Raw genomic sequence first — 72,089 nt, 5'->3', positions numbered from 1 at the left:
AGACCATCTGTAAACAGCCCATCTACCTCCTCATCCCCATACTGGTATTTATTTATTTAGCTCTGTGCACCCCAGTATCTCTACCAGTATTGTTCTACTGTATTATTGACTGTATGTTTTGTTTATTCCATGTTTAACTCTGTGTTGTTGAATGTGTCGAATTGCTATGCTTTGTCTTGGCCAGGTCGCAGTTGCAAATGATAACTTGTTCTCAACTAGCCTACCTGGTTAAATAAAGGTGTTCTCAACTAGCCTACCTGGTTAAATAAAGGTGTTCTCAACTAGCCTACCTGGTTAAAAAAGGTGTTCTCAACTAGCCTACCTGGTTAAATAAAGGTGAAATATTTTTTTATATTTTTTTATTGAAGACTCATCTATTCAGTATGTCCTTTGATTGAGTGTAGTCTTTCCCAGGGGTGTGATGTTGAATGGTAAGGCACTGGGGCGACGAACTGCACAGTCCTGGTGCTGGAGATCTTGGCCAGCTCCTTAATTATAGCCCTGGTATTGGAGAGCTGGGTCCCGGACAGAGCTACAGGCTTTAGTTCCAGTCCTGGTCCTGGAGAGCTACAGAGCTACAGGCTTTGGTGCTAATCCTGGTCCTAGAGAGTTCCAGTCTTGGTCCTGGAGAGCTACAGAGCTACAGGCTTTTTAGTTCCAGTCCTGGTCCTGGAGAGCTACAGAGCTACAGGCTTTAGTTCCAGTCTTGGTCCTGGAGAGCTCAGAGCTACAGGCTTTAGTTCCAGTCCTGGTCCTGGAGAGCTACAGAGCTACAGGCTTTAGTTCCAGTCTTGGTCCTGGAGAGCTACAGAGCTACAGGCTTTAGTTCCAGTCCTGGTCCTGGAGAGCTACAGAGCTACAGGCTTTAGTTCCAGTCTTGGTCCTGGAGAGCTACAGAGCTACAGGCTTTAGTTCCAGTCCTGGTCCTGGAGAGCTACAGAGCTACAGGCTTTAGTTCCAGTCTTGGTCCTGGAGAGCTACAGAGCTACAGGCTTTAGTTCCAGTCTTGGTCCTGGAGAGCTACAGAGCTACAGACTTTAGTTCCAGTCCTGGTCCTGGAAACTACAGAGCTACAGGCTTTAGTTCCAGTCCTGGTCCTGGAAAACTACAGAGCTACAGGCTTTAGTTCCAGTCCTGGTCCTGGAGAGCTACAGAGCGACACGGTTTAGCTTTAGTTCTGGTTGTAGAGAGATACACAGATACAGGCTTTAGTTATATTCCTGGTCCTATAACCCTGCATGCGCCCTGGTCCTGGAGAGCTACAGAGCGACACGGTTTAGCTTTAGTTCTGGTTGTAGAGAGATACACAGATACAGGCTTTAGTTATATTCCTGGTCCTATAACCCTGCATGCGCCCTGGTCCTGGAGAGATACAGAGCTACATGCTTTAGTTCTAGTCCTGGTTCTGGAAAACTACAGAGCTACAGGCTTTAGTTCTAGTCCTGGTCCTGGAGAGCTACAGAGCTACAGGCTTTAGTTCTAGTCCTGGCCCTTGAGAGCTAGAGGCTTTAATTAGAGCCATGCACTATCCCTGCTCCTGGAGAGTTACAGAACTGCAGGTTTTAGTTCTATCCCTGGTCCTTGAGAGCTAGAGGCTTTAGTTAGAGCCATGCACTACCCCTGCTCCTGGAGAGTTACAGAACTGCAGGTTTTAGTTCTAGTCCTGGTCCTTGAGAGCTACACGCTTTATGTCTCAACCCAGTCCTGGAGAGCTACAGAGCAACAGAGTTACTAGTTCTGGACCTAGTCCTGGATAGCTTTCAAGTGTTTTCAAACAAAAAATCAAATGTGATGTTGATGAATCATTGTGGAAAACTATTTGGATTTGAAAAAAGTAATCAATGTAAGGACATTTACTATTTTTATCACCTAAATCCAATGACATGTTTTGTTGATTTCACATTGAATTCACGTTGAATTCACATTGAACTCAACCAAATGTAAATCAATGCTAGATGTTGAACTGATGTCTTTGCCCAGTGGGAGAGCTACAGGTTGTATCTCTAACCCAACTCTAACTACACTAGAAACTGGGAGAGCTACAGGTTGTATCTCTAACCCAGCTCTAACTACACTAGAAACTGGGAGAGCTACAGGTTGTATCTCTAACCCAGCTCTAACTACACTAGACCAGTGGGAGAGCTACAGTTTGTATCTCTAACCCAGCTCTAACTACAACTAGACAACTGGCATCTAACTACACTAGACCAGTGGGAGAGCTACAGGTTGTATCTCTAAACCAGCTCTAACTACACTAGACCACTGGGAGAGCTACAGTTTGTATCTCTAACCCAGCTCTAACTACACTAGACCATTGGGAGAGCTACAGGTTGTATCTCTAACCCAGCTCTAACTACAACTAGACCACTGGCATCTAACTACACTAGACCAGTGGGAGAGCTACAGGTTGTATCTCTAACCCAGCTCTAACTACACTAGACCGCTGGGAGAGCTACAGATTTTAGTGAGGAGGTCCTCTGTAGTGTCATTTATATTTTAAACAAAATAACTACTGTAGATGGATTCAAAACAGTACTATATTTTATTGAAAATTTGTGACAGAAATTATATACACACACACACACACACACACACACACACCTACCTGCAGGGCTTTGACGTTGGACGATGGTTTAGACATGCTGCTTGTTCAGTCAGTCAACTATCCTGCAGGAAATACAAAGCATTGAGAAGGGTTAGGGTTAGAGTTAGACAGGTGAGAGAGCCTGGCTCAGATCAAACTGACGAGATTAGACCAGACAGGACTGGTGAGAGACTGAGTGTGTTTGTTTGTGTGTTTGTGTGCGTGTGTGTGTGTGTGTGTGTCTGTGTGTGTGTGTGTGTGTGTGTGTGTGTGTGTGTGTGTGTGTGTGTGTGTGTGTGTGTGTGTGTGTGTGTGTGTGTGTTGGGGGTGGGGGCATTGCTGTCATGTGGGTTGGTTCAGGGGCCTGGGATAGTCTTTCAGTTGCCTGGCGACTCCCAAAGAGAGAGGCAGGTACAAAACTAACACCTGAATAATTTAACAGACAGAGAGAGGAAGTAATAGATAGAGGGGAGAGAGAGAAGAAAGAGGAGAGATAGAGAGGGGGAGAGAAAGGGGAGAGAGTGTGGGGAGGTATAAAGAGGAGTGGAGAGAGAGGGAGAGGAGAGAGAGAGAGAGAGAGAGAGAGAGAGAAAGTTAGAGAATATGGGAGAGTGGGAGAGGGGAGGGAGTGGAGAGAGTAGGAGAGAGAGAGGAGGAGGGGAGTGGAGAGAAGGGTGGGGAGAGAGAGAGAGAGAGAGAGAGAGAGAGAGAGGGAGAGAGAGAGAGAGAGAGAAGAATCCATAGAGCACTTCTGGGAAAATTGGAACACACTGAACAAACACCAACAGTTATCTATCAAAACCGAGATGTATGGATGAACCACTTCTCTAATCTTTCTCGCTCTATAACAAAGAACAAACAGCAAAAACATATACATGATCAAATGTCAATCCTAGAATCAACTATTGAAGACTACCAGAACCCACTGGATTCTCCAATTCAATTGATTGAACTACAGGACAAAACACAAACCCTCCAACCAAAAAGGCCTCTAGTGTTGATGGAAATGAGACATGAAATGATCAAATATACTGACCACAAATTCCAATTGGCTATACTTAAAACGTTTGTGGTTTTCTGGGCCACTGGACCCGAGGGTAATAAAAGTGTGTGTGTAGGTAAAAACAAGTAAAAATGAAACAAAAGATTTGCTGTGTGCCTTCACTCTGTCTTCCTCCTCCTTCCTGGGTCTGCTGTTTCAACACAGCACCAAGAACCTGTCCATCTCCCTGCCTGTCTGCCTGTCTGCCTGTCTGCCTGCCTCCTGCCTGTCTGCCTGTCTGTCTGTCTGTCTGTCTGCCTGTCTGTCTGTCTGTCTGTCTGCCTGTCTGTCTGCCTGTCTGCCTGTCTGCCTGTCTGTCTGCCTGTCTGCCTGTCTGTCTGTCTGCCTGTCTGCCTGTCTGCCTGTCTGCCTGTCTGTCTGTCTGCCTGTCTGTCTGTCTGTCTGTCTGTCTGCCTGTCTGTCTGTCTGCCTGTCTGTCTGCCCTGTCTGCCTGTCTGCCTGTCTGCCTGTCTGTCTGTCTGCCTGTCTGCCTGTCTGTCTGTCTGCCTGTCTGCCTGTCTGTCTGTCTGCCTGTCTGCCTGCCTGTCTGCCTGTCTGCCTGTCTGTCTGCCTCTGCCTGTCTGCCTGTCTGTCTGTCTGCCTGTCTGCCTGTCTGTCTGTCTGCCTGTCTGCCTGCCTGTCTGTCTGTCTGCCTGTCTGCCTGTCTCCTGCTTTTCTTGCACTTTTTACACTTTGTAGTGTGTGAAACTACACAATCTCTTGCGGGAACCTGGAAGATACATTGTAAAAAAAATCTGTATTTTCCCAAACTCTACCCCTGCCAGGTGCAAATTGAGGGAGGGACACAACAAATAAATAGCTTTGCATGTGTGGCTCCTTATCCCAATCAATCAGTATGGCAAAAAAATGATCTCTGCTTAGAGGGCCTTAGAGTAAAAAAAAAATATGCAGAGAGAGAAGCCAGTGTGGAAGGAGGACGAAAAATTTTCAGAATATGAGGATTGTGTCTATGTTAATTCGAGTCTGACAGTGAGTTGGAAGAGGATGAGGTCAACCCTCAGCCAGCCCCAGGACCAGCTCATCAGCAGTCTGCAGGAGGAGAATTATGGATGTCAAAACTTTTTGAAATGTAATGGTCTTCTTGCCCAGGAATGAGCCCCCTCAGTTGCCAATGTGATAAGGATACAACCAGGGCCGACGCAGATGGCGGTACTCATGTGCAGGACATAAAGTCTTCTTTTGAAATGTTCATCCCAGACACCATCCAGAAAATCATTCTGGACTGCACTATTTTGGAGGAAGGCGTGTTTTTGGAGAGAGATGGAAGGAGAAGGACCAAACTCATTTACATGCATACTTTGGGGTTCTAATCCTTGCTGGTGTTTTCAAATCAAATGGGGAATCAACAGAATCCCTGTGGGATGCAGGAACTGGAAAATGACTTTTCCATGCAACAATGTCTGGAAAACTTCCACATTATTTCCAGGAATATCCACTTCGATAACCGATGCACCAGTTCGACAGCAGAGAGACAAGCTAGCTGCAATCAGATTAGTGTGGGACAAGTGGGTGGACCACTTTCCCTGTTTTACAACTCTGGGCCCAATGTTACTGTTGATGACAGCTTATGCCATTTAGGGGCCGCTGCCCCTTCAGGCAGTACATACCGTCTAAAACCAATGGAATAAAGATCTGGGCTGCCTGTGATGCTGCTTCCTCATATGCATGGAATTTGCAAGTGTATACTAAAATCAAATATCAAATATCTACTGTTTGCTGATGATCTGGTGCTTCTGTCTCCAACCAAGGAGGACCAACAGCACCACCTAGACCTTCTGCATAGAATCTGTCAGACCTGGGCCCTGACAGTAAATGTCAGTAAGACAAAAATAATGGTGTTCCAAGTAAAGTTCAGTTGCCAGGACCTTAAATACAAATTCCATGTAGACACCGTTGCCCTAGAGCACATAAATAACTATACATACCTCTGCCTAAACATCGGCACAGGTAACTTCCACAAAGCTGTGAACGATCTGAGTGACCAAGAAGGGCCTTCTATGCCATCAAAAGGAACATCAAATTTGACACACCAATTAGGATCTGGGCTAAAATTACTTGAATCAGTTATAGAACCCATTGTCCTTTATGGTTGTGAGGTCTGGGGTCTGGTCACAAACAATAATTTACTAAATTGAGACTGCATGCAGAATTCTGCAAAAATATTATGTGTACAACTTAAAACCCCAAACAATGCATGCAGGGATACTTAGGGATACTTGGGGATACTTAATTTTGATAAACCCCCATATCGATTGGGTGAAATACCACAGTGTGCCATCCCAACAGCAATATTTGTGACCTGTTGCCACAAGGGCAACCAGTGAAGAACAAACACCATGTTAAATACAACCCATATGTATGAAATGGAGTGGTGTAAAATTATAAATACAGCGCATATTTGTGTTTATTTATTTTCCCTTTTTTCTTTAATTAACTATTTGCACATCGTTAAAACACTGTTTATAGCCATAATATGACATTATAAATGTCTCTATTCCTTTGGAACTTTTATGAGTTTGTGTTCATTTTTCATTGTTTATTTCACTTTTGTTTATTATCTACAGCGCATTCGGAAAGTATTCAGACCCCTAGACCTTTCCCCCAAATAATTACGTTACAGCCTTATTCTAAAATGGATTACATACATTTCCCCCTCATCAATCTACACACAATACCCCCATAACAACAAAGCAAAAATAGGTTTTTAGAAATTGCAGCAAATGTATTACAAATAAAAAACTGAAATATCACTTTTACATCAGTGTTCAGACCCTTTACTCAGTTCTTTGTAGAAGCACCTTTGGCAACAATTACAGCCTCAATCAAGTCTTCTTGGGTATGACGCTACAAGCTTGGCATACCTGTATATGGGAAGTTTCTCCCATTCTTCTCTGCAGATCCTCTCAAGCTCTGTCAGGTTGGATGGGAGCGTATCTGCACAGCTAATTTCAAGTCTCTTTAGAGATGTTAGATCGGGTTCAAGTCTGGGCTCTGGCTTGGTTTTTCTCTGACGTGCACTTTCAACTGTGGGACTTTATATAGACAGGTGTGTGCCTTTCCAAATCTTGTCCAATCAAGTGAATTTACCACTGGTGGACTCTAATCAAGTTGTAGAAACATTGCACTGTCGTGCATGAAAAGCCCAGGAGGCCGGACATTTCTGAGACACTGGAACTGGCGTGCCTGGCACCGTCAATCATATCACGCTCAAAATCTCTTCGATAACTATTTTTACCCAGTCTAACGTTCAATGGAACAGCAACTGAATGCCTGTCTGGGGTTGTGTACCTAATAAACTGGATACTGAGGATATATTATATTCCGAACTCTGACACGTTCTGATATTCTGATCTTAATGTCTTTCTTTTTTCTTTTGCATTATGTGTGTATTGTATTGTATTGTATTGTATTGTATTGTATTGTATTGTATTGTATTGTATTGTATTGTATTGTATTGTATTGTATTGTATTGTATTGTATTGTATTGTATTGTATTGTATTGTATTGTATTGTATTGTATTGCTTTCTGTGTATTATTACTGCACAAGCATTTTGCTGCACCTGTGATAACATCTGCAAATCTGTGTACACGACCAATACACTTTGATTTGATATATAGGCCTACTGCTGTGACTGATCTCCACGTTCCATGTGCTCATTTCTTTACCGCAATGGCTCACTGTGAATCAATGTGTCCATATGGCAGAGGCTGGTGCTCTCGCATTCCTCAAATTTGGGTAGAAATGGTAGGATAAATTGTACATAAGCTTCTACAAAATTGAAACTCACTCGCTGCCTATCTCAGCTACCCATGTTGTCAGGCGTCGCATTTTCTTGGAAAATGCAGTTCGCATGTTCTTCTTAAATCACGATCAGCTCAGAAATGGACAAATACAGATTTGAAATGACTAATTATATTGGCAATTTATCCCACTAAGTGAAACTCCCGGACAGCAGTTGTGAGTAGCCTAATTTGATTGCATAGGTTGTTGTCCATTTTACCTTTACCTGTCCTATTTTTAGGATATTTTCATTCATATTCATATCAAAGAGTATTCTGATTTGATAGGGCAAAAAAATCGAATTAAATCACATTTTATCACATACACGTATTTAGCAGATTATTGTGGGAGTAGCGAAATGCTTATGTTTCTAGCTCCAACTGTGCAGTAATAACTAACAATTCACAACAACACACACAAATCTAAAAGTGAATGAATGGAATTAAGAAATAGATAAATATAAGGATGAGCAATGTCAGAGTCCAGAGTATAAATACAGTATAAATATATATATATATATATATATATATATATACAATATATATATACAATATATATATATACAATATATATATATACACAATATATATATATATATATATATATTAGGTTATATACATATATATATATATATATGTGATGGGATGTATAGTCATGGACAGTATGTGGATATAATATTTAGTATATCTATAGAATACGTAGAATAGTATATATATATGTGATGGTATATATAGACATGGACAGTATGTGGATATGATATTTAGTATATTTATAGAATAGTATATATATGTGATGGTATATATACAGCAATAGTTAAATAGGATGGCCTTGACTAGAATACAGTATATACATATGAAATGAGTACAACAGTATGTAAACATTATTAAAGTGGCCGATGTCTATGTACAGCAGATTCTAAGGTGCAAGGTTGAGTAACCGGGTGGTAGTCGGGAAGGGTACTGGGTAGGAGGTCGGCTAGTGATGGCTATTTAACAGTTTGATGGCCTTGAGATAGAGGCTGTTTTTCAGTCTCTCGGTCCCAGCTTTGATTCACCTGTACTGACATTGTCTTAATAAAGGGATGAACAGGCTGTGGCTCGGGTGGTTGATGTCCTTGATGATCTTTTTGGCCTTCCTGTGATGTCCTAGAAGGCAGGCAGTGTGCCCCCAGTGATGCGTTTGGGAATACTGCACCACCCTCTGGAGAGCCCTGCGGTTGCAGATGGTGCAGTTGCCATACCAGGTAGTGATACAGCCCGACAAGATGTCGGTGTTCGCAACATGGCTGGTTTTCCCTTTGTAATCCGGGATTGCCTGGAGTCCCTGACACATACGTCTCGTGTCTGAGACACTGAATTGCGACTCTGCCTTGTCTCTGTACTGACTTTTTCCTTTTTCGTTACATTACAGAGTGCACTGTTTGTATTAAACCATATTCCCAATCACCTTGCCGTGGTTAAATGTGGTGGTTCGTGCATTCAGTTTTGCGCAAATGCTTCCATCTGTCCATGGTTTTTGGTTTGGGTAGGATTAAATAATCACAGTGGGATCACCATCCCTATACACTTCTTGATGAACTCAGTCACAGTGTCATTGTATACGTCAATGTTATTCTCAGAGGCAACACGGAACATATCCCAGTCCACGTGCTCAAAACAATCTTGAAGCATGGATCCTGATTGGTCAGTCCAGTGTTGAGTAGACCTTAGCATGGGTACTTCCTGTTTGAGTTTCTGCCTATAGGAAGGGAGGAGCAGAATGGAGTTGTGATCTGATTTGCTGAAGGGAGGGTGGGGGAGGGCCTTGTAGACATCCCAGAAGGGTGAGTATCAATGGTTGAGAGTTTTTGAAGTGCGGGTACTACAGGCAACGTGTTGAACTTCGGTAGCGTTTTCCTCAGATTTGCTTTGTTAAAGTCCCCAGCTACAATAAATGCGTCCTCAGAATATGTGTTTTAAAGTTTGAGCAAAGTCCAGTGTAGTTACTTGAGGGCCGTCGTGGTATCGGCTTGAGGGGGGATATACACGGCTATGACGATAACCGAAGAGAATTCTCTTGTGAGGTAATACAGTCAACATTTGATTGTGAGGTATTCTAGGTTGGGTGAACAAATGGACTTGAATTACCACAATCACAGCATAAGTAGTTTATCAAGAAACAGACATGTCAGCCTTTCTTTTTCCAAGAAAGGTTCTTTATTCCTGTCTGCACGATGTACTGAGAACCCAGCTGGCTGTTTGGACGAGACAGTATAGCTGGAGAGAGCCGTGATTCCGTGAAACAGAGTATGTTAAAGTCCCTGATGTCTCTCTGGAAGGAGATCTTCGCCCTGAGGTGGTCTACTTTTTCGTCCAGGGACTGGACATTATAGAGTAATATACTCGTACGCCTTGGATTCAATTGTGAAAGTCGTATTTCTGGTTGGATTGCTGGTGAGTTACTATCGCTCTAATATCCAAAAATTATTTCCGGCTGTATGTAATAACGCAAAAAACATTCTAGGCTAATAATGTAAAATACTGCAAATATACTGTACAAATAGTGCAAAGTTGCTTAGCAGCTAGAAACAGAGCTGCCAAGTCTATCGGCGCCATCTTGGTGAGTGAGTGTCTCATGAGATTGTCATAAATTTGGTCGCCCTGTAGGCTACAGAAAAGTCCACAGAGGCAATATACTCTTTCTTCCATACAGGCTACATTATTAATGTTACATGACTTTGACGGAGTGTTGGTGGAGCGCCACAGGGCTGTCTCTTCAACAGTACCATGGAGAGGATCACTGGGCATGAACACGATACATATTTTGTGCCCCTGCCATTGGCATAGTGGGTACTGCTTATCATGCTCACCTTAATAGCCCATATGCCACTTGCTGAAAGAAGTTATCATTGTTTTGGGGAAGAATTTTGTGTTGTTGGTCCGTTTAGCACAGAAAATGCCTCCCTCATCAATCTGCTGCTCTAAGCGGCCGCCCAATCCTGCCTAATGGGCGGATGGCCCCTGGGTTAAGCGCCTTGCTCAAGGGCACAACGGAAGGCAATGGCCTCTAGAATTTGACACCAGCAACCCTCCATTTGCCAGCTCATTTACCATCAGATTTTTCCCGTCGGACCCTGGATTCAAACTGGCAACCCTCCATTTGCTGGCTCACCTCTCTAACCTGCTAGGCTACCTGCTGCCCCTACATGCCTGTATGCAACACCCTTAAACAATCCCCCAGGTAAGGGGAAAGTATTCTTTAAGGTAAATCTTAATGGAAACAAGATGCTTTATTCAACCGGGCCCTAGTCTGTTGTCTGGTCTGGTTGTCTGGTCTGTTGTCTCGACTGTTGTTTGAAACACATTCAACCCTCAGTCAACTACTTCATATAATCTCTAGAGTTGTTGAGTGCTAGCTGGCTAAGCAGGGTTATGTATAGGTATCCCCCTTTCCCCTTTATGCTATCACAATGTCTTGCCTGTGTAACGGATGTGAAACAGCTAGCTTAGTTAGCGGTGGTGTGCGCTAAATAGCGTTTCAATCGGTGACGTCACTTGCTCTGAGACCTTGAAGTAGTAGTTCCCCTTAATCTGCAAGGGCCGTGGTTTTTGTGGAGCGATGGGTAATGATGCTTCGTGGGTGACTGTTGTTGATGTGTGCAGAGGGTCCCTGGTTCGCGCCCGGGTATGGGCGAGGGGACGGTCTAAAGTTATACTGTTACACCTGCAAACCTGTGGGCTATGCTATCACAATGTTTTGCCGGCTAACCTGCGGGTATGCTATCACAATCACTAGCTGGCTAACCTGTGGGCTATGCTATAACAATCACTACCTGGCTAGCCTGTGGGCTATGCTATCACAATGACTAGCTGGCTAACCTGTGGGCTATGCCTGTTAGCTAGCGTTGAAGCTATTCTATCTCAGTAGTCTGTTAGCTAGCTAGCCAGTATCACTCTTTCTGTCTCTCTCAAGGTAAAGGGTTCGATATATATAGCCCAGCAGGCCTTGGTTACCGTAACCAGGGTGTTGTTTACACAACATGGAGCTTTGCTGCTCTAACACACACACACACACACACACACACACTCCAGGACGTGGATATAATATATATACCCAGACAGAGAGCCTTGAGTGGGGAGGACAGGACAGCTGCCCCCTAACACCCCACTGATCCCTCACACACACATACCAGATCCACATCACACTGTCCATTTTCAAATATCATGCTACATTAAATCCACATTAAAAACAGATGCAGCTATGTAAGAATGGTAATATCTGTGTGTGTGTGTGTGTGTGTGTGTGTGTGTGTGTGTGTGTGTGTGTGTGTGTGTGTGTGTGTGTGTGTGTGTGTGTGTGTGTGTGTGTGTGTGTGTGTGAGAGAGAGTTGTGTGTTTGTTGTGTGACTCGGAGCTATGACAGAGATATATTGATTATATAAAAGAGGTCATACAAGTTTTTTCACATCCTAGTAGCTACTAAAAGTGTGTTAAAGTTCATAAAATGATTTACAACTGATTATAGCAGTATTCAATAGTGAAAGATACATGGTATTCTATAGTGAAAGATACATGGTATTCTATAGTGAAAGATACATGGTATTCTATAGTGAAAGATACATGGTATTCTATAGTGAAAGATACACATGGTTTTCTATAGTTTGGTATTCTATAGTGAAAGATACACATGGTATTTGTTGTGTATTGTAGGCCAGAAAGCTAAACTGAAAAAACATAATTGTAACTTAAGTCTATACTAAATTTAAACTCTACAAATGGTGGAGTTGCAAAAGCACTTCCGTGCAAGGGTGTTTATTTACATAGTGATTTCCAAAACAACAGTACTGCTGCAAAAGTATAAACATAAATTATGGTGCCAGCAAACTAGTGCTTTCCCATCAACGTATTGGTATATTGACAATATACCACGGCTAAGGGCTGTATCAGGGCACTCCGTGTTGCGTCGTACTTATTAAGAACTGCTTTTCGGACTGCTTTTCTCCACTACATCACTGGATTCCTGCTGTAAGCTCTGGACCATTACACTGGATCATCGCAGCTAGCTAGCTGCTACCGAGTGGCCCAGGCCCGAAGCTAGCCTTGAGCCAGGCCCATCTCCCGGCCTGCTCAGTGGACCCTATGATCACTGGCTACACAGCTGATGCCTCCTGGACTCTTCATTAACACGACTAGAAGCCACTACATCACCGGATTCCTGCCGTAAGCTCTGGATCTTTGCACTGGACACACCGGAGTGGCTATAGTGGCTAACGCCCTTGTCAAGGCCTGCTCCATTTGTTGCTCCTGCCTACAGACAGAAGCTAAAACAAGAAGCTCCCGCTGAGGCCGGACTGGGATATGTTCCGCTTTGCGGCGAACAACAACATTGGCCAGAATACGCTGATTCGGTGTGCGAGTTCATTAGAACGTGCATTGAAGATGTTGTTCCCATAGCAACGATTAAAACATTCCCAAACCAGAAACCGTGAAACTGAAAGCGTGAACCACTACTTTTAATCAGGGCAAGGTGACCGGAAACATGACCGAATACAAACAGTGTAACTATTCCCTCCGCAAGGCAATCAAACAAGCTTAGAGTCAGTATAGAGACAAAGTAGAGTCGCAATTCAACGGCTCAGACACAAGAGGTATGTGGCAGGGTCTACAGTCAATCACGGATTACAAAAAGAAAACCAGCCCCGTCACAGACCAGGATGTCTTGCTCCCAGGCAGACTAAATAACTTTTTTGCCCGCTTTGAAGACAGTACAGTGCCACTGACACGGCCCGCTACCAAAACATGCGGACTCTCCTTCACTGCAGCCAACGTGAGTAAAACATTTAAACGTGTTAACCCTCGCAAGGCTGCAGGCCCAGACGGCATCCCCAGCCGCGCCCTCAGAGCATGCGCAGACCAGCTGGCTGGTGTGTTTACGGACATATTCAATCAATCCTTATCCCAGTCTGCTGTTCCCACATGCTTCAAGAGGGCCACCATTGTTCCTGTTCCCAAGAAAGCTAAGGTAACTGAGCTAAACGACTACCGCCCCGTAGCACTCACTTCCGTCATCACGAAGTGCTTTGAGAGACTGGTCAAGGACCATATCACCTCCACCCTACCTGACACCGTAGACCCACTCCAATTTGCTTACCGCCCAAATAGGTCCACAGACGATGCAATCTCAACCACACTGCACACTGCCCTAACCCATCTGGACAAGAGGAATACCTATGTAAGATTGCTGTTCATCGACTACAGCTCAGCATTTAACACCATAGTACCCTCCAAACTCGTCATCAAGCTCGAGACCCTGGGTCTCGACCCGCCCTGTGCAACTGGGTACTGGACTTCCTGACGGGCCGCTCCCAGGTGGTGAGGGTAGGCAACAACATCTCCACCACTCTGATCCTCAACACTGGGGCCCCACAAGGGTGCGTTCGGAGCCCTCTCCTGTACTCCCTGTTCACCCATGACTGCGTGGCCATGCACGCCTCCAACTCAATCATCAAGTTTTGCGCACGACACTACAGTGGTAGGCTTGATTACCAACAATGACGAGACGGCCTACAGGAGGAGGTGAGGGCCCTCGGAGTGTGGTGTCAGGAAAATAACCTCACACTCAACGTCAACAAAACTAAGGAGATGATTGTGGACTTCAGGAAACAGCAGAGGGAACACCCCCTATCCACATCGATGGGACAGTAGTGGAGAGGGTAGTAAGTTTTAAGTTCCTCGGCATACACATCACAGACAAACTGAATTGTGAGCAATGGGACAAGATTGCAGGCTCATTGTACCTCTGGCCACCGTCACATCTTGGCCATTCGTTCAAACCTCAGCAGGCAGTTTTCAATGTCTTACCCCTGGTGGTATGAAGAGATCTTCGGCTCCTTCCTCAGGAATGCTGGAGGGTGGATGTTTGCGCTGCTGGACTTGTCTCCTGGTGCTGGGGCTGGCCTCATTACTGCTTGGGGAGCCTGCTGTGGAGTTGAAGTCCCTGCTGCATCAAGCCTCCTCATCCTGGTGTTGGCAGACCCAATCTTGGGCTCTCACTGATGAGTTCCACTTGGCGAGGAGATGTGAGGATAAATTGTTGTAGGAACTTTGCTTGTCCTGACCTCTGTTTTTATGATTTATTTTTAAATGGCTGATGTTTGTATGTTACCCAGGGAATTAGCTGGTTGATGAATCTTTTCTCAAGTGTACTGAGACTTATGTTTGTTGTATACTGAACAAACAAAATATATATATATAAACTCAACATGTAAAGTGTTTCATGAGTTGAAATAAAAGATGTAAGAAATTTTCCATAAGCACAAAAATATTATTTCTCTCAAATTTTGGGCACAAATGTGTTTTCATCCCTGTTAGTGAGCAATTCTCCTTTTCCAAGATAATCCATCCACCTGACAAGTATGGCATATCAACAAGATGATTAAACAACAGGATCATTACATAGGTGCACCTTATGCTGGGATCAATAAAAGGCCACTCTAAAATGTGCAGTTTTGTCACACAACACAATGCCACAGATGTCTCAAGTTTTGAGAGAACGTGCAATTGGCAAGCTGACTGCAGAAATGTCCAACAGATCTGTTGCCAGAGAATTTGATGTTAATTTCTCGACCTTAAGCCGCCTCCAACGACATTTTAGAGAATTTGGCTGTACATCCAACTGGTCTCACAACCGCAGAACACGTGTAACCACGCCAGCCCAGGACCTCCACATCCAGCTTCTTCATCTGCGTGATCATCTGAGACTAGCCACCCGGACAGCTGAAGAAACTGTTGGTTTGCACAACCAAATCATTTCTGCACAAACTGTCAAAAACCATCTCAGGGAAGCTCATCTGTGTGCTTGTCGTCCTCACCAGGTCTGCGTCGTAACCTACTTCAGTGGGCAAATGCTCACCTTCGATGGCCACTGGCACGCTGGAGAAGTGTGTTCTTCACAGAACCTGGTTTTGACTGTACAGGGCAGATGACAGATGTGTATGACGTCATGTGGGCGAGCAGTTTTGCTCGCCCACATGACGTGCCCCATGGTGGAGGTGGGGTTTTGGTATGGGGCAGACATAAGCTGCAGACAACAAATAGAATACAATTTTATTGATGGCAACTTGAATTCACAGAGAGACTGTGACGAGACAAGGCTGTATCACAACCGGACGTGATTGGGAGTCCATAGCGCGGCACAATTGGACCAGCGTCGTCCGGGTTTGGCGGTGTAGGCCGTCATTGTAAATAAGAATTTGTACTTAACTGACTTGCCTAGTTAAATAAAGGCTAAATAAAAAATGGGATGCTCTGGATTGACGTGTACGACAGCGTGAAGAGGGACAACATTCCACAGGCCACAATCAACAGCCTGATAAACTTTATGTCAAGGAGACTGCATGAGGCACATGGTGGTCACACCAGATACTGACTGGTTTTCTGATCGCCCCTACCTTTTCTTTAAGGTATCTGGGACCAACAGATGCATGTCTGTATTCCCAGTAATGTAAAATCCATAGATTAGGGCCTAATAAATGTTTTTAAATTGACTGATTTCCTGTAACTCAGTCAAATCTTAGAAATGGTTGCATGCTGCATTTCTAATTTTGTTCAGTATATACATTGTCCCTGTTCAAATGAATGTAATACTATGAATAATAATAATGATGATGATGATCTCAGTCAGAACCTACCAGAGGGGTATACTACAAAGAAATCTAGCCAGGATCAGTTAGCTTCACATTCCAGCTCAGGCTTCATCCGTACTACAATGCTTGGATATTGCTTGTCTGCCTACCACTAACTCCAAAAAGCTTGTAACTGCACATGCATGTTGCACATAGCCAAACTAGTCATTGAGACAATGCTGAAACATCGATACAAATAGAATTCAAATGAAAGAAAAGTTATCTTTACAAATTCAGCTGTGATTCAGCAACCTGTGGTTGGAAATAGGCTTTTAGAAGTGCCTTTATTTTATTACTACTCATTAATGCCGTCTTTGTTGTGGTTACCAATGCACATGCAACTTTAATCCATCTCCTATTGATAAAATAATTGTATTAAGTCATACAGAAGTTTTACTGTGCGTGAAGTTTCAAATGCATTCTGTCCTTACTAAATGTGTCATGTCATCTGTATTTTAATGATCATTTTTTACATAAAAAACATTTGATTAGTAAAATATTAAATAAGTAGTCTTCCTCAAATGAGGGGATGATGACACAATCATTGCTAGAGGGAGAGAATCTAATTTCATTTGTCCTCAACTCGTGGCTCAAACACTTCATTTAGGATAAATGGAGTTAGCCTGCTTCAGAGCAGGTTAGTTCTGAAGGACTTGTTGCCATAGCTGGCTAAAAGGTCAGCCCCTTTCATGGTACCGGTTAACCTGAGTTGAACTCAGAGTTGACCAAAGTTACCTCACTAACTCCTCAGACCTGATTCGTAGTACAAGGCTCTGGACATCAAGATAGCTTTCCACGCACAGAGCGAGGGAGACACACACGTATTTCTCTGAGTCTCTTACCTGTTGATGTAACAGTAACCTCTCTGACGTTTGATCCCAGTTACCCTTAGTCGACCTTTATCTCTCTCTCTCTTCCTGTAACCTCTAACTTTTGATATCAGCTCTCTCTCTCTCTCTCTCTCTCTCGCTCTCTCGCTCTCTCTCTCTCTCTCTTTCTCTCTCTCTCAGATTCTTCCCATATCTGGGATTTGTTCTAACTATAAATAGCAGAGAAATACACAGAGGGGACCTGCTTTCTGTCCACACACACACTCACACATACACACATATACACTCACAAAATAGATACACACACTCACAAACATAGATACATACACACTCACACATATACACACACACACACTCACACATATACACACACACACTCACAAAATAGATACACACACTCACAAACATAGATACACACACACTCACATATACAAAAAACTCGCACTCACACAGATGGACACACAGAGACACACACACTCATGCACACAAGCATATACTCATAAACACACAATCCTCATTCAAACATGTCCTCCTCTCACAGTTAACTACTGAGTTAAGTCTGACAGTGAATGGACCTAACATGTTCAAGCAAATCTTTTACCTAAATATAAAATGGCATTGCCCTATTTCTATTCTGAGTAGCACACACACACACACACACACACACACACACACACACACACACACACACACACACACACACACACACACACACACACACACACACAGACAGACACACAGACAGACACAGACCGACAGACAGACAGACAGACAGACAGACAGACAGACAGACAGACAGACAGACAGACAGACAGACAGACAGACAGACAGACAGACAGACAGACAGACAGACAGACAGACACACACACACACACACACACACACACACACACACACACAGTGTTTACGGGGGTATTTGTGTGTGTGTGTGTCAGGTCTCTTACCTCCTGCTGTGCTCTGTGCCTGGTTTTTTTCAGGTCCTCTCCAGCAGACTGACCTGATTCTGCTCTGTGTGGTTGGCTCTCAGACACAAAGCTCCGCCCCAAAATGAAACTCTGGGATTATAGAATGACAACAACTAGAAGAGACACATGAAACATGAACAGTTGATTTAACATTACAAGACAGTGGTGTAAATTGTCACGAGAACGTCACAAGATGCCAGACATTAACGACTAATAGAAGGTGGATCAGGCATATTAACTCTCTCTCCCTGGCTTCTCCCTCTCTCAACAGGTAAACTAACTAATAACTGTCTTTCTCTCTCCCTGGCTTCTCCCTCTCTCAACAGGTAAACTTACTAACTCCCTCTCTTTCTCCCTCTCCTTCTGTTTCTCCTCTCTCCTTGTCTCTCTAGACTCAACCATGATATGAGCCTGCTCCCTAGCCTCCACTCTCTACACACACACACATAAAAGGTTATCTGGGATCAGACAGCAGTTGTCTGACTGGTGACCATTGCTTCCTGTCCATTTTGTCACTTGAGGCTCTCATGGGAAATAGAGGGTCCAGGTCATTTATAACCGTTGCGTAAATTTCACACTAAATTTCAGCGTGCAACTTTTCTGAAAAGATTGTGATTTATAAACTTGGCGCAGACCGTACATATGCATGTTTCCCGTTATAAATTAGACCTTTTATGGTGACAATACACCCTTCATTCACCTTTTATGGTGACAATAACACCCTTCATTCACCTTTTATGGTGACAATAACACCCTTCATTCACCTTTTATGGTGACAATAACACCCTTCATTCACCTTTTATGGTGACAATAACACCCTTCATTCACCTTTTATGGTGACAATAACACCCTTCATTCACCTTTTATGGTGACAATAACACCTTCATTCACCTTTTATGGTGACAATAACACCCTTCATTCACCTTTTATGGTGACAATAACACCCTTCATTTGCTGTATTTTTTATTTACTTCACTAGGCAAGTCGGTTAAGAACTAATTCTTATTTACAATGACAGCCTACCCCGGCCAAACCAGGACAACGCTGGGCCAATTGTGCGTCACCCTTTGGGACTCCCAATGACGTCCAGATGTGATACAGCCTGGATTCGAACCAGGGACTGTAGTGACACATCTTGCACTGAGATGCAGTGCCTTAGACTGCTGCGCCGCTCGGGAGCCCATTGTATAACTTGGAACTATTGGAATTAGGCCACTGCAGTAACTTGGAACTATTGGAATTAGGCCACTGCAGTAACTTGGAACTATTGGAATTAGGCCACTGCAGTAACTTGGAACTATTGGAATTAGGCCACTGCAGTAACTTGGAACTATTGGAATTAGGCCACTGCAGTAACTTGGAACTATTGGAATTAGGCCACTGCAGTAACTTGGAACTATTGGAATTAGGCCACTGCAGTAACTTGGAACTATTGGAATTAGGCCACTGCAGTAACTTGGAACTATTGGAATTAGGCCACTGCAGTAACTTGGAACTATTGGAATTAGGCCACTGCAGTAACTTGGAACTATTGGAATTAGGCCACTGCAGTAACTTGGAACTATTGGAATTAGGCCACTGCAGTAACTTGGAACTATTGGAATTAGGCCACTGCAGTTTCTAAAAGAAAGAGCAACGGCAATTTTGATCACATAGTGGTTTGGGCAGAATGTTTTGATATTTTCCAGTGACTTTTTTAAATTAAACAATTAGTTTAGCATACCTACAGTATAGTGAGTACCTGTCCACCAGTTCTGCAATACTGATTGTATATTCAAAACAATTTAAAAGTAGGCTAAATGCCACAGCCCAGACATCTATGCAAAAGATAAATTATTGTTCAAAATGTTGTTTAGCAATAAATTATTGGGTGTTTATGTCCTGCCTTGGGATAGGCTCTGAGTTTAATTAGGCAATGATGTCACGCTCCTATCACACACCAATACTGTTGCCTTCCCATACTGTCAAATATTTAACATAAACTCATCTATTTATTGTGTTGGAAGATGTTTTCATCTTTTGCAGTACAATTCTGCAAAAGGTCTGTCAGATTCTGTGATTGGCTTCTGTTTTGGTGATACTGATTATTTGTCACCAAAGAAAGTTTGTTTATAGGGCATGTTAGGATAGTTAACGTGTCAGGTTAGGATAAATAAAGTGGCAGGTTAGGATAATTAACGTGGCAGGTTGGGATAATAACATGGCAGGTTAGGATAAATGCCGTGGCATGTTAGGATAAATACAATGACATGTTCAACGAGCCAGGTTAGGATAATTAACATGGCAGGTTAGGACAATTAACATGGCAGGTTAGGATAATTAACGTGGCAGGTTGGGATAATTAACATGGCAGGTTAGGATAAATGCCGTGGCATGTTAGGATGAATACAATGACATGTTCAACGAGCCAGGTTAGGATAATTAACATGGCAGGTTAGGACAATTAACATGGCAGGTTAGGATAATTAACGTGGCAGGTTGAGATAATTAACATTGCAGGTTGCAGACGACACAACAGCAGTAGGGCTGATTATCAACAATGACAAGACCGCCTACATGGAGGAGGTTAGGTACCTGGTGGGGTGGTGCCAGGAAAATAACCTCTCCCTCAATGTAATCAAAACGAAGTAGCTGATCTTGGACTGATCTTGAAACAGCAGAGGGAGCACACCTTCATCCACATCAACGGGACAGCATTAGAGAAGGTGGAAAGCTTCAAGTTCCTCACGTACACATCACTGACAATCTGAAATGGTCCACCAACACAGACAGTGTGGCGAAGAAGGCGCAACAGCACGTCTTCAACCTCAGGAGGCTGAACAAATTTGGCTTGGCCCCTAAGACCCTCAGAAACTTTTACAGGTGCACAAATGAGAGCATCCTGTCGGGCTGTATCACTGCCTGGTATGGCAACTGCCCACATCCACTGGTCTCTCCAGAGGGTGGTACGGTCTTCACAACACATCACAGGGGGCACACTGTCTGCCCTCCAGGACACCTACAGCACCCGATGTCAAAGGAAGGCCAAAAAGATCATCAAGAACATCATCCACCTGAGCCACTGTTGGAGCTAGGAACACAAGCATTTCACTACACCCGCAATAACCTCTGCTAATTTTGTGTGTGACTAATAACCTCAGGGCTCTCCAGAGGGTGGTACAGTCTGCCCAATGCATCACCTGCCCTCCAGGACACCTCCAGCACCTGAAGGACAACAACCATCCGAGCCACTGTCGTCGTTCAGCCCCAACTCTGTGAAACATATGATATTACAGTTTGTAATTTCCCGGTTGTAGGATAATCGTAAATCATCCATTTTATTTTCTAATGATTGGATGTTAGCAAGTATAATTGATGGCAGTGGGAGTTTACTCGCTCGCCTACGGATTCTCAAAAGTCAGCCTGATCAGCGTCCTCTTTTCCTTCGTCTTTTCCTCACGCTTTGACGTAGGAAATATAAATGTACTGTTTGAAAGTGTGAAGAATGATAAAATAAAATGTGAATCACATTTTATCTGGCGTACCCCCGACGGCATTGCTCGTACCCTGAATACCAGCTGTTGTTCCTGTTGTCATTCTCACTGCAACACTGGTGGTTGTACCACATCTTAATGCACTTTAACAATAACCACTTTTCTCAACTTTTGGCAATAATTTATTTGACATTATAAACTGTGTGGTTCGAGCCCTGAATGCTGATTGGGTTGACAGCTGTATACCACGGGTATGACAAAACATTTATTTTTAATGCTGTAATTACATTGTTAACCAGTTTATAATAGAAATAAGGCACCTCTAGGTTTTGTGATATATTTCCAATATACCACAGGTAACGGCTGTATAAGAACAGAACTACACCCCTCGGGCCTTATTGCTTAATTAAATGACCTCTGTCAATAGCCCCCAGGATTAGGGGACTTCCTCCAAGTCTGGTAGAGCATGGTAGTGAGGTCCTTTATGAACTCGGTCCTTAATTAAGTCATCTGTACACTGGTTGCACATGTTGATCATCCTCAAGGTAGATGTCCACTAGGTAATTTACTATGTGGTATGCTTTCAACCACTTTGATGATGTGTTGCCACTGAGTTTAGCCTGTGGTATGAACATGAAATATGCTTTACTCTGTAGTCACACTTCTTTTGCAATTTTTCAATGTAGTCAAACTGAAAAAAAATATTACCTCTCCCACCTGCAAGTTCATCTCTACCCCTCTTTTTGACATTACATTTGACCAGTTTGTTGGCCTGGTAACCTTCCGCTAGGGGTCAGATAATAATGTTTCTCTTTTTAATCCTGGTTATTGAATATCGATTATTGGTGGAATTATATTGGCCGATAATATTGGTTAGTGTCTAGTTATTGTATATCAGCCCAACCCGTTAATCATGAACAGAGCCATGTACATTATTTACTTTTTTAAAGTCAATCATTTGGTGTAGAAGTAGGTAATGTAGTTATGTTACATCTTATCTACATTTCTTCCTTTGCCAAGCAGCATATGGATTCTCCCAGACAGCTCTTAAGCTGTTCATCAAGACACTACGGCATGAACTGGAGCCACGGGGGTCTAAGTCTAAGCCATAGTGACATCTTCATGCAAGAAAGGTGAGAAGGGAGAGGGCTTGGATGTAACACACAGAGGAAATGCATTCAGATCGGTGGAATGGTTTTGATGTAACACACAGAGGACATGAATTCAGATCGGTGGAATGGTTTTGATGTAACACACAGAGGACATGAATTCAGATCGGTGGAATGGTTTTGATGTAACACACAGAGGACATGAATTCAGATCGGTGGAATGGTTTTGATGTAACACACAGAGGAAATGCATTCAGATCGGTGGAATGGTTTTGATGTAACACACAGAGGAAATGCATTCAGATCGGTGGAATGGTTTTGATGTAACACACAGAGGACATGAATTCAGATCGGTGGAATGGTTTTGATGTAACACACAGAGGAAATGCATTCAGATCGGTGGAATGGTTTTGATGTAACACACAGAGGACATGAATTCAGATCGGTGGAATGGTTTTGATGTAACACACAGAGGACATGAATTCAGATCTGTGGAATGGTTTTGATGTAACACACAGAGGACATGAATTCAGATCGGTGGAATGGTTTTGATGTAACACACAGAGGACATGAATTCAGATCGGTGGAATGGTTTTGATGTAACACACAGAGGAAATGCATTCAGATCTGTGGAATGGTTTTGATGTAACACACAGAGGAAATGCATTCAGATCTGTGGAATGGTTTTGATGTAACACACAGAGGAAATGCATTCAGATCTGTGGAATGGTTTTGATGTAACACACAGAGGAAATGCATTCAGATCTGTGGAATGGTTTTGATGTAACACACAGAGGAAATGCATTCAGATCTGTGGAATGGTTTTGATGTAACACACAGAGGACATGAATTCAGATCGGTGGAATGGTTTTGATGTAACACACAGAGGAAATGCATTCAGATCTGTGGAATGGTTTTGATGTAACACACAGAGGAAATGCATTCAGATCTGTGGAATGGTTTTGATGTAACACACAGAGGACATGAATTCAGATCGGTGAAATGGTTTTGATGTAACACACAGAGGACATGAATTCAGATCTGTGGAATGGTTTTGATGTAACACACAGAGGACATGAATTCAGATCTGTGGAATGGTTTTGATGTAACACACAGAGGAAATGCATTCAGATCGGTGGAATGGTTTTGATGTAACACACAGAGGAAATGCATTCAGATCGGTGGAATGGTTTTGATGTAACACACAGAGGAAATGCATTCAGATCTGTGGAATGGTTTTGATGTAACACACAGAGGAAATGCATTCAGATCTGTGGAATGGTTTTGATGTAACACACAGAGGAAATGCATTCAGATCTGTGGAATGGTTTTGATGTAACACACAGAGGAAATGCATTCATATCTGTGGAATGGTTTTGATGTAACACACAGAGGAAATGCATTCAGATCGGTGGAATGGTTTTGATGTAACACACAGAGGAAATGCATTCAGATCGGTGGAATGGTTTTGATGTAACACACAGAGGAAATGCATTCAGATCTGTGGAATGGTTTTGATGTAACACACAGAGGAAATGCATTCAGATCTGTGGAATGGTTTTGATGTAACACACAGAGGAAATGCATTCAGATCGGTGGAATGGTTTTGATGTAACACACAGAGGAAATGCATTCAGATCTGTGGAATGGTTTTGATGTAACACATACTGCACATGAATGGAGTCAGGGTAATGTTTTGGTTTTAACAAGTGGAAGACATGATTGCTCTTTGACCATCATATGCTCATACGTTCTTACTGATTTCAATTTAGCACTCTGGAGTTTAGAATGACTTGTGCCTTCAGAAAATGATCTTGGACAGTCAGCATAAAGATATATAGCGAGTTATGTGGTTCTATTGAAGTAGATTCCTTACATTGGGTAAATAGAGGAGACCAGTTGAAGAGGTCTGGACTATATTATGTAACGATGAACATTAAGAGATCAAATAGCAGGTTTTAATCTTAACTGCCCAAACATGTGACTGACTGAGTGATTGACTGACTGACTGACTGACTGACTGTCGGAGTGACTGACTGACTGAGTGTCGGAATGACTGACTGACTGACTGAGTGTCTGACTGACTGACTGACTGAGTGTCTGACTGAGTGAGTGATGAAGTGACTGACTGACTGAGTGAGTGAGTGACGAAGTGACTGACTGACTGAGTGTCTGACTGAGTGAGTGATGAAGTGACTGACTGACTGAGTGAGTGACGAAGTGACTGACTGAGTGAGTGACGAAGTGACTGACTGACTGAGTGATTGACGAAGTGACTGACTGACTGAGTGAGTAAGCAAGCAGAGACAAACACACTCACATTTGATTAGACTTTTTTTGACAGACCTCTACTTACAGACACCCCCCTCTTCCATTCCCTCCCGATCATCTACCCATGTCTTCACCCTAGAATTCCATGTATCAAGAATAACAGTATCATCGGAATATATGATACAGTATATGCTATCTCAGGGCAGCTGCTCCTACAGTCATCCAAATATACTGTACATAGGGACAGGATAGATGACTGAGAACTGTGGTGATCCAGTTGAGATGGATTTCTTTGTACTGCACTCACTGTTGAATCTCACCCATTACGCTCTCATTGACAAAAAAGATAAGATCCACAGAATAGGTTTTGGACTGGGTTCATATGCGCTCAACTCTTAAAAAGCTGATGGATGGGCCTGGAGAAATACGACCACTCTCAGATTAATAGACATAGCTATGGATGCAAGGACTGACCATCCATGATATCAAAACTATTGTTTTAACCATATTTTGAGGCTGTATTGTGTTTGCTTACATTTACTTTGTTTACAAACATTGGAGAAAAAACAATATTATATGTTGGGTTCTGATGGAGTGTGACAGTTGAACTAAACTCATGAGGAATTTGTACGTTATATTCTTCAAACTGAGTGGGTATATACCATTAGATGGTTCTCTAATTAAACATGTTCCCGCATATAAATACTTAGGCATTAGGATTGATACAAATTTTACATTTAGAAAACCTACACAGTAGATGAGCTGTTTGAAAAGATAACATTAAAAGTTATCTTTCCTACAGTCAACCTTTAATCTGTTCTTGATTATGGTGATATTATTTATCAAAGTGCAGATGCTACTACTCTTAAACCTTTGGATACCATCTACCATAGTGCCCTTTGTTTTCTAACAGGGGAAAGTTTTGATACTCATCACTGCATCCTGTATCAAAAGGTTGGCTGGACTTCGCTATAGACCCACAGATCTCTACATGAATCCCTTTTTGTATACAATGCCCTACTTCATAAACTCCTTCTGCTTTTAGTTTTAATTCACCATATTACTGGAACAAAATTCTAAATACATTTCATCTTGCGGTTCTGGTGCTGTTCAGGCAATTTAAAGTCATTGGGGACTTATTTGTTGAGGAAGATAACAGTTTTTCTGGTTGATTTGTGACGTTTTATTTGTGCTTCCCAAGACTGTGTTTTTTGTATTTAAATATAAGTAACATGGTTGAAATAGACATCCTTAGTTGTATAAGTTTTGTTGTAATTAAGCAGCCAGGTTAAGTGTGTGAATGTGTAGTTGTGGGGCCACCTGCTGTATTATTTGTGCAACTGCATCTCTATGCATATAAACTCAGCAAAAAAAGAAACGTCCCTTTTTCAGGATACTGTCCTTCAAAGATAATTAGTAAAAATCCAAATAACTTCACAGATCGTCATTGTAAAGGGTTTAAACACTGTTTCCCATGCTTGTTCAATGAACCATAAACAATTAATGAACACGCACCTGTGGAACGGTCGTTAAGACACTAAAAGCTTACAGAAGGTAGGCAATTAAGGTCACAGTTATGAAAACTTAGGACACTAAAGAGGCCTTTCTACTGACCTGAAAAACACCAAAAGAAAGATACCCAGGGTCCCTGCTCATCTGTGTGAATGTGCTTTAGGCATAATGTAAGGAGGCATGAGGACTGCAGATGTGGCCAGGGCAATAAATTGCAATGTCCGTACTGTGAGACATCAAAGACAGCGCTACAGGGAGACAGGACGGACAGCTGATCGTCCTCACAGTGGCAGACCACATGCAACAACACCTGCATAGTATCGGTACATCCGAACATCACACCTGCAGGGACAGGTACAGGATGACAAAAACAACTGCTCGAGTTACACCAAGAACGCGCAATCCCTCCATCTGTATTCAGACTGTCCGCAATAGGCTGAGAGAGGCTGGACTGAGGGCTTGTATGCCTGTTGTAAGGCAGGTCTTCACCAGGCATCACTGGCAACAACGTCACCTATGGGCACAAACCCACCGTTGCTAGACCAGACAGGACTGGCAAAAAGTGCTCTTCACTGACGAGTCGCGGTTTTGTCTCACCAGGGGTGATGGTCGGATTCCCGTTTATCGTTGAAGGAATGAGCATTACACCGAGGCCTGTACTCTGGAGCGGGATCGATTTGGAGGGTGGAGGGTCCGTCATGGTCTGGCGTTGTGTGTCACAGCATCATCGGACTGAACTTGTTGTCATTGCAGGCAATCTCAATGCTGTGTGTTACAGGGAAGACATCCTCCTCCCTCATGTGGTACCCTTCCTGCATGCTCATCCTGACATGACCCTCCAGCATGACAATGCCACCAGCCGTACTGCTCGTTCTGTGCGTGATTTCCTGCAAGACAGGAATGTCAGTGTTCTGCCATGGCCAGCGAAGAGCCCGGATCTCAATCCCGTTGAGCAAAGTCTGGGACCTGTTGGATCGGAGGATGAGGGCTAGGGCCATTCTACCCAGAAATGTCCGGGAACCTGCAGGACCTATTTCCTACAGTTTTTACACTACATACACAATTCATACATCAAACTCCTGCAGAGCTAGATGCTGATGTGACATGCTGTGACTTCTTGTGGGAGGATGTCTTTTACATCCTGAAATATATTCCTGGGGGGGTGTGTCTTCTACATCCTGAAATATATTCCTGGGGGGGGTGTTATTATGATTTACTATTATCATTATTGTTGTTATCTTAACTATCAAACTTAACAACCTCCTCTTTCTTAACTTACAGTACGTTCTGTACATTGCACTGGGAGCACGATGTGATTTCACTGGGGTATGTAGGAAATTCTCATCAATAGTGGATGTAATGTTTTTTGGGAAAACCATCCGACTGTGTGATTTTCTGTTTCAAAGGAAAACACGCATCAAATTAGGCAATGGTGGTGCCTGGTTCTCCTGCAGAACTTTCCCATGCCTTAAGTCTTCCATCCTTAAAATCACTTGTTTCACTGTAGCCAGACTGACCTGACATACATTCAATATGAACATATATTCAGGTATGTCATTCACTCACTAAGGTCTGAAGAAGAGAGGCGGCAAAAACAAAACACACTACAGGTAGGAGGTGTCCTATGATGAGTGGTATAGTCTTAAACCAATGTTTAAAGACTTAACCCCCCACCCTCATATGATGAGTGGTATAGTCTTAAACCAATGTTTAAAGACTTAACCCCCCACCCTCATATGATGAGTGGTATAGTCTTAAACCAATGTTTAAAGACTTAACCCCCCCTCATATGATGAGTGGTATAGTCTTACCCTCATATGATGAGTGGTATAGTCTTAAACCAATGTTTAAAGACTTAACCCCCCCCACCCTCATATGATGAGTGGTATAGTCTTAAACCAATGTTTAAAGGCTTAACCCCCCACCCTCATATGATGAGTGGTATAGTCTTAAACCAGTGTTTAAAGACTTAACCCCCCACCCTCATATGGTGAGTGGTATAGTCTTAAACCAATGTTTAAAGACTTGACCCCCCAACCTCATATGATGAGTGGTAACCCCCCCCCCAAGAAGTCCCAGCATGTCACATCAGCATCCAGCCCTTCAGGATCAGCTCCTATATAGGCTATTAGCTAAAGTAAGGTGCATTCTTGTACACACATCCCTAGATGTTCCTTTACGTTACTTAATGACCACAATCTGTTTTCTTTCTAGATGATACTGAAAAAAATGCACGTAGCGAACTGGGAGCCCTGAACTGGGTATGTAGTCTACTGTGTGTAATGCTGAAGGCTTGTAGCATGGTGAACTGGGTATGTAGTCTACTGTGTGTAATGCTGAAGGCTTGTAGCATGGTGAACTGGGTATGTAGTCTACTGTGTGTAATGCTGAAGGCTTGTAGCATGGTGAGATATAATAGTTGTGATGACTTGTTGAGTAGTTATAGATATCACTGAAAACCCCTTTAGTAATAGTGTCTTTTGTTTGCATGGTGGTATTGTGAAAGTGGGGTGTAGTTTGTCTTGATCATCTAATGAGGCACTACTCTTAATATATATTCTTCCTTTTTCTTCAAGGAAGCAGATGTCCTTCTAAGGGACACCCTTGATGCAACAAGGTGGTGCAAACGCCAAACATTTAAAGGCACCGTTTCCCTCCCAGGTCTAATTGGGATCTACAGGGAAGATCGCATTACAACCCTTAAAGAACTACGGTTGTATGATGGCCTGGATGAAGAGAAACATATTCTCGTCAAGGAACCATTCATGTTACAGAGAGATTATGAGATGTTCTACGTGGAGGCAGTTGACAACAAGAACATTACTGTCTTTGCCTCTGCTGAGGAGCAGGAGTCAAGCCATTTTTGAGGAGAGGTCAAACCTTGTTTTTGTTGTGTTAATTGTTTCAGTTGTTAATTGTGTTGTTTAGTAAAGATGATGTAAAAGTCACCCGAGTCTCTGATCTCTGTACTGGAGCTGGTATAACTGAATGAACAAAGCACATTCAGCTTGTCAGTATGTCTATATAGTATAGTCTGTCTCCATTCTCATGAGGAAAGTAAATAGCATTATAAATCAGGACAGGTAGTAAGTGTGTGTGTGTCTGTATGCTCAATGAAATTATATAATTTTATAGTTATAATATTTGTCAACACAATTTTAACAGTACATACACAAGTCTGTAGTTCACTGCAACAATATCAGTAGCTTGTCTCAAATATAGCATGAAGCAAAAAGTGTTGCAACACATCTGCTGGTGCCGCTTTATAAAATATTTCTTACACTCTTCAAAAATGAAATATGTCTGTATTCAACGTGTACTTGTGTTCAGTGTGTTTGTCTTCAGTGTGTGACTGTGTTCAGTGTGTGACTGTGTTCAGTGTGTTTGTGTTCTGTTTGTGTTCAGTGTGTTTGTGTTCAGTGTGTGACTGTGTTCAGTGTGTTTGTGTTCAGTGTGTTTGTGTTCAGTGTGTGACTGTGTTCAGTGTGTGACTGTGTTCAGTGTGTTTGTGTTCAGTGTGTGACTGTGTTCAGTGTGTTTGTGTTTGTGTTCAGTGTGTGACTGTGTTCAGTGTGTGACTGTGTTCAGTGTGTTTGTGTTCCGTTTGTGTTCAGTGTGTTTGTGTTCCGTTTGTGTTCAGTGTGTGACTGTGTTCAGTGTGTGACTGTGTTCTGTTTGTGTTCAGTGTGTGACTGTGTTGAGTGTGTGTTTGTGTTTGTGTTTCGTTTGTGTTCAGTGTGTGTTTGTTCAGTTTGTGTTCAGTGTGTTTGTGTTTGTGTTCAGTGTGTGACTGTGTTCAGTGTGTGACTGTGTTCAGTGTGTTTGTGTTCCGTTTGTGTTCAGTGTGTGACTGTCAAAATTCAGATGGTCAAAAGTGGGCGGGGCCACCCGTTTGACTCCGCCCACATTGAGCCCGGCCCAGAATTGCACCCTGGGGTCAGGGGGACTTGTGCAGCTCCGAAAGCTACTCCATTGTTTCAGTTGAAACTGCTGTGAATAGCCTATGTTATTTGAATAACCACTCAAAAAAGCCTAGCATTTTGAATGAATATTCATCACTTCAAAATAAGTGCATCTAGCCTGCGTGACTGGGAACCCATTTGGATCAGTTGTGTTTGTTTTTTTAATCAGCAGTTTAGCCTACAAGGTCCAGGCGCATTAGCAGGACAGTAATATGATGTATCAGCTAACAGAAACATGCTTATACAGGGATTTCTAGTGGGGCACATGAATTATGTTAATACACAAGCATTGAGGGAAGTTGTATCCATCGTTTCCAAGTTTGGCTTCTGAGTTTTAAAAGCTTTTGAACATTGGGTGGATAAGTAACTTCTCAAAAGCATCTGGCTACTGAAGGGGAATGTTCACATAAGGCAGCTGTTCGATTGTGCGTAAAGAATTCAGCAGAGCGAGTTTGTATGAAGGTCGGGTAATTAAATGGGTACATAGTTCAATAGTAATATTCTCTAAAATGCTCTGTTGACAAACAAAATCAAATCAAATCCAATTTTATTTGTCACATACACATGGTTAGCAGATGTTAATGCGAGTGTAGCGAAATGCTTGAGCTTCTAGTTCCGACAATGCAGTAATAACCAACAAGTAATCTAACTAACAATTCCAAAACTACTGTCTTAAACACAGTGTAAGGGGATAAAGAATATGTACATAAGGATATATGAATGAGTGATGGTACAGAGCAGCATAGGCAAGATACAGTAGATGGTATCGAGTACAGTATATACATATGAGATGAGTATGTAAACCAAGTGGCATAGTTAAAGTGGCTAGTGATACATGTATTACATAAGGATGCAGTCGATGATATAGAGTACAGTATATACGTATGCATATGAGATGAATAATGTAGGGTAAGTAACATTATATAAGGTAGCATTGTTTAAAGTGGCTAGTGATATATTTACATCATTTCCCATCAATTCCCATTATTAAAGTGGCTGGAGTTGAGTCAGTGTCAGTGTCAGTGTCAGTGTGTTGGCAGCAGCCACTCAATGTTAGTGGTGGCTGTTTAACAGTCTGATGGCCTTGAGATAGAAGCTGTTTTTCAGTCTCTCGGTCCCAGCTTTGATGACCCTGTACTGACCTCGCCTTCTGGATGATAGCGGGGTGAACAGGCAGTGGCTCGGGTGGTTGATGTCCTTGATGATCTTTATGGCCTTCCTGTAACATCGGGTGGTGTAGGTGTCTTGGAGGGCAGGTAGTTTGCCCCCGGTGATGCGTTGTGCAGACCTCACTACCCTCTGGAGAGCCTTACGGTTGAGGGCGGAGCAGTTGCCGTACCAGGCGGTGATACAGCCCGCCAGGATGCTCTCGATTGTGCATCTGTAGAAGTTTGTGAGTGCTTTTGGTGACAAGCCGAATTTCTTCAGCCTCCTGAGGTTGAAGAGGCGCTGCTGCGCCTTCTTCACGATGCTGTCTGTGTGAGTGGACCAATTCAGTTTGTCTGTGATGTGTATGCCGAAGAACTTAAAACTTGCTACCCTCTCCACTACTGTTCCATCGATGTGGATAGGGGGGTGTTCCCTCTGCTGTTTCCTGAAGTCCACAATCATCTCCTTAGTTTTGTTGACGTTGAGTGTGAGGTTATTTTCCTGACACCACACTCCGAGGGCCCTCACCTCCTCCCTGTAGGCCGTCTCGTCGTTGTTGGTAATCAAGCCTACCACTGTTGTGTCGTCCGCAAACTTGATGATTGAGTTGGAGGCGTGCGTGGCCACGCAGTCGTGGGTGAACAGGGAGTACAGGAGAGGGCTCAGAACGCACCCTTGTGGGGCCCCAGTGTTGAGGATCAGCGGGGAGGAGATGTTGTTGCCTACCCTCACCACCTGGGGGCGGCCCGTCAGGAAGTCCAGTACCCAGTTGCACAGGGCGGGGTCGAGACCCAGGGTCTCGAGCTTGATGACGAGCTTGGAGGGTACTATGGTGTTGAATGCCGAGCTGTAGTCGATGAACAGCATTCTCACATAGGTATTCCTCTTGTCCAGATGGGTTAGGGCAGTGTGCAGTGTGGTTGAGATTGCATCGTCTGTGGACCTATTTGGGCGGTAAGCAAATTGGAGTGGGTCTAGGGTGTCAGGTAGGGTGGAGGTGATATGGTCCTTGACTAGTCTCTCAAAGCACTTCATGATGACGGCAGTGAGTGCTACGGGGCGGTAGTCGTTTAGCTCAGTTACCTTAGCTTTCTTGGGAACAGGAACAATGGTGGCCCTCTTGAAGCATGTGGGAACAGCAGACTGGTATAGGGATTGATTGAATATGTCCGTAAACACACCGGCCAGCTGGTCTGCGCATGCTCTGAGGGCGCGGCTGGGGATGCCGTCTGGGCCTGCAGCCTTGCGAGGGTTAACACGTTTAAATGTTTTACTCACCTCGGCTGCAGTGAAGGAGAGACCGCATGTTTTCGTTGCAGGCCGTGTCAGTGGCACTGTATTGTCCTCAAAGCGGGCAAAAAAGTTATTTAGTCTGCCTGGGAGCAAGACATCCTGGTCCGTGACTGGGCTGGATTTCTTCCTGTAGTCCGTGATTGACTGTAGACCCTGCCACATGCCTCTTGTGTCTGAGCCGTTGAATTGAGATTCTACTTTGTCTCTGTACTGACGCTTAGCTTGTTTGATAGCCTTGCGGAGGGAATAGCTGCACTGTTTGTATTCGGTCATGTTACCAGACACCTTGCCCTGATTAAAAGCAGTGGTTCGCGCTTTCAGTTTCACACGAATGCTGAAAGCGCGAACTTTGCTGCACTGTTTCCGGTCGTTCACATGGCTGGGTGAACCTATTCAAGTAAGTCCATACATTCAGAAAATGTGGGAAAAACAATGTATTATTAGCTAACTAGCTACAGTGCAGACTAACTCAAATGAGCTGCTAAATGGCTATCTATCTAGGCAACTTTACATACTGCATAGATAGCTGACTAAGTTCATTAAATATCACCAGCTACCTAACTTAATATTAGCTATCTTGATGTATTCATCACTGTAAAAAACAACTCCAAATGCATTTGTAGGTATCTAGCTAACAGCCATGGAGGAGGGTGAAAGGATAATGTTTCAAGGTGAGAGAGTAGGCTATTCTGGATAGGGCAGGTACTTTTGTGTAGTTCCAGTCCCTAGAAGTGAGGATGGAGATAATAGTAACATAATATTCAATGCTGTGTAATTTGAGTATTATGAAGTGTTTCTTGTAAGGTGTTCTGTCCTCAGATACAGAGAGCTGTGAAAGCCAGTCTACATATGAAGAGGTCCCAATGAAGAGCAGTGGTTCTCAGTCCTCAGATACAGAGAGCTGTGAAAGCCAGTCTACATATGAAGAGGTCCCAATGAAGAGCAGTGGTTCTCAGTCCTCAGATACAGAGAGCTGTGAAAGCCAGTCTACATATGAAGAGGTCCCAATGAAGAGCAGTGGTTCTCAGTCCTCAGATACAGAGAGCTGTGAAAGCCAGTCTACATATGAAGAGGTCCCAATGAAGAGCAGTGGTTCTCAGTCCTCAGATGCAGAGAGCTGTGAAAGCCAGTCTACATATGAAGAGGTCCCAATGAAGAGCAGTGGTTCTCAGTCCTGGGGACTCAGAGGGGCACATTTTTGTTTTGCCTTCGCACTGCACAGCTGATTCAAATGATCAAGTCATCATCATGCTTTATGTATTAATTTGTGATGCCATCCTTGATACAATCCTGTTATTGTCACATGCTACACATGCACATATGTGTGTACACATGCATCTATCAATCCAATGTGATCATGATTTGTTATCAGGGATATTATACTTTCGTAATCCACAATGACCTGGTGATGTAACAGTCTAATAATTACATTGTGTTCCATATTCCTACAGATACCTTGTAACTGGAGATCCCTTCAAAACGATTGCCTACAGTTAACGTGTAGGGCACTGCAAGGTTGGGTGACCAGGGCCATCTGGGACTGCCTCCTGGAGGAATTCATGTGTGTGAACCCTACCGGTGTCCTGCATAACTTCATGAGGATGGACACAAGGACCAGGAGGGGATCTGCAGCTCGCCGCTGTGTGCCAGAGGAGAAGTCTGCTGCACTGCAGGAGGGTTCAAGGATGGGGACCAACAACACAGCAAGAGAGGCAATCTGTGTGCGGAAGATTTCCAACTCCTACTTCTTCGAACAGGGTGCTGTTCCCTGGCAACACCATAGACTACACTATGCACAACCAAAGGCTATTTTAAGAGCCATCAACTGCTATTTCAACTGCAGTTATTCAATTCCCAGTTTCTCTCCCTATGATTTCTACTTCTCAGGTGAGGGTGCTGTTTAGGTAAGGGTGTGATTTTTTTTTTTTTTACCTTTATTTAGCCAGGTAGGCAAGTTGAGAACAAGTTTTAATTTACAACTGCAACCTGGCCAAGAATAATGCGAAGCAGTTCGACACAAACAACAACACACATGTAGTTACACATGGAGTAAAACAAACATACAGTCAATAATACAGTTGAAGAAAATCTATATACAGTGTGTGCAAATGAGTTAATAAAAGGGAGTTAAGGCAATAAATAGGCCGTGGTGGTGAAGTAATTACATTATACCAATTAGACACTAGAGTGATTAATGTGCAGAAGATGAATGTGCAAGTAGAGAGAGAGGGGTCAAAGGAGCAAGATAAATAAATACAGTATGGGGATGAGGTAGGATCGGCTATTTACAGATGGGCTATGTACAGGTGCAGTGATAGGTGAGCTGCTCAGACAGCTGGTGCTTAAAGCTAGTGAGGGAGGTAAGAGTCTCCAGCAGCAGAGAACTGGAAGGAAATACGACCAAAGGAGGAATTGGCTTTGGGGGTGACAAGAGAGATATACCTGCTGGAGCACGTGCAGCTATGGTGACCAGTGAACTGAGATAAGGCAGGGCATTACCTATCAGAGACTTATAGATGACTTGAAGCCAGTGGGTTTGGCGACGAGGGTAGCACTGTGATTCATTAATCATATGCTGCCTTCCCTGTTCTTACCTCTTTCCCTTTCTGTCTTTTACACCTCCCTCACCACCTCTTTCTTCCTCTGTTTTTATAATTCACAACTGCTGCACATTGAAGTACAGATTGAACTTGTATTTATTATATATTACAATTAAAGTATGTATAATGCATGTATTTATATCACTTGGATTATTAACTTCTTTCAATAAAGCATTTCACTTTCTCTACTGGTTGAAATCAAGTCTCTCATTTGATGAAATATTAAACATATCCTCTGTTTATCAGATCAATGCAGATGGTATCAAAGCACAAGGCGAGACCCAGATGCAGGCACAGGAGGCAGATGGTTGGAGTCTTACAATGATTAATAATCCAAAGGGGTTGGCAAGAGAATGGTCGTGGACAGGCAAAAAGGTCAAAACCAGGAGGTACAAAGTGGCAGGCAGAATGGTCAGGCAGGCAGCTACAGAGTCCAGGGACAGGCAAGGGTCAAAACCGGGAGGACTAGAAAAAGGAGAATAGCAAAAGGAGAATGGGAAAAATACGCTGGTTGACTTGACTAAACATTCAAGATGAAAAATAGGCGACCCCTGGAGGGGGTGGGGACAATCAAAGGAACAGGTGAAACAGATGAGGGGGGACAGATGAAGGAAATTAGATATTGAGATGAACCGGTTTGAATATTTACATGGTGCATAGGAAGTGTAGTGTACTGTTTAAATATATTTCAATATAAATGAATTACAAATCAGCCTTTAACTAGTTAAATCATGTTTCTAGTCTATTACATAGTTGAAATCAAAGTGTATTTGTCACGTGCTCCGAATACAACAGGTGAAATACAGTAAAATGCTTACTTACAGGCTCTAACCAATAGTGTGGAAAAAAGGTGTGTGTGTGTGTGGGGGTAAGTAAAGAAATAAAACAACACTAAAAAGACATTTGAAAATAACAGTAGCAAGGCTATATACAGACACCGGTTAGTCAGACTGATTGAGGTAGTATGTACATGTAGGTATAGTTAAAGTGACTATGCACATATGATGAACAGAGAGTAGCAGTAGCGTAAAAAGAGGGGTTGGCGGGTGGTGGGACACAATGCAGATAGCCCGGTTAGCCAATGTGAGGGAGCACTGGTATGTCGGGCCAATTGAGGTAGAATGTACATGAATGCATAGTTAATAAAGGGACTATGCATATATGATAAACAGAGAGTAGCAGCAGCGTAAAAGAGGGTTGGGGGGCACAATGCAAATAGTCCGGGTAACCATTTGGCTACCTGTTCAGGAGTCTTATGGCTTGGGGGTAATAGAGAGAAGTAGAGAGAACAGTCTATGACTGGGGTAAATGGGGTCTTTGACAATTTTTAGGGCCTTCCTCTGACACCGCCTGGTGTAGAGGTCCTGGAAGGCAGGCAGCTTTGCACCAGTGATGTACTGGGCCAGACGCACTACCCTTTGAAGTGCCTTGCGGTCAGAGGCCGACCAATTGCCGTACCAGGCAGTTATGCAACCGGTCAGGAGGCTCTGGATGTTGCAGAACCTAGAACCTTTTAAGGATCTCAGGACCAATGCCATCTTTTTAGTTACCGGAGGAGGAATAGGCTTTGTCGTGCCCTCTTCACAACTGTCTTGGTGTGTTTGGACCATTCTAGTTTGTTGTTGATGTGGACACCCAGGAACTTGAAGCTCTCAACCTGCTCCACTACAGCCCCGTCAATGAGAATGGGGGTGTGTTCGCTGCTCCTTTTCCTGAAGTCCACAATCATCTCCTTAGTCTTGGTTACGTTGAGGGATAGGTTGTTATTCTGTCACCACCCGGCCAGGTCTCTGACCTCCTCCCTATAGGCTGTCTCGTCATTGTCGGTGATCAGGCCTACCACTGTTGTGTCGTCTGCGAACTTAATGATGGTGTTGGAGTTGTGCCTAGCCATGCAGTCGTGGGTGAACAGGGAGTACAGGAGGGGACTGAGCACGCACCCCTGGGGAGCTCCAGTGTTGAGGATCAGCGTGGCAGATGTGTTGCTACCTACCCTCACCACCTGGGGGTGGCCCGTCAGGGAGTCCAGGATCCAGTTGCAGAGGGAGGTGTTTAGTCCCAGGTTCCTTAGCTTAGTGATGAGCTTTGAGGGTACTATTGTGTTAAAAGCTGAGCTGTAGTCAATGAATAGCATTCTCACATAAGTGTTCCTTTTGTCCAGGTGGGAAAGGGCAATGTGGAGTGCAACAGAGATTGCATCATCTGTGGATCTGTTTGGGCGGTATGCAAATCGGAGTGGGTCTAGGGTTTCTGGGATAATGGTGTTTATGTGAGCAATGACCAGCCTTTCAAAGCACTTCATGGTTGCAAACGTGAGTGCTACGGGTCTGTAGTCATTTAGGCAGGTTGCCTTTGTGTTCATGAGCACAGGGACTATGGTGGTCTGCTTGAAACATGTTGGTATTACAGACTCAATCAGGGACATGTTGAGCATGTCAGTGAAGACACCTGCCAGTTGGTCAGCACATGCCCGGAGCACATGTCCTGGTAATCCTTCTGGCCCCGCAGCCTTGTGTGTGTTGACCTGTTTAAAGGTCTTATTCACATTGGCGACGGAGAGCTCTCATGCATGCCTCAGTGTTACTTACCTCGAAGCGAGCATAGAAGGGATTTAGCTCGTCTGGTAGGCTCGTGTCACTGGGCAGCTTGTGGCTGTGCTTCCCTTTGTAGTCTGTAATAATTTGCAAGCCCTGCCACATCTGACGAGCGTCGGAGCCAGTGTAGTATGATTCAATCTTAGCCCTGTATTGACGCTTAGCCTGTTTGATGGTTCGTCACAGGGCATAGCAGGATTTCTTTAAATTTTCCTAGTTAGAGTCCCACACCCTGAAAGCGGCAGCTCTACCCTTTAGTTCAGTGCGAATGTTGCCTGTAATCCATGGCTTCTGGTGGGGGTATGTACGTACAGTCACTGTGGGGACAACGTCCTCGATGCACAATGTGTAACCATTGATGTCCCAGGACCAAGATTGGTAAACACTGTTGAAGTGTTAATTGTTATAATTGTAATACAAACATGCAGACACGGCATCATTCAAAGACTGGAATTTGATACTCCTGGTATTGGATAGGACTGAAAAATAATCCCAGACATTCATAACAGAACTGCACCTTTTTTTTTTTTGCCAATGTACAGTACATGATCAGTGAATATATTAAATGTGCTCCAATGTGGGGATCTCATGCATGTTAATAACTTGCATCCTTGGCACAAAGTTATTTTATTCTACTCAATCCATAGGTTTCATTGATGTCATTCAGATTATACAACTATGTAATAGACTAGAAACATGATTTAACTAGTTAAAGGCTGATTTGTATTTAATATATACAGAAATATAAATAAAACAGTACACTACACTTCCAATGCATCATGTAAATAGTTTAAAACTGGTTCATCTCAATATGTAATTTCCTTCATCTGCATTGATCTGATAAACACAGGATAAGTTAATTATCCAAGTGTTATAAATACATGCGTTATAAATATTATAATATATAATAAATACAAGTTCAATCTGTACTTCAATGCACATCAGTTGTGAATTATAAAAACAGAGGAAGAAAGAGGTGGTGAGGGAGGTGTAAAAGACAGAAAGGGAAAGAGGTAAGAACAGGGAAGGCAGCATATGATTAATGAATCACAGTGCTACCCTAATATTCTCTCAGTTCATCACAATTACATAATAGTGTCTCTAGTGGTGTCTCCTAACCAGCCTTGGGCTCCCAGTTGGCCCGAAGGTTATTTTAAGAGCGGGTAACGATGTGGTGATAATGGGACTGGGGGTTGGCATCCTCTCTCACATCAAAACATACCTACATATGGAGAGAGAGAGAGAGATAGAATTTAAAAAATATATTTTAAAAATACAAGGATTAAACATGCTAATGCTCTCAGTCATCATAATCGTCAGCAGGTGAAATGCAAAACTGATCTTGGATCATTAACTCTGGGACTACTGCATCTCTATATTGCAATGTAAAGCATCTCTTTAATAATAATTCCTGTTGACCTGACCAAGTGACCGCTCACCTCTGATCATGCTGTGCCCTCTAGGTAGCCAGTTCACATGTGGGAGGGATTCACCGACACAACTGATATAACCTAGGTCATTTAGGGAGAAGGGGAGAGAGGGATGAAGTGAAGGAGAGAGACTGTAGTAGTTAAAGCGACAGTGTTCAACAGGAATCCTACATGCTTTATACTTTATGCTGAAAAACATGAACGGACACACGAGGACAAACCATACAGCGTAGTTATAGAACTAATGGAGTGTCTTATTATTCAAAATCAAAAATCAAATCAATTTTATTTGTCACATACACATGGTTAGCAGATGTTAATGCGAGTGTAGCGAAATGCTTGTGCTTCTAGTTCCGACAATGCAGTAATAACCAACGAGTAATCTAACTAACAATTCCAAAACTACTACCATAAACACACAAGTGTAAAGGGATAAAGAATATGTACATAAAAGATATATGAATGAGTGATGGTACAGAGCGGCATAGGCAAGATGCAGTAGATGGTATCGAGTACAGTATATACATATGAGATGAGTATGTAAACAAAGTGGCATAGTTTAAAGTGGCTAGTGATACATGTATTACATAAAGATGCAGTAGATGATATAGAGTACAGTATATACGTATACATACGAGATGAATAATGTAGGGTATGTAAACATTATATTAAGTAGCATTGTTTAAAGTGGCTAGTGATATATTTTACATCAATTCCCATAAATTCCCATTATTAAAGTGGCTGGAGTTGAGTCAGTGTGTCAGTGTCAGTGTGGCAGCAGCCACTCAATGTTAGTGGTGGCTGTTTAACAGTCTGATGGCCTTGAGATAGAAGCTGTTTTTCAGTCTCTCGGTCCCAGCTTTGATGCACCTGTACTGACCTCGCCTTCTGGATGACAGCGGGGTGAACAGGCAGTGGCTCGGGTGGTTGTTGTCCTTGATGATCTTTATGGCCTTCCTGTGACATCGGGTGGTGTAGGTGTCCTGGAGGGCAGGTAGTTTGCCCCCGGTGATGCATTGTGCAGACCTCACTACCCTCTGGAGAGCCTTACGGTTGTGGGCGGAGCAGTTGCCGTACCAGGCAGTGAAACAGCCTGACAGGATGCTCTCGATTGTGCATCTGTAGAAGTTTGTGAGTGCTTTTGGTGACAAGCCGAATTTCTTCAGCCTCCTGAGGTTGAAGAGGCGCTGCTGCGCCTTCTTCACGATGCTGTCTGTGTGGGTGGACCAATTCAGTTTGTCTGTGATGTGTACGCCGAGGAACTTAAAACGTACTACCCTCTCCACTACTGTTCCATCGATGTGGATAGGGGGGTGTTCCCTCTGCTGTTTCCTGAAGTCCACAATCATCTCCTTAGTTTTGTTGACGTTGAGTGTGAGGTTATTTTCCTGACACCACACTCTGAGGGCCCTCACCTCCTCCCTGTAGGCCGTCTCGTCGTTGTTGGTAATCAAGCCTACCACTGTTGTGTCGTGCGCAAACTTGATGATTGAGTTGGAGGCGTGCGTGGCCACGCAGTCGTGGGTGAACAGGTAGTACAGGAGAGGGCTCAGAACGCACCCTTGTGGTGTTGAGGATCAGCGGGGTGGAGATGTTGTTACCTACCCTCACCACCTGGGGGCGGCCCGTCAGGAAGTCCAGTACCCAGTTGCACAGGGTGGGGTCGAGACCCAGTGTCTCGAGCTTGATGACGAGTTTGGAGGGTACTATGGTGTTAAATGCTGAGCTGTAATCGATGAACAGCATTCTCACATAGGTATTCCTCTTGTCCAGATGGGTTAGGGCAGTGTGCAGTGTGGTTGAGATTGCATCGTCTGTGTACCTATTTGGGCGGTAAGCAAATTGGAGTGGGTCTAGGGTGTCAGGTAGGGTGGAGGTAATATGGTCCTTGACTAGTCTCTCAAAGCACTTCATGATGACGGAAGTGAGTGCTACGGGGTGGTAGTCGTTTAGCTCAGTTACCTTAGCTCTCTTGGGAACAGGAACAATAGTGGCCCTCTTGAAGCATGTGGGAACAGCAGACTGGGATAAGGATTGATTGAATATGTCCGTAAACACACCAGCCAGCTGGTCTGCGCATGCTCTGAGGGCGCGGCTGGGGATGCCGTCTGGGCCTGCAGCCTTGCGAGGGTTAACACGTTTAAATGTTTTACTCACCTCGGCTGCAGTGAAGGAGAGTCTGCATGTTTTGGTTGCGGGCCGTGTCAGTGGCACTGTACTGTCCTCAAAGCGGGCAAAAAGTTATTTAGTCTGCCTGGGAGCAAGACATCCTGGTCTGTGACGGGGCTGGTTTTCTTTTTGTAATCCGTGATTGACTGTAGACCCTGCCACATACCTCGTGTCTGAGCAGTTGAATTGCGATTCTACTTTGTCTCTATACTGACGCTTATCTTGTTTGATTGCCTTGTGGAGGGAATAGCTACACTGTTTATATTCGGTCATGTTTCCAGTCACCTTGCCCTGATTAAAAGCAGTGGTTCGCGCTTTCAGTTTCACGCGAATGCTGCCATCAATCCACGGTTTCTGGTTTGGGAATGTTTTAATCGTTGCTATGGGATCGACATCTTCAACGCACGTTCTAATGAACTCGCTCACCGAATCAGCGTATTCGTCAATGTTGTTGTTTGACGCAATACGAAACATATCGCAGTCCACGTGATGGAAGCAGTCTTGGAGCGTGGAATCAGATTGGTCGGAACAGCGTTGAACAGACCTCAGCGCGGGAGCTTCTTGTTTTAGCTTCTGTCTGTAGGCAGGGAGCAACAAAATGGAGTCGTGGTCAGCTTTTCCAAAAGGAGGGCGGGGGAGGGCCTTATATGCGTGCGGAAGTTAGAATAGCAATGATCCAAGGTTTTACCAGCCCTGGTTGCGCAATCGATATGCTGATACAATTTAGGGAGTCTTGTTTTCAGATTAGCCTTGTTAAAATCCCCAGCTACAATGAATGCAGCCTCAGGATATGTGGATTCCAGTTTGCAAAGAGTCAAATAAAGTTTGTTCAGAGCCATCGATGTGTCTGCTTGGGGGAATATATACGGCTGTGATTATAATCGAAGAGAATTCCCTTGGTTGATAATGCGGTCGACATTTGATTGTGAGGAATTCTATATCAGGTGAACAGAAGGACTTGAGTTCCTGTATGTTGTTGTGACCACACCACGTCTCGTTAACCATAAAGCATACGCCCCGCCCCTCTTCTTACCAGAAAGATGTTTGTTTCTGTCGGCGCGATGCGTGGAGAAACCCGTTGGCTGCACCGACTCCGATAGCGTCTCTCGAGTGAGCCATGTTTCCGTGAAGCAAAGAACGTTACAGTCTCTGATGTCCCTCTGGAATGCTACCCTTGCTCGGATTTCATCAACCTTGTTGTCAAGAGACTGGACATTGGCGAGAAGTATGCTAGGGAGTGGTGTGCGATGTGCCCGTCTCCGGAGCCTGACCAGAAGACCGCTTCGTTTCCCTCTTTTACGAAGTCGTTTTTTTGGGTCGCCGGCTGGGATCCATTCCGTTGTCCTGGGTGAAACGCAGAACACAGGATCCGCTTCGCGAAAGTCATATTTTTGGGTACTGATGGTGAGTTGACGCTGCTCTTATATTTAGTAGTTCTTCTCGACTGTATGTAATGAAACCTAAGATGACCTGGGGTACCAATGTAAAAACAACGCAACGCAAAGCGAGGCGGCGATCTCTGTCGGTGCCGGAAGGAGTATTCTCCATGGTCGGTCCTCTGGCCTATTCTTTGAAGGTGTAAAGAGCCACTGCTATACACCTGAGCCTGCTTACTGCACAACACAATCCATTAGTCAGATTGATACATGAGTAAATGGGTTATAGGGTGTCTAATTGTTCAAAACATTTTCTATATGGGTAACTTAAAATAACCTGTTTTGTTTTTGTACAGACATCACACCCTTACCTAAACAGCACCCACACCTAAGAAGTAAAAATCATAGGGAGAGAAACTGGGAATTGAATAACTGCTGTTGACATAGCTAAGTAAATGGAAGAATACTCTTATTGCAATGTGGATGGTTCTTAAAATCAAATCAAATGTAATTTGTCACGTGCCAAATTCAACAGATGTACAGTGAAGTGCTTACTTTACTTACAAGCCCTTAACCAGCAATGCAGTTTTAAGAAAATCCCTAAAAAAGTAAGAGATAAGAATTACAAATAATTAAAGAGCAGCAGTAAATAACAATAGTGGGGCTAAACTCAGCAAAAAAAGAAACTTCCTCTCACTGTCAACTGCGTTTATTTTCAGCAAACTTAACATGTGTAAATATTTGTATGAACATAACAAGATTCAACAACTGAGACATAAACTGAACAAGTTCCACAGACATGTGAGTAACAGAAATTGAATAATGTGTCCCTGAACAAAGGGGGCTTGGTCAAAATTGAAAGTGGCCACCAGCTGCATTAAGTATTTCAGTGCATCTCCTCCTCATGGACTGCACCAGATTTTCCAGTTCTTGCTGTGAGATGTTACCCGCTCTTCCACCAAGGCACCTGCAAGTGCCCGGACATTTCTGGGTGGAATGGCCCTAGCCCTCACCCGCCGATCAAACAGGTACCAGACGTACTCAGTGGGATTGAGATCCGGGATCTTCGCTGGCCATGGCAGAACACTGACATTCCTGTCTTGCAGGAAATCACCCACAGAACGAGCAGTACGACTGATGGCATTGTCATGCTGGAGGGTCATGTCAGGATGAGCCTGCAGGAAGGGTACCACATGGGGAGGAGGATGTCTTCCTGTAACACACAGCATTGAGATTGCCTGCAATGACAACAAGCTCAGTCCAATGATGCTGTGACATACTGCCCCAGACCTTGACGGACCCTCCAACTCGATCCCGCTCCAGAGTACAGGCCTCGGTGTAACGCTCATTCCTTCGACGATTAACACGAATCTGACCATCACCCCTGGTGAGACAAAACTGTGACAAGCACTTTTTGGCAGTCCTGTCTGGTCCAGTGACGGTGGGTTTGTGCCCATAGGCGACATTGTTGCCAGTGATGTCTGGTGAGGACCTGCCTTACAACAGGCCTACAAGCCCTTGGTCCAGCCTCTCTCAGCCTATTGCGGACAGTCTGAGCACTGATGGAGGGATCGTGCGTTCCTGGTGTAACTTGGTTAGTTGTTGTTGCCATCCTGTACCTGTCCCGCAGGTGTGATGTTCGGATGTTCCGTTCATGTGCAGGTGTTGTTACACGTGGTCTGCCACTGTGAGGACGATCAGCTGTCTCCTCCCTGTAGCGCTGTCTTAGGCGTCTCACAGTACGGACAGTGCAATTTATTGCCCAGGCCACATCTGCAGTCCTCATGCCTCCTTGCAGCATACCTAAGGCACATTCACGCAGAAGAGCAGGGAGACATCTTTCTTTTGGGGGTTTTCAGAGTCAGTAGAAAGGCCTCTTTAGTGTCCTAAGTTTTCATAACTGTGATCTTAATTGCCTAAGCTGTTAGTGTCTTAACGACCATTCCACAGATGCATGTTCATTAATTGTTTATGGTCCATTGAACAAGCATGGGAAACAGTGCTTAAAGCCTTTACAATGGAGATCTGTGAAGTTATTTGGATTTCTATGAATTATATTTGCAAGACAGGGTCCTGAAAAAGGGACGTTTTCTTTTTTGCTGAGTTTATACACAGATGGTACACTACCCCCCTTCTAATTTCCTTAATTTTGTCACTAGAGTCAAATACTTTCTGTGGCACAGATCAGAGTGAAATACTTTCTGTGGCACAGATCAGAGTCAAATACTTTCTGTGGCACAGATCAGAGTCAAATACTTTCTGTGGCACAGATCAGAGTCAAATACTTTCTGTGGCACAGATCAGAGTGAAATACTTTCTCTAGAACAAACTTCACGTCAGGATAGGCAACCGAAATGAATAATTGATGTATGTGTAACTACAGTGTTTTAGTATTCTACCTGTGGTGTCAAAGGTTGTTGAAAAGTGTGTAGCAGAACAACTGATTGCCCACCTCAACAGTCCCTTCACATTACACTCCATGCAGTTTGGCTTCAGAGCGAAAAACTCCACAGATACGGCCAACTGCTTTCTTCTGGAAAATGTGAAGTCCAAGATGGACAAAGGGGTCGTTGTTGGGGCTGTGTTTCTGGACCTAAGGAGGCCTTTTGATACTGTTAATCATGAGATTCTCATCACAAAATTGTCCAAGTTCAACTTTTCCCCTGATGCCTTGAGATGGATGAAATCATACCTTGAAGGCAAAACTCAGTGTGTCAGAGGGAGCAATGAGCTGTCGCCCACTCTTAGCTATGATGTGGGTGTGCCCCAAGGGTCAATACTGGTGCCCCTCCTGTTCAGCCTGTACATTAATGATCTGCCTTCTGTCTGTACTGGGTCTGAAGTTCAAATGTATGCAGATGATACAGTGATATATGTGCATGCAAAGAGCAAACAACAAGCTGCACAAGAACTCACTACTGTAATGGTCCAGGTTACAAAGTGGCTCAGTGACTTGTGTTTGCATCTCAATGTGAAAAAAAACTGTTTGCATGTTCTTCACAAAGAGGGCAACAGATGCTACTGAGCCAGATGTCTATGTGTCAGGGGAGAAGCTCCAGGTGGTATCTGATGCTACTGAGCCAGATGTCTATGTGTCAGGGGAGAAGCTCCAGGTGGTATATGATTTTAAGTACCTTGGCATCATACTTGATTCCAACCTCTTTTAAAAAGCATGTGAAAAAGGTAATTCAAATAACCAAATTCAACCTAGCTCATTTCCGATTTATACGAAATTGTTTGACTACAGAGGTAGCAAAACTGTACTTCAAATCTATGATACTCCCCACTTAACACACTGCTTGACTAGTTGGGCCCAAGCTTGCTGTACAACATTAGGACCTATTCAGTCGGTCTACAAACAGGCTATCAAAGTGCTTGATAGGAAGCCCAATAGCCATCATCACTGTTACATCCTCAGAAAGCATGAGCTCCTGAGTTGGTAAAATCTTGTGCAATACACCTACGCATGTCTTGTATTCAAGATCCTAAATGGCCTGGCTCCCCTCCACTCAGTATTTTTGTTAAAAAGAAAACCCAAACATATGGCAGCAGATCCACAAGGTCTGCCATGAGAGGTGACTGTATAGTTTAGTAAATCCCTTTTCTCTGTGAGAGCTTCCCATGTCTGGAATACACTGCCATCAGACACACATTACTGCACCACCTATCACACTTTCACAAAATGCATGAAGACATGGCTAAAGGTCAATCAGATTTGTGAACATGGTCCCTAGCTGTGTGTTGCCGCTCTCCATGTTATCTGTTGTCTGTAGCTTGTGAGGTGTGGAAACACTTTGTTGCTTTTCTGAATTTTGTCTTGCTGCTTTTTGTTCTATGTTGCTCTGTCTGTATGCTTCGTCTTGCTTGTCCTATGTTGCTATTGTCTATATTGTAATTGTTTTTAATAACCTGCCCAGGGACTGCGGTTGAAAATTAGCCGCTGGCTAAAACCGGCACGTTGATTAATGTGCACTGTCCATGTAAAAATAAAATAAACTCAAAACTCATATTAAACAAAAGAGGGAGTAAAATGTAGGTAAGATATAAACATTTTAGAACAACTACTAGTCGAATAAGACTTGGGAGAGATGACGCATTTTGACAAATAGATGTATTTATAGACTAATACACTTGAAACAAAAAAACCAAACCGAAAACTGCAGACATTACTAGTGCCTCCCCCGATCAAACCGCCATAAAAATAAAATGTAACGCAGCCTAACGTGATCATTGACAGCTGCCCTGAAGGACACAAATAAAAAAATGCTTTCTAAGATCAGTGAAATGTTGGCTAAACTGACAACGGAGTGTCAACGATCAAGCAAGTCGCACCAATGAAGAACTGAGTGTGTGCGGTTTCACGGGAAGGGGGAGATTTTCGGCACCACACCGGCATTTACCCGGACGATCATTCTACACTACTGTCTGACCTTATCGACTGCTCTGGCCTTGCGGCATCGTCCCGGAAGTGGCGTCGCACAGTGGGGAAGATGATGAGCTTGTCTGTAACCGTGTAGAGATTGAGTGTGTTATATTTCTTCTCCCCTCTATGTGTCTGCTCTTTCTCTCGTCATGATTCCCGTGCCGCTCGTGGTGTGTGTTTTGTGCGGCTGGTGCTTCGTCTATCTGACAGACGTGCTTCTGAAGGTAATGTTACGATCCCGGTGTTGTAATGTTTTACTGACTATATGCTCGCTAACGGTAGTCATTAGATCCGGTCCATCGACCAAGTTATCTGCACGACGGACCCGATCTAACGAGATTGTTATGTAATTAACCTGCTGTTATATTTGACTTATACGAGGTAGTTAGCTAGCTAACGTTAACTAACCAGTTCACTATTACGATACGTTTCCATCTGACACAGCAGAATGTGTTACCTGAGATGGTCAGAGCGGTGTTCCACATCCCGAACAAACACAGCGGATTAACGAATTGCATTCTTAACTGAAGATCATGATTCGTTGATTATTAGCTGGGGACACCAATTAGGCCTCAACTGGAGTTGTCCCATCCTGGTCTAGACTAAGAGGGGTAAGGCCAGGGGCTAGTTTGGACTCAGCAATGGTGTTGGGGACACTGCTAAATAGGGGCTAGTCGCACCTGCTGGTCAAAATCATTTAGAATAGCCACATTATTATAAATGACGTCGCACATGCCAGTAGCCTTTTATCTTCTCAGGTGGTTGTTCGACAAAAATAAGCATCGGACGTAATTGATCACGTATTTCTGATAAAGTGATACAAGCATCAGCACACTGTTTCGAATGAAACTGCTTAGCAATGTCGATGCCTCGGAGCTTTGGAAACAACCGTAACATTACTACTGTGCTACCAACCTTTTCAGTTGGTTGCACCATTTCGTTAGTGTTCCATAATGTGCCTCCATACAGAACCAGGCTAATGATGACTAGCCATCTTTTAAATTAGCATGCCCTTGTGTTTATCGTCAAAATAACTATCATGGTCCAAACACACCACGACAGTCGTGAAGAGGGCACGACAACACCTTTTCCCGCTCACTGAAACTGCAGGCGGTACCGGAGCGCCAAGTCTAGGACCAAATGGCTCCTTATCAGCTTCTAGCCATCAGACTGCTGAACAACTAATCAAATGGCCACTGGACTATTTACATTGACCCCCCCCCCTCCATTTGTTTTGTACACTGCTGCTACTCTCTGTTTATTATCTATGCATAGCCACTTCACCCCTACCTCCATGTACAAATTACCTCGACTAACCTGAACCACCGCACATTGACTCAGTACTGGTACCCCTGTATATAGCCTCATTACTAACCTGTACCCCTGCACATTGACTCAGTACTGGTACCCCTGTATATAGCCTCATTACTAACCTGAACCACCGCACATTGACTCAGTACTGGTACCCCTGTATATAGCCTCATTACTAACCTGAACCCCTGCACATTGACTCAGTACAGGTACCCCTGTATATAGCCTCATTACTAACCTGTACCCCTGCACATTGACTCAGTACTGGTGCCCCCTGTATATAGCCTCATTACTAACCTGAACCCCTGCACATTGACTCAGTACTGGTACCCCTGTATATAGCCTCATTACTAACCTGAACCACCGCACATGGACTCTACTGGTACCCCTGTATATAGCCTCATTACTAACCTGAACCCCTGCACATGGACTCTACTGGTACCCCTGTATATAGCCTCATTACTAACCTGAACCACCGCACATGGACTCTACTGGTACCCCTGTATATAGCCTCATTACTAACCTGAACCCCTGCACATTGACTCAGTACTGGTACCCCCTGTATATAGCCTCATTACTAACCTGAACCCCTGCACATTGACTCAGTACTGGTACCCCTGTATATAGCCTCATTACTAACCTGAACCACCGCACATTGACTCGGTACCCCCTGTATATAGCCTCATTACTAACCTGAACCACCGCACATGGACTCTACTGGTACCCCTGTATATAGCCTCATTACTAACCTGAACCACCGCACATTGACTCGGTACCCCCTGTATATAGCCTCGTTATTGTTATGTCATTGTGTTTTCTATAATTTACTTTAGTGTATTTAGAAAATATTTTCCTAACTCTTTCTAGAACTGTAATGTTGGTTAAGGGCTTGTCAGTAAGCATGTCATGGTAAGGTCTACACTGTTGGTTAAGGGCTTGTCAGTAAGCATGTCACGGTAAGGTCTACACTGTTGGTTAAGGGCTTGTCAGTAAGCATGTCACGGTAAGGTCTACACTTGTTGTATTTGGCGCATGTGACGAAGAAAGTTTTAGATTTTTACATTGATTTGGATTTATTGTAGCTGTTAAAGTGCAAAAGAGACTTAAAATAAAGTACAACATTTATTTATTGCAGATTTCAATGCCATTTGTAATTTTCTGCTAAATCCTCTAGAGGGCAGAATTGGAAAATCAATACTTGATACCCAGCAAAAGACTGATTAACCCAAGTTTTTGTCTTCAGGTTTTTTGACCTCAAAATCACTTTTTCTTTTGTGAATTTTTATTTTTTTTGCCCCTTTTTATCCCCAATTTCATGATATCCAATGAGTAGTTACAGTCCTGTAGGGGCTAGGACTATCAGTGCGTACAGGGGCTAGCACGATCGGTGTGCGTACAGGGGCTAGCACGATCGGTGTGCGTACATGGCCTAAAAATCATATCTACATTTTTTTCAAACATATGGTCGATTCACTGTCTATACAGTTGAAGTCTGTAGTTTACATACACCTTAGCCAAATACATTTAAACTCAGTTTTTCACCATTACTGACATTTAATCCTAGTAAAAATCCCTGTTTTAGGACAGTTAGGATCACCTCTTTATTTTAAGAATATAAAATGTCAGAATAACAGTAGAGGATGATTTATTTCAGCTTTTATTTATTTCATCACAGTCCCAGTGGGTCAGAAGTTTACACACACTCAATTGGTATTTGGTAGCATTGCCTTTAAATTGTTTAACTTGGGTCAAACCTTTCAGGTAGCATTCCACAAGCTTCCCACAATAAGTAAGGTGAATTTTGGCTCATACCTCCTGACCGAGTTGGTGTAACTGAGTCAGGTTTGTAGGCCTCCTTGCTCGCACACGCTTTTTTCAGTTCTGCCCACAAATTTTCTATGGGATTGAGGTCAGGGCTTTGTGATGGCCACTCCAATACCTTGACTTTGTTGGGGTTGGTTGGGGTCATTGTCCATTTGGAAGACCCATTTGCGACCAAGCTTTAACTTCCTGACTGATGTCTTGAGATGTTGCTTCAATATATGCACATCATTTCCCTCCCTCATGATGCCATCTATTTTGTGAAGTGCACCAGTCCCTCCTGTAGCAAAGCTCCCCCACAACATGATGCTGCCACCCCCGTGCTTCACGGTTGGGATGGTGTTCTTCGGCTTGCAAGCATCCCCTTTTCCTCCAAACATAACAATGGTCATTATGGCCAAACAGTTCTATTTTTGTTTCATCAGACCAGAGGACATTTCTCCAAAAAGTACAATCTTTGTCCCCATGTGCAGTTGCAAACCGTAGTCTGGCTTTTTATGGCGGTTTTGGAGCAGTGGCTTCTATCTTTTTTATTACAAAAAACACAAGGAAGGGGTAACATTATAGTATTAGAACATGAAGGACAAACACTACAGCATCAAGACACTATCAAACACTACAGCATCAAGACACTATCAAACACTACAGCATCAAGACACTATCAAACACTACAGCATCAAGACACTATCAAACACTACAGCATCAAGACACTATCAAACACTACAGCATCAAGACACTATCAAACACTACAGCATCAAGACACTATCAAACACTACAGCATCAAGACACTATCAAACACTACAGCATCAAGACACTATCAAACACTACAGCATCAAGACACTATCAAACACTACAGCATCAAGACACTATCAAACACTACAGCATCAAGACACTATCAAACACTACAGCATCAAGACACTATCAAACACTACAGCATCAAGACACTATCAAACACTACAGCATCAAGACACTATCAAACACTACAGCATCAAGACACTATCAAACACTACAGCATCAAGACACTATCAAACACTACAGCATCAAGACACTATGTGTGAGGGTGTCTACTACTACCACTATCAAACATGAATCAGTCTTTCTGCAACAGAGCCATCCTTATGTGTGAGGGTGTCTACTACCACTATCAAACATGAATCAGTCTTTCTGCAACAGAGCCATCCTTATGTGTGAGGGTGTCTACTACTACTACTATCAAACATGTATCAGTCTTTCCACAACAGAGCCATCCTTATGTGTGAGGGTGTCTACTACTACTACTATCAAACATGTATCAGTCTTTCCACAACAGAGCCATCCTTATGTGTGAGGGTGTCTACTACTACTACTATCAAACATGTATCAGTCTTTCTGCAGCAGAGCCATCCTTATGTGTGAGGGTGTCTACTACTACTACTATCAAACATGTATCAGTCTTTCCACAACAGAGCCATCCTTATGTGTGAGGGTGTCTACTACCACTATCAAACATGAATCAGTCTTTCTGCAACAGAGCCATCCTTATGTGTGAGGGTGTCTACTACTACTACTATCAAACATGAATCAGTCTTTCTGCAACGGAGCCATCCTTATGTGTGAGGGTGTCTACTACTACTACTACTATCAAACATGAATCAGTCTTTCTGCAACGGAGCCATCCTTATGTGTGAGGGTGTCTACTACTACTACTATCAAACATGAATCAGTCTTTCTGCAACGGAGCCATCCTTATGTGTGAGGGTGTCTACTACTACTACTATCAAACATGTATCAGTCTTTCTGCAACGGAGCCATGCTTATGTGTGAGGGTGTCTACTACTACTATCAAACATGTATCAGTCTTTCTGCAACGGAGCCATCCTTATGTGTGAGGGTGTCTACTACTACTATCAAACATGAATCAGTCTTTCTGCAACAGAGCCATCCTTATGTGTGAGGGTGTCTACTACTACTATCAAACATGTATCAGTCTTTCTGCAACAGAGCCATCCTTATGTGTGAGGGTGTCTACTACTACTATCAAACATGTATCAGTCTTTCTGCAACAGAGCCATCCTTATGTGTGAGGGTGTCTACTACTACTATCAAACATGAATCAGTCTTTCTGCAACAGAGCCATCCTTATGTGTGAGGGTGTCTACTACTACTATCAAACATGAATCAGTCTTTCTGCAACAGAGCCATCCTTATGTGTGAGGGTGTCTACTACTACTACTATCAAACATGAATCAGTCTTTCTGCAGCAGAGCCATCCTTATGTGTGAGGGTGTCTACTACCACTATCAAACATGAATCAGTCTTTCTGCAACAGAGCCATCCTTATGTGTGAGGGTGTCTACTACTACTACTATCAAACATGTATCAGTCTTTCCACAACAGAGCCATCCTTATGTGTGAGGGTGTCTACTACTACTATCAAACATGTATCAGTCTTTCTGCAGCAGAGCCATCCTTATGTGTGAGGGTGTCTACTACTACTACTATCAAACATGTATCAGTCTTTCCACAACAGAGCCATCCTTATGTGTGAGGGTGTCTACTACTACTATCAAACATGAATCAGTCTTTCTGCAACAGAGCCATCCTTATGTGTGAGGGTGTCTACTACTACTATCAAACATGAATCAGTCTTTCTGCAGCAGAGCCATCCTTATGTGTGAGGGTGTCTACTACTACTACTATCAAACATGAATCAGTCTTTCTGCAGCAGAGCCATCCTTATGTGTGAGGGTGTCTACTACCACGATCAAACATGTATCAGTCTTTCTGCAGCAGAGCCATCCTTATGTGTGAGGGTGTCTACTACTACTATCAAACATGTATCAGTCTTTCTGCAACAGAGCCATCCTTATGTGTGAGGGTGTCTACTACTACTATCAAACATGTATCAGTCTTTCTGCAACAGAGCCATCCTTATGTGTGAGGGTGTCTACTACTACTATCAAACATGTATCAGTCTTTCTGCAACAGAGCCATCCTTATGTGTGAGGGTGTCTACTACCACTATCAAACATGAATCAGTCTTTCTGCAACAGAGCCATCTTTATGTGTGAGGGTGTCTACTACTACTATCAAACATGAATCAGTCTTTCCACAACAGAGCCATCCTTATGTGTGAGGGTGTCTACTACTACTATCAAACATGAATCAGTCTTTCTGCAACAGAGCCATCCTTATGTGTGAGGGTGTCTACTACCACTACTATCAAACATGAATCAGTCTTTCTGCAGCAGAGCCATCCTTATGTGTGAGGGTGTCTACTACCACGATCAAACATGTATCAGTCTTTCTGCAGCAGAGCCATCCTTATGTGTGAGGGTGTCTACTACTACTATCAAACATGAATCAGTCTTTCTGCAGCAGAGCCATCCTTATGTGTGAGGGTGTCTACTACTACTATCAAACATGTATCAGTCTTTCTGCAGCAGAGCCATCCTTATGTGTGAGGGTGTCTACTACTACTACTATCAAACATGAATCAGTCTTTCTGCAGCAGAGCCATCCTTATGTGTGAGGGTGTCTACTACTACTACTATCAAACATGTATCAGTCTTTCTGCAGCAGAGCCATCCTTATGTGTGAGGGTGCGTGTGCATGATAGTGATGTGAAATATGTCATAGTTTCCTTTTTCATGATTACAATCTTGTGAAACCCGAACCCTCCAAGATCCCCCCCCACAGTTCCCCAATAGCTGTCCCTCAACCAGTCAAGATCCCTCCCACAGTTCCCCAATAGCTGTCCCTCAACCAGTCAAGATCCCTCCCACAGTTCCCCAATAGCTGTCCCTCAACCAGTCAAGATCCCTCCCACAGTTCCCCAATAGCTGTCCCTCAACCAGTCAAGATCCCTCCCACAGTTCCCCAATAGCTGTCCCTCAACCAGTCAAGATCCCCCCACAGTTCCCCAATAGCTGTCCCTCAACCAGTCAAGATCCCTCCCACAGTTCCCCAATAGCTGTCCCTCAACCAGTCAAGATCCCCCCACAGTTCCCCAATAGCTGTCCCTCAACCAGTCAAGATCCCTCCCACAGTTCCCCAATAGCTGTCCCTCAACCAGTCAAGATCCCTCCCACAGTTCCCCAATAGCTGTCCCTCAACCAGTCAAGATCCCTCCCACAGTTCCCCAATAGCTGTCCCTCAACCAGTCAAGATCCCTCCCACAGTTCCCCAATAGCTGTCCCTCAACCAGTCAAGATCCCTCCCACAGTTCCCCAATAGCTGTCCCTCAACCAGTCAAGATCCCTCCCACAGTTCCCCAATAGCTGTCCCTCAACCAGTCAAGATCCCTCCCACAGTCCTCCCCGAGGACAATAAAAATACAATTAATTCCATTCCCCACCCCCAAGAACCCCCCAACGCACCAACAACCAAGAGAATGGACTAAAGAGAAAAAAGGAAAAGACAGAAGAAAGCAGCAAACAATGCAAAAATAAAACAAAATACATTTAAAACAAAGGACAACTAAAATCATAACAGCAATGCCTACTGTATATGTTTGTGTGTATGTCTGGCACTGTTACATGTATGTGTGTTCTTGTATGTGTTTATTTGTGTGTATATGCATGTGTACAAACACCTGCACGGCATCAGCCCCAGGCAAACCGGATTAGTTGTAAAAACACTGCCACTTAGTGTCATTCAAATGTACTTTTATTGTTTTATTTAGACTTTCCCCCCCTTTCGTTTGACCATCATTCTCTCTCACACAGCAACTCCACTCCCACTTGTCTCCAATTCTACATACCAACCCTCAGCACATCCCATCATTCTGTCTCTCACACAGCAACTCCACTCCCACTTGTCTCCAATTCTACATACCAACCCTCAGCACATCCCATCATTCTGTCTCTCACACAGCAACTCCACTCCCACTTGTCTCCAATTCTACATACCAACCCTCAGCACATCCCATCATTCTGTCTCTCACACAGCAACTCCACTCCCACTTGTCTCCAATTCTACATACCAACCCTCAGCACATCCCATCATTCTGTCTCTCATACAGCAACTCCACTCCCACTTGTCTCCAATTCTACATACCAACCCTCAGCACATCCCATCATTCTGTCTCTCATACAGCAACTCCACTCCCACTTGTCTCCAATTCTACATACCAACCCTCAGCACATCCCATCATTCTGTCTCTCATACAGCAACTCCACTCCCACTTGTCTCCAATTCTACATACCAACCCTCAGCACATCCCATCATTCTGTCTCTCACACAGCAACTCCACTCCCACTTGTCTCCAATTCTACATACCAACCCTCAGCACATCCCATCATTCTGTCTCTCACACAGCAACTCCACTCCCACTTGTCTCCAATTCTACATACCAACCCTCAGCACATCCCATCATTCTGTCTCTCACACAGCAACTCCACTCCCACTTGTCTCCAATTCTACATACCAACCCTCAGCACATCCCATCATTCTGTCTCTCACACAGCAACTCCACTCCCACTTGTCTCCAATTCTACATACCAACCCTCAGCACATCCCATCATTCTGTCTCTCATACAGCAACTCCACTCCCACTTGTCTCCAATTCCACATACTAACTCTCAGCTTCCCTCAGCCCATCCCATCTATCTCTGCTGGCCACCCTCTTCGGGTTTTTACGCAACACATATCTTTCAACTATGTTATGATATTTACCGTACAATTTCAATCTATCTAATCGAATAGAATCTACAGAGTTGAAGATAAATAATTTTTCTAGGGTCAATTTTAGATCAATGCTATGCATTTTCAGCCATTCCTGAACCTGAGACCAGAGACCAGAAACCGGCTACCTGAGAACAATACCAAAATAAATGGTCTATTGATTCTGTATCCTCACAACAAAATCTGCAGAGCTTTGATGATTTTATGCCACAAATATTCAACATTTTGTTGGCAAGAATTCTACATAATAATTTTAGCTGAAAAGCAGGAAGTCTTGAATCTTGCGTTGTTTTATATATCAACTCATACACCCTGTACCATGAAAAACCTTTCAGGTTATGTCGATTATAGGACTCGTTTTACTTTGGATATAGATACTTTTGTACCTGTTTCCTCCAGCATCTTCACAAGGTCCTTTGCTGCTGTTCTGGGATTGATTTTCACTTTTCGCACCAAAGTACATGTCTCTAGGAGACAGAAAGCATCTCCTTCTGGAGAGGTATGATGGCTGCATGGTCCCATGGTGTTTATACTTGCATACTATTGTTTGTACAGATGAATGTGGTACTTTCAGGCGTTTGGAAATTGCTCCCAAGGATGAACCAGACTTGTGGAGGTCTACAGTTTACTTTCTTGAAGTCTTTGCTGATTTCTTTTGATTTTCTCATGATGTCAAGCAAAGAGGCACTGAGTTTGAAGGTAGGCCTTGAAATACATCCACAGGTACACCTCCAATTGACTCAAATTATGTCAATTAGCCTATCAGAAGCTTCTAAAGCCATGACATTTTCTGGAATTTCCCAAGCTGTTTAAAGGCACAGTCAACTTAGTGTATGTAACCTTCTGACCCACTGGAATTGTGATACAGTGAAATAATATGTCTATAAACAATTGTTGGACATGTTTTTTGTCATGACCCAGTAGATATCCTAATAGACTTGCCAAAACTATAGATTTTTTAACAATACATTTGTGTGGTTGAAAAACGAGTCCAACCTAAGTGTATGTAAACTTCCGACTCCAACTGTATTGTGTGTGTGTTCTCTATATAAGCTTAGTTGTACAATTTAAGGTGAAATACACTGCACTTCAAACAGGCCTTTTTATTTATACCTAGGCTAAATTTAGTATAAACCTTCCACCACCATAAGAACCATTTGATAATTTTAATTATTTTATCAAAATAGTTTACCTGTTTTTTTGCAATAGTCGCTTTCATGTCTGTCCATCTATGAAAATGACTTTTTTTGCACATTTTATGCACATCTACTACTAATGACCAACATCTTGTCGCAATTATTATAGAAAATGAACCAAGGTCTCATAAACAAGTCTCTCAAACACAAGCCCACGTGTTAGTGATTAGCCAGCTAGTCTTTGTATTTAAAGTCTTGCCAACTTGGATGTATTTGCTTAATAGCAAGTTAGAACAGTTGAATTGTTATGAACACACCCTTCTGTCCATCTCCAACTGTTTGAACAGAATGCTATCCAGTCCACTTTGTTCAAGTGTTGAAATCAAGTGGCCTACCTTATTTTTCACAATGAGAATAACTTGCCAATTCCTTATATAATTGTTTCATGCTTATTGCACATTTATAAAACTAGACAGCTGGTAATACAGTCTTTGGGTAAAATGCTTCTAGCGGTACATGTTACCATAATGCCGCGTCCAACAAACTGAGCATTCATTTTCCATATTCAATGTTGGTTCTAATGGGGTCTGTTCTGTGTGTGATTTGAGGAGTTGAGATGTCTCTGGTTCTAATGGGGTCTGTTCTGTGTGCAATTTGAGGAGTTGAGATGTCTCTGGTTCTAATGGGGTCTGTTCTGTGTGCAATTTGAGGAGTTGAGATGTCTCTGGTTCTAATGGGGTCTGTTCTGTGTGCAATTTGAGGAGTTGAGATGTCTCTGGTTCTAATGGGGTCTGTTCTGTGTGCAATTTGAGGAGTTGAGATGTCTCTGGTTCTAATGGGGTCTGTTCTGTGTGCAATTTGAGGAGTAAATAGGGTATAGTTAGGAAGGTTTTCTCCTCTATCACAGTAAAATAATGTTTTGATGTCCATAAGACCGATTCTGTTGGACCAAAGCTAAAATGCAAGTACGGAGTTCAAACCGCTTGTCTGAGAGACAGTGCTCTTATCTTTGTTGTTGAGTGGGAGGGGCTTGGGGTGTGGGGGAGAGGCTTGGGGTGTGTGTGTGTAAATGAGAGAGTGCAGAGTCACAGCAGGAGTGAAGGAGACAGACCAAAAAGACAACATAAGAACAAGCGGACCTAAACGCTCATAAGACTCTTTCGTATCGTCCGAGATCCCTAAAGATTGGAAAGCTGCCGCGGTCATCCCCCTAATCAGAGGAGGTGACACTCTAGACCCAAAATGTTATAGACCTATATCCATCCTGCCCTGCCTCTCTAAAGTCTTCAAAAGCCAAGTTAATAAACAGATCACTGACCATTTCGAATCCCACCGTACCTTCTCCGCTGTGCAATCTGGTTTCCGAGCCGGTCACGGGTGCACCTCAGCCACGCTCAAGGTACTAAACGATATCATAACCGCCATCGATAAAAGACAGTACTGTGCAGCCGTCTTCATCGACCTGGCCAAGGCTTTCGACTCTGTCAATCACCGTATTCTTATCGGCAGACTCAACAGCCTTGGTTTCTCAAATGACTGCCTCGCCTGGTTCACCAACTACTTCTCAGATAGAGTTCAGTGTGTCAAATCGGAGGGCCTGTTGTCCGGACCTCTGGCAGTCTCTCTGGGGTGCCACAGGGTTCAATTCTTGGGCCGACTCTTTGCTCTGTATATATTAATGATATCGCTCTTGCTGCGGGTGATTCCCTGATCCACCTCTACGCAGACGACACCATTCTGTATACATCTGGCCCTTCTTTGGACACTGTTAACTAACCTCCAAACGAGCTTCAATGCCATACAACACTCCTTCCGTGGCCTCCAACTGCTCTTAAACTATAGTAAAACCAAATGCATGCTTTTCAACCGTTCGCTGTCCGCACCCGCCCGCCTGACTAGCATCACTTCCCTGGACGGTTCTGACCTAGAATATGTGGACAACTACAAATACCTAGGTGTCTGTTTAGACTGTAAACTCTCCTTCCAGACTCATATCAAACATCTCCAATCCTAAATGAAATCTAAAATCGGCTTTCTATTTCGCAACAAAGCCTCCTTCACTCACGTCGCCAAACTTACCCTAGTAAAACTGACTATCCTACCGATCCTCGACTTCGGCGATGTCATCTACAAAATAGCTTCCAACACTCTACTCAGCAAACTGGAGTCAGTCTATCACAGTGCCATCTGTTTTTTTTTTTTTACCAAAGCCCCTTATACCACCCACCCATGACCTGTATGCGCTAGTCGGCTGGACCTCCATACATATTAGGCGCCAGACCCAGTGGCTCCAGGTCATCTATAAGTCTATGCTAGTTAAAGCTCCGCCTTATCTCAGCTCACTGGTCACGATAACAACACCCACCCGTAGTCCAGCACGTATATCTCACAGGTCATCCCCAAAGCCAACACCTCCTTTGGCTGCCTTTCCTTCCAGTTCTCTGCTGCCAGTGACTGGAACGAATTGCAAAAATCACTGAAGCTGGAGACTTTTATCTCCCTCACTAACTTTAAACATCAGCTATCTGAGCAGCTAACCGATCACTGCAGCTGTACATAGTCCATCTGTAAATAGCCCACCCAATCTACCTACCTCATCCCCATGCTGTTTTTATTTGATTTTATTTTCTGGTCTTTTGCACACCAATATTTCTACTTGCACATCATCTGCTCATTTATCACTCCGGTGTTAATCTGCTAAATTGTAATTACTTTGCTACTATGGCCTATTTATTGCCTACCTCCTCACGCCATTTGCACACACTGTATATAGACTTAATTTAGTTTCTATTGTGTTATTGACTGTATGCTTGTTTATTCCATGTGTAACCCTGTGTTTGTGTTGCACTGCTTTGCTTTATCTTGGCCAGGCCGCAGTTGTAAATGAGAACTTGTTCTCAACTTGCTTACCTGGTTAAATAAAGGTGAAATAAAAATTTTAAAAGAACAAAACCTTCATTCTTGTGATACTGGTATTTGGAATATTGTGCTAAAACATACATTTGAATTAATCAAATGTATTTGATATGTGTGTCGGGGCAGAGGTAACACGTCCTCTCTCCTCCTCTCCCTCAGTTGTCTGAGTCATATGGTCATTGTTATGAGATGTGGCTAGGGTCAAAGGGTCTGTCTCTCTCTCCGTTCCACATCCGGTGGCAGACCTCCCTCTTCAACCGCCTCTTCTCACGCTGCGCTCGCATCAACCCACATGCCCTCTACCTCTGGTAAGACCTGACCTCTGACCCTTGGCCTCTAACCCTCACGCACACTACCTATGATAAGACCTGACCCTTAACCCACATGCCCTCTTCCTCTGGTAAGACCTGACCTCTAACCCTCATGCCCTCTAACCCTCACACACTCTCCCTCTGGTAAGACCTGACCTCTGACCCTTAACCCTCATGCCCTCTACCTCTCTGGTAAGACCTGACTTCTTATCCCTGACCCCTCTTAACCCTAATTCCCTCGGTTCCCGGTTCCACAATTGTGTGTGTGTGTGTGTGTGTGTGTGTGTGTGTGTGTAGGTTTACCAGTGGTCTAGTGTTTGGGCTGGTGTCTATGTGTGGTTCGGTGGTGCTGCTAATTAGAACCCTGCAGCAGACTGTCCATCAGATGACATCAGACCACCCTCAGGGAGCCAATCAACAAACACTACAGGTGGTGGTACGTACAAAGAACGTGTGTGTCTGTGTGTGTGTGTGTGTGTCTGTGTCTGTGTACTGACTCCTGTGTATGTGTGTGTGCAGGTCCCAGGTATCAACCTGCCAGTCAGCCAGCTGGCCTACTTCTTCTCTGCTTTGCTGGTCAGTGGGGTCATACATGAACTGGGCCATGCCGTGGCAGCAATAAGGTAAGATGTATCTCACACACACACACACACACACACACACACACTAACTGGGACCTGCTGTGACTGAACTGAGTCACTAACTCTGACCATGTTGTAACTGAACTGAGTCACTAACTCTGATCATGCTGTAACTGAACTGAGTCACTAACAGGACCATGCTGTTACTGAACTGGGACAGAGACACAAACTGGACCATGCTGTGACTGAACTGAGTCACTAACTTAGCCATGCTGTGACTAAACTGAGTCACTAACTCTGACCATGCTGTAACTGAACTGAGTCACTGACCATGCTGTGATTGAACTGAGTCACTAACTCTGACCATGCTGTGATTGAACTGAGTCACTAACTCTGACCATGCTGTGATTGAACTGAGTCACTAACTCTGACCATGCTGTGATTGAACTGAGTCACTAACTCTGACCATGCTGTGATTGAACTGAGTCACTAACTCTGACCATGCTGTGATTGAACTGAGTCACTAACTCTGACCATGCTGTGATTGAACTGAGTCACTAACTCTGACCATGCTGTAACTGAACTGAGTCACTGACCATGCTGTGATTGAACTGAGTCACTAACTCTGACCATGCTGTAACTGAACTGAGTCACTAACTTAGCCATGCTGTAACTGAACTGAGTCACTAACTCTGACCATGCTGTAACTGAACTGAGTCACTAACTGGACCATGCTGTAACTGAACTGAGTCACTAACTGGACCATGCTGTGATTGAACTGAGTCACTAACTGGACCGTGCTGTAACTGAACTGAGTCACTAACTCTGATCATGCTGTAACTGAACTGAGTCACTAACTCTGACCATGCTGTAACTGAACTGAGTCACTAACTCTGATCATGCTGTGACTGAACTGAGTCACTAACTCTGATCATGCTGTAACTGAACTGAGTCACTAACAGGACCATGCTGTGACTGAACTGAGTCACTAACTGGACCATGCTGTGACTGAACTGAGTCACTAACTGGACCATGCTATAACTGAACTGAGGCACAAACTCTGATCATGCTGTAACTGAACTGAGTCACTAACAGGACCATGCTGTAACTGAACTGAGTCACTAACTCTGATCATGCTGTAACTGAACTGAGTCACTAACAGGACCATGCTGTAACTGAACTGAGTCACTAACTCTGATCATGCTGTAACTGAACTGAGTCACTAACTCTGACCATGCTGTAACTGAACTGAGTCACTAACTCTGATCATGCTGTAACTGAACTGAGTCACTAACTCTGATCATGCTGTGACTGAACTGAGTCACTAACAGGACCATGCTGTGACTGAACTGAGTCACTAACTGGACCATGCTGTGACTGAACTGAGTCACTAACTGGACCATGCTGGAACTGAACTGAGGCACAAACTCTGATCATGCTGTAACTGAACTGAGTCACTAACTCTGATCATGTTGTAACTGAACTGAGTCACTAACTCTGATCATGCTGTAACTGAACTGAGTCACTAACTCTGATCATGCTGTAACTGAACTGAGTCACTAACTCTGACCATGCTGTGACTGAACTGAGTCACTAACTGGACCATGCTGTTACTGAACTGGGACAGATTCACTATCTGGACCATGCTGTAACTGAACTGAGTCACTAACTGGACCATGCTGTAACTGAACTGAGTCACTAACTGGACCATGCTGTAACTGAACTGAGTCACTAACTGGACCATGCTGTTACTGAACTGAGTCACTAACAGGACCATGCTGTAACTGAACTGGGACTGAGTCACTAACAGGACCATGCTGTGACTGAACTGAGTCACTAACAGGACCATGCTGTGACTGAACTGGGACTGAGTCACTATCTGGACCATGCTGTTACTGAACTGGGACAGATTCACTATCTGGACCATGCTGTAACTGAACTGAGTCACTAACTGGACCATGCTGTTACTGAACTGAGTCACTAACTGGACCATGCTGTAACTGAACTGAGTCACTAACTGGACCATGCTGTTACTGAACTGAGTCACTAACTGGACCATGCTGTGACTGAACTGAGTCACTAACTGGACCATGCTGGAACTGAACTGGGACAGAGACATGAACTGGACCATGCTGTAACTGAACTGAGTCACTAACTGGACCATGCTGGAACTGAACTGGGACAGATTCACTATCTGGACCATGCTTTAACTGATCTGAGTCACTAACTGGACCATGCTGTGACTGAACTGAGTCACTAACTGGACCATGCTGGAACTGAACTGGGACAGATTCACTATCTGGACCATGCTTTAACTGATCTGAGTCACTAACTGGACCATGCTGTGACTGAACTGAGTCACTAACGCTGACGATGCTGTTACTGAACTGAGTCACTAACTGGACCATGCTGTTACTGAACTGAGTCACTAACAGGACCAAACTGTAACTGAACTGGGACTGAGTCACTAACTGGACCATGCTGTAACTGAACTGAGTCGCTAACTGGACCATGCTGTGACTGAACTGAGTCACTAACGTTGACTGAACTGGGACAGAGACATGAACTGGACCATGCTGTAACTGAACTGAGTCACTAACGTTGACTGAACTGGGACAGATTCACTAACTGGACCATGCTATAACTGAACTGAGTCACAAACTCTGACCATGCTGTTACTGAACTGAGTCACTAACTGGACCATGCTGTTACTGAACTGAGTCACTAACTGGACCATGCTGTTACTGAACTGAGTCACTAACTGGAACATGCTGTGACTGAACTGAGTCACTAACTGGACCATGCTGTGACTGAACTGAGTCACTAACTCTGACCGTGCTGTGACTGAACTGAGTCACTAACTCTGACCGTGCTGTGACTGAACTGAGTCACTAACAGGACCGTGCTGTTACTGAACTGAGTCACTAACAGGACCGTGCTGTGACTGAACTGGGACAGAGACATGAACTGGACCATGCTGGACCTGAACTGGGACAGATTCACTAACTGGACCATGCTGTGACTGAACTGAGTCACTAACAGGACCGTGCTGTTACTGAACTGAGTCACTAACTGGACCATGCTGTGACTGAACTGGGACAGAGACACAAACTGGACCATGCTGTGACTGAACTGAGTCACTAACTTAGCCATGCTGTGACTAACCTGAGTCACTAACTCTGACCATGCTGTAACTGAACTGAGTCACTAACTGGACCATGCTGGGACTGAACTGAGTCACTAACTCTGACCATGCTGTAACTGAACTGAGTCACTAACTGGACCATGCTGTGACTGAACTGAGTCACTAACTGGACCATGCTGTGACTGAACTGAGTCACTAACTGGACCATGCTGTGACTGAACTGAGTCACTAACGCTGACGATGCTGTGACTGAACTGAGTCACTAACTGGACCATGCTGTGACTGAACTGAGTCACTAACGCTGACGATGCTGTAACTGAGCTGAGTCACTAACGTTGACTGAACTGGGACAGAGACATGAACTGGACCATGCTGTGACTGAACTGAGTCACTAACTCTGACCATGCTGTGACTGAACTGAGTCACTAACTCTGACCATGCTGTGACTGAACTGAGTCACTAACTGGACCGTGCTGTGACTGAACTGGGTCACTAACTCTGACCGTGCTGTGACTGAACTGGGTCACTAACTCTGACCGTGCTGTGACTGAACTGAGTCACTAACAGGACCGTGCTGTGACTGAACTGAGTCACTAACAGGACCGTGCTGTTACTGAACTGAGTCACTAACAGGACCGTGCTGTTACTGAACTGAGTCACTAACTGGACCATACTGTGACTGAACTGGGACAGAGACACAAACTGGACCATGCTGTGACTGAACTGAGTCACTAACTCTGACCATGCTGTAACTGAACTGAGTCACTGACCATGCTGTGACTGAACTGAGTCACTGACCATGCTGTGACTGAACTGAGTCACTAACTTAGCCATGCTGTGACTAAACTGAGTCACTAACTCTGACCATGCTGGGACTGAACTGAGTCACTAACTGGACCATGCTGGGACTGAACTGAGTCACTAACTGGACCATGCTGGGACTGAACTGAGTCACTAACTGGACCATGCTGGGACTGAACTGAGTCACTAACTGGACCATGCTGGGACTGAACTGAGTCACTAACTGGACCATGCCAGGACTGAACTGAGTCACTAACTGGACCATGCCGGGACTGAACTGAGTCACTAACTGGACCATGCCGGGACTGAACTGAGTCACTAACTGGACCATGCCGGGACTGAACTGAGTCACTAACTGGACCGTGCCGGGACTGAACTGAGTCACTAACTCTGACCGTGCCGTGACTGAACTGGGTCACTAACTCTGTCCGTGCTGTGACTGAACTGAGTCACTAACTCTGACCGTGCTGTGACTGAACTGAGTCACTAACTCTGACCGTGCTGTGACTGAACTGAGTCACTAACTCTGACCGTGCTGTGACTGAACTGAGTCCCTAACTCTGACCGTGCTGTGACTGAACTGAGTCACTAACTCTGACCGTGCTGTGACTGAACTGAGTCACTAACTCTGACCGTGCTGTGACTGAACTGAGTCACTAACTCTGACCGTGCTGTGACTGAACTGAGTCACTAACTCTGACCGTGCTGTGACTGAACTGAGTCACTAACTCTGACCGTGCTGTGACTGAACTGAGTGTCTAACTTGACCGTGCTGTGACTGAACTGAGTGTCTAACTGGACCGTGCTGTGACTGAACTGAGTCACTAACTGGACCGTGCTGTATCTGATCAGAGTCACTAACAGGACCGTGCTGTAACTGAACTGAGTCACTAACTGGACCGTGCTGTATCTGAACTGAGTGACTAACTGGACCATGCTGTGACTGAACTGAGTGACTAACTGGACCATGCTGTGACTAACTGGACCATGCTTTTTCTGAACTGAGTCACTAACTGGACCATGCTGTATCTGAACTGAGTGACTAACTGAGTCACTAACTGGACCATGCTGTGACTGAACTGAGTGACTAACTGGACCATGCTGTATCTGAACTGAGTGACTAACTGGACAATGCTGTGACTGAACTGAGTCACTAACTGGACCATGCTGTATCTGAACTGAGTCACTAACTGGACCATGCTGTGACTGAACTGAGTCACTAACTGGACCATGCTGTATCTGAACTGAGTCACTAACTGGACCATGCTGTATCTGAACTGAGTCACTAACTGGACCATGCTGTGACTGAACTGAGTCACTAACTGGACCATGCTGTAACTGAACTGAGTCACTAACTGGACCATGCTGTATCTGAACTGAGTCACTAACTGGACCATGCTGTGACTGAACTGAGTGACTAACTGGACCATGCTGTATCTGAACTGAGTGACTAACTGGACCATGCTGTGACTGAACTGAGTGACTAACTGGACCATGCTGTATCTGAACTGAGTGACTAACTGGACCATGCTGTGACTGAACTGAGTGACTAACTGGACCATGCTGTATCTGAACTGAGTGACTAACTGGACCATGCTGTGACTGAACTGAGTCACTAACTGGACCATGCTGTGACTGAACTGAGTCACTAACTGGACCATGCTGTATCTGAACTGAGTCACTAACTGGACCATGCTGTGACTGAACTGGGTCACTAACTCTGACCGTGCTGTGACTGAACTGAGTCACTAACAGGACCGTGCTGTTACTGAACTGAGTCACTAACAGGACCGTGCTGTTACTGAACTGAGTCACTAACTGGACCATGCTGTGACTGAACTGGGACAGAGACACTAACTGGACCATGCTGTGACTGAACTGGGACAGAGACACAAACTGGACCATGCTGTGACTGAACTGAGTCACTAACTGGACCATGCTGTGACTGAACTGAGTCACTAACTGGACCATGCTGTGACTGAGCTGAGTCACTAACTGGACCATGCTGGGACTGAACTGAGTCACTAACTGGACCATGCTGGGACTGAACTGAGTCACTAACTGGACCATGCTGGGACTGAACTGAGTCACTAACTGGACCATGCTGGGACTGAACTGAGTCACTGACTGGACCATGCTGGGACTGAACTGAGTCACTAACTGGACCATGCTGGGACTGAACTGAGTCACTAACTGGACCATGCTGGGACTGAACTGAGTCACTAACTCTGACCGTGCTGTGACTGAACTGAGTCACTAACTCTGACCGTGCTGTGACTGAACTGAGTCACTAACTCTGACCGTGCTGTGACTGAACTGAGTCACTAACTCTGACCGTGCTGTGACTGAACTGAGTGTCTAACTTGACCGTGCTGTGACTGAACTGAGTCACTAACTGGACCGTGCTGTATCTGAACTGAGTGACTAACTGGACCATGCTGTGACTGAACTGAGTGACTAACTGGACCATGCTGTATCTGAACTGAGTGACTAACTGGACCATGCTGTATCTGAACTGAGTGACTAACTGGACCATGCTGTGACTGAACTGAGTCACTAACAGGACCGTGCTGTTACTGAACTGAGTCACTAACAGGACCGTGCTGTTACTGAACTGAGTCACTAACTGGACCATGCTGTGACTGAACTGGGACAGAGACACTAACTGGAACATGCTGTGACTGAACTGGGACAGAGACACAAACTGGACCATGCTGTGACTGAACTGAGTCACTAACTCTGACCATGCTGTAACTGAACTGAGTCACTAACAGGACCATGCTGTAACTGAACTGAGTCACTAACTCTGATCATGCTGTAACTGAACTGAGTCACTAACTCTGACCATGCTGTAACTGAACTGAGTCACTAACTCTGATCATGCTGTAACTGAACTGAGTCACTAACTCTGATCATGCTGTGACTGAACTGAGTCACTAACAGGACCATGCTGTGACTGAACTGAGTCACTAACTGGACCATGCTGTGACTGAACTGAGTCACTAACTGGACCATGCTGGAACTGAACTGAGGCACAAACTCTGATCATGCTGTAACTGAACTGAGTCACTAACTCTGATCATGTTGTAACTGAACTGAGTCACTAACTCTGATCATGCTGTAACTGAACTGAGTCACTAACTCTGATCATGCTGTAACTGAACTGAGTCACTAACTCTGACCATGCTGTGACTGAACTGAGTCACTAACTGGACCATGCTGTTACTGAACTGGGACAGATTCACTATCTGGACCATGCTGTAACTGAACTGAGTCACTAACTGGACCATGCTGTAACTGAACTGAGTCACTAACTGGACCATGCTGTAACTGAACTGAGTCACTAACTGGACCATGCTGTTACTGAACTGAGTCACTAACAGGACCATGCTGTAACTGAACTGGGACTGAGTCACTAACAGGACCATGCTGTGACTGAACTGAGTCACTAACAGGACCATGCTGTGACTGAACTGGGACTGAGTCACTATCTGGACCATGCTGTTACTGAACTGGGACAGATTCACTATCTGGACCATGCTGTAACTGAACTGAGTCACTAACTGGACCATGCTGTTACTGAACTGAGTCACTAACTGGACCATGCTGTAACTGAACTGAGTCACTAACTGGACCATGCTGTTACTGAACTGAGTCACTAACTGGACCATGCTGTGACTGAACTGAGTCACTAACTGGACCATGCTGGAACTGAACTGGGACAGAGACATGAACTGGACCATGCTGTAACTGAACTGAGTCACTAACTGGACCATGCTGGAACTGAACTGGGACAGATTCACTATCTGGACCATGCTTTAACTGATCTGAGTCACTAACTGGACCATGCTGTGACTGAACTGAGTCACTAACTGGACCATGCTGGAACTGAACTGGGACAGATTCACTATCTGGACCATGCTTTAACTGATCTGAGTCACTAACTGGACCATGCTGTGACTGAACTGAGTCACTAACGCTGACGATGCTGTTACTGAACTGAGTCACTAACTGGACCATGCTGTTACTGAACTGAGTCACTAACAGGACCAAACTGTAACTGAACTGGGACTGAGTCACTAACTGGACCATGCTGTAACTGAACTGAGTCGCTAACTGGACCATGCTGTGACTGAACTGAGTCACTAACGTTGACTGAACTGGGACAGAGACATGAACTGGACCATGCTGTAACTGAACTGAGTCACTAACGTTGACTGAACTGGGACAGATTCACTAACTGGACCATGCTATAACTGAACTGAGTCACAAACTCTGACCATGCTGTTACTGAACTGAGTCACTAACTGGACCATGCTGTTACTGAACTGAGTCACTAACTGGACCATGCTGTTACTGAACTGAGTCACTAACTGGAACATGCTGTGACTGAACTGAGTCACTAACTGGACCATGCTGTGACTGAACTGAGTCACTAACTCTGACCGTGCTGTGACTGAACTGAGTCACTAACTCTGACCGTGCTGTGACTGAACTGAGTCACTAACAGGACCGTGCTGTTACTGAACTGAGTCACTAACTGGACCATGCTGTGACTGAACTGGGACAGAGACATGAACTGGACCATGCTGGACCTGAACTGGGACAGATTCACTAACTGGACCATGCTGTGACTGAACTGAGTCACTAACAGGACCGTGCTGTTACTGAACTGAGTCACTAACTGGACCATGCTGTGACTGAACTGGGACAGAGACACAAACTGGACCATGCTGTGACTGAACTGAGTCACTAACTCTGACCGTGCTGTGACTGAACTGAGTCACTAACTCTGACCATGCTGTAACTGAACTGAGTCACTAACTGGACCATGCTGGGACTGAACTGAGTCACTAACTCTGACCATGCTGTAACTGAACTGAGTCACTAACTGGACCATGCTGTGACTGAACTGAGTCACTAACTGGACCATGCTGTGACTGAACTGAGTCACTAACTGGACCATGCTGTGACTGAACTGAGTCACTAACGCTGACGATGCTGTGACTGAACTGAGTCACTAACTGGACCATGCTGTGACTGAACTGAGTCACTAACGCTGACGATGCTGTAACTGAGCTGAGTCACTAACGTTGACTGAACTGGGACAGAGACATGAACTGGACCATGCTGTGACTGAACTGAGTCACTAACTCTGACCATGCTGTGACTGAACTGAGTCACTAACTCTGACCATGCTGTGACTGAACTGAGTCACTAACTGGACCGTGCTGTGACTGAACTGGGTCACTAACTCTGACCGTGCTGTGACTGAACTGGGTCACTAACTCTGACCGTGCTGTGACTGAACTGAGTCACTAACAGGACCGTGCTGTGACTGAACTGAGTCACTAACAGGACCGTGCTGTTACTGAACTGAGTCACTAACAGGACCGTGCTGTTACTGAACTGAGTCACTAACTGGACCATACTGTGACTGAACTGGGACAGAGACACAAACTGGACCATGCTGTGACTGAACTGAGTCACTAACTCTGACCATGCTGTAACTGAACTGAGTCACTGACCATGCTGTGACTGAACTGAGTCACTGACCATGCTGTGACTGAACTGAGTCACTAACTTAGCCATGCTGTGACTAAACTGAGTCACTAACTCTGACCATGCTGGGACTGAACTGAGTCACTAACTGGACCATGCTGGGACTGAACTGAGTCACTAACTGGACCATGCTGGGACTGAACTGAGTCACTAACTGGACCATGCTGGGACTGAACTGAGTCACTAACTGGACCATGCTGGGACTGAACTGAGTCACTAACTGGACCATGCCAGGACTGAACTGAGTCACTAACTGGACCATGCCGGGACTGAACTGAGTCACTAACTGGACCATGCCGGGACTGAACTGAGTCACTAACTGGACCATGCCGGGACTGAACTGAGTCACTAACTGGACCGTGCCGGGACTGAACTGAGTCACTAACTCTGACCGTGCCGTGACTGAACTGGGTCACTAACTCTGTCCGTGCTGTGACTGAACTGAGTCACTAACTCTGACCGTGCTGTGACTGAACTGAGTCACTAACTCTGACCGTGCTGTGACTGAACTGAGTCACTAACTCTGACCGTGCTGTGACTGAACTGAGTCCCTAACTCTGACCGTGCTGTGACTGAACTGAGTCACTAACTCTGACCGTGCTGTGACTGAACTGAGTCACTAACTCTGACCGTGCTGTGACTGAACTGAGTCACTAACTCTGACCGTGCTGTGACTGAACTGAGTCACTAACTCTGACCGTGCTGTGACTGAACTGAGTGTCTAACTTGACCGTGCTGTGACTGAACTGAGTGTCTAACTGGACCGTGCTGTGACTGAACTGAGTCACTAACTGGACCGTGCTGTATCTGATCAGAGTCACTAACAGGACCGTGCTGTAACTGAACTGAGTCACTAACTGGACCGTGCTGTATCTGAACTGAGTGACTAACTGGACCATGCTGTGACTGAACTGAGTGACTAACTGGACCATGCTGTGACTAACTGGACCATGCTTTTTCTGAACTGAGTCACTAACTGGACCATGCTGTATCTGAACTGAGTGACTAACTGAGTCACTAACTGGACCATGCTGTGACTGAACTGAGTGACTAACTGGACCATGCTGTATCTGAACTGAGTGACTAACTGGACAATGCTGTGACTGAACTGAGTCACTAACTGGACCATGCTGTATCTGAACTGAGTCACTAACTGGACCATGCTGTGACTGAACTGAGTCACTAACTGGACCATGCTGTATCTGAACTGAGTCACTAACTGGACCATGCTGTATCTGAACTGAGTCACTAACTGGACCATGCTGTGACTGAACTGAGTCACTAACTGGACCATGCTGTAACTGAACTGAGTCACTAACTGGACCATGCTGTATCTGAACTGAGTCACTAACTGGACCATGCTGTGACTGAACTGAGTGACTAACTGGACCATGCTGTATCTGAACTGAGTGACTAACTGGACCATGCTGTGACTGAACTGAGTGACTAACTGGACCATGCTGTATCTGAACTGAGTGACTAACTGGACCATGCTGTGACTGAACTGAGTGACTAACTGGACCATGCTGTATCTGAACTGAGTGACTAACTGGACCATGCTGTGACTGAACTGAGTCACTAACTGGACCATGCT

The 72,089-nt window shown here is 44.2% G+C and overlaps 2 protein-coding genes across 5 annotated transcripts in view; one reads left to right on the top strand and one right to left on the bottom strand.

Annotated features, from left to right (window-relative positions):
* The window catches only part of LOC121843910 (small muscular protein-like), a 29,012-nt gene extending 11,003 nt beyond the window's left edge, over positions 1–18,009 (bottom strand). The window contains exons 1-2 of one of the 4 annotated variants that reach the window (XM_042313780.1): positions 17,866–18,009; positions 2,606–2,667 (exon numbers count right to left, since the gene is read on the bottom strand). In XM_042313780.1, the coding sequence (XP_042169714.1) occupies positions 2,606–2,641 (36 nt within the window). In that variant the 5' untranslated portion in view covers positions 2,642–2,667; positions 17,866–18,009. Of the gene's footprint in view, positions 1–2,605; positions 2,668–14,268; positions 14,414–16,933; positions 17,065–17,865 lie in introns of those variants that run through there. The other 3 variants (XM_042313782.1, XM_042313781.1, XM_042313783.1) reach the window with 3 other exon arrangements.
* Positions 18,010–47,372: 29,363 nt separating this feature from the next.
* Positions 47,373–61,039, top strand: LOC121843909 (membrane-bound transcription factor site-2 protease-like). The gene is made up of 4 exons (XM_042313779.1): positions 47,373–47,471; positions 60,255–60,403; positions 60,704–60,842; positions 60,926–61,039. Exons 1-4 carry the CDS (start codon positions 47,397–47,399, stop codon positions 61,031–61,033), a joined length of 471 nt encoding a protein of 156 aa, XP_042169713.1. The 5' UTR covers positions 47,373–47,396; the 3' UTR covers positions 61,034–61,039.
* Positions 61,040–72,089: the final 11,050 nt, after the last annotated feature.

This window comes from Oncorhynchus tshawytscha, unplaced genomic scaffold (assembly GCF_018296145.1).
Source record: "Oncorhynchus tshawytscha isolate Ot180627B unplaced genomic scaffold, Otsh_v2.0 Un_contig_882_pilon_pilon, whole genome shotgun sequence".
Lineage (NCBI taxonomy): Eukaryota > Metazoa > Chordata > Actinopteri > Salmoniformes > Salmonidae > Oncorhynchus > Oncorhynchus tshawytscha.
Note: the sequence above shows the minus strand (reverse complement) of the source record. Positions and strands in the feature narration are given on the sequence as shown.

Coding starts and splice junctions, on each gene's coding strand:
- LOC121843909 (XM_042313779.1), top strand. CDS start 47,397: ATGATTCCCGTGCCGCTCGTGGTGTGTGTTTTGTGCGGCTGGTGCTTC. Junction 60,404..60,703: donor CCACATGCCCTCTACCTCTG/GTAAGACCTGAC, acceptor GTGTGTGTGTAG/GTTTACCAGTGGTCTAGTGT. Junction 60,843..60,925: donor AACAAACACTACAGGTGGTG/GTACGTACAAAG, acceptor GTGTGTGTGCAG/GTCCCAGGTATCAACCTGCC.